The 72089-nt window shown below is 44.0% G+C and overlaps 1 protein-coding gene across 1 annotated transcript; it reads left to right on the top strand.

Annotated features, from left to right (window-relative positions):
* The first annotated feature begins 19142 nt into the window (after window positions 1-19142).
* DIPK2B (divergent protein kinase domain 2B) lies at window positions 19143-64029 on the top strand. The gene is made up of 5 exons (XM_001490751.7): window positions 19143-19769; window positions 27209-27473; window positions 56643-56816; window positions 59204-59492; window positions 60920-64029. The coding sequence occupies exons 1-5, from the start codon at window positions 19537-19539 to the stop codon at window positions 61258-61260; spliced, it is 1302 nt and encodes a 433-aa protein (XP_001490801.3). The 5' UTR covers window positions 19143-19536; the 3' UTR covers window positions 61261-64029.
* Window positions 64030-72089: the final 8060 nt, after the last annotated feature.

The raw sequence follows: 72089 nt of genomic DNA, 5'->3' as shown, positions 1-72089 counted from the left end.
AGTGTGTGTGTGTGTATCTACAGGTCTGCCTCCACCCAAGGTGTCTCTCAAACCCTCTAAGCTCAAAGGTTGTCCTTTAACCTAGTAGCCAAATGGCACACTTGAGATCCCATCTCATGCACCTCAGACTGAAGGTCTCCCAGTGCTCAACTGTTTGAGTTTTCCCAAGATTAAGGGGTTGCCTGGGATACCAGGGCTAAAATGAGGACAGTCCTGGGCAAACTGGGACAGTTGGTAACCCTAATCAGTGCTCTTCCCAACGTCACAAGAGCTGAGTCAAGTCCTCATTGCAGCAACCCACTGCCGTACTGACCATGAGCAACTTCCCTGGGTTCTTGGCTCCCTTGCTGCTAAGCCCACTTGCAGGACCTAAAATAAGGCCTTAAAGTAATAGTAAGTACAACAAATATTTTGTTAAATCACATCTAACCTGGAACACCATTTCCAGCACTTTTCCCAGGGCTCTGTACTTGGGCCTGTACCTTTTTCAGTATTTCTGTACGTTTTATCAATGCACTGGAGAAAGACATGTTTGCAAAAGTTGCAGGTGACAGAAATCGAAATTAACAAACTCTCAAGTCCAAAACATCTCCAAGGCTTAAACTAAAGCCAAACTCAAGATGCAGTGAATGACATCAGCATCGTGGCTGAATAAGAAGTCCTTTGTTCATGTGCCTCTCCTAAACAATAACAATTTGGCACCCACTCACAGACAAAAGTGTCTTTGTAGGAGCTGTGGATTCCAGCACCATACACCAACAGACTCAGGAGTCTCACTCACCCGTGCATGGGGCAATAGGAGTACAGACCTCAGTCCTAGCTATGGACCCTGCAGTGGCCCATGGACCAGCTCCAGCTCCTCTCAATCACGTTTCAGGAGCCCCCAGAAAACACTGTCTTAGACAATCACCTATGGATAGCAGAGCTTCTGTGGAAGTCAAAGTTTCCAGCAGAGAAGTTCCAGCACACCGTTGGAGCAAAAAAATACAAGTTTGGTTGCACTAGAGACAGTAAGAAGAACAGTTTGACTTTACCCACATCACCCCTCTCCCAAGGTGGCACAGCTTAGGACCAAGAAAGATCTCAACCCATGATTTCTCCCACAGAGGAAAGTAAGAGCACGTGAGTGAGCATGCAGATTCCGCAGCTGTGTGAGATGCCACCAAAGAGGCTCTTTTCACTCTTGCTGCATCCAGAGTACTGAATCATGAGCTGCATGACTAGAGTGTGGGAAGAGGCTGGAAGAGCAACAGATGGGACTCTTGGAGAGCATTAAGGGGACACAGATTCTACTAAATGTGTCATGGATTCCATCAAGAAGCCACCCATAAGCCACTAGGGATGCTTCACCCTCAAATCTCCCCAGCTGGCCCATGGGCAGCACCAGCACTCCTTACACCTCACCCACACACACCTCCACCCTGTGACTGGCTGCCCGTGCATGCTTTCAATGGTGGAAGCAAAAGCAAGCTTTGGGAGGTGACTAGTGATCATGTGCAGAAAGCTGGCCCAAATCTGTATGCCAGGGAAAGACCACAAACTTGAGCTTTAGTGCCACCTTTGGAAAAAGAAAAGCGAAGCTGTCAGCACTCGGCTTGGCACACTGCAAGATGGAGAGAAGACATACAAGCTTAAGAATTCTGCCACAAGAAGGGGCAAGGAACATGAAGAAGGTGTAACCATACTTGCCTCAGAAATTCCTAGCAGGGCTGACAGAAGGTATTTCTCCCCTAAAGGCAGATACTAGAGGAGGTGACCGCTACTTCAAAATAATAATAGTATGGAAGTTCCTCCAAAAATTAAAAATAGAACTGCCATAGGATCCAGATATTCCACTTATGAGTATTTATCTAAAGAAAACAAAAACACTGGCTAGAAAAGATGTATGCACCTCCATGTTCATTGCAGCATTATTTACAACAGACCAGACATGGAAGTAACCTAAGTGTCCATTGAAGAAAGAAATACAGCCATTTGTGACAACATGGATGGACCTTGAGGGCATTATGCCAAGTGAAATAAGTCAGACAAATACTGTATTATCTCACTTATATGTAGAATCTAAAAAGCAAAACAAAACAAAAACCAAAATTATAGATGCAGAGAACAGATTGGTAGTTGCCAGAGGTGGGGGTGGGAAGTGGGCAAAATGGGTGAAGCTGGTCAAAAGGTACAAACTTCCAGTTGTAAAATAAATAAGTCATGAGGATCTATTGTACAGCATGGTGATTACAGTTAATAATACTGTATCATATATTTGAAAGCTATTAAGAGAGTGTATCTTAAAAGTTCTCATCACAAGAAAAAAATTGTAACTATATGTGTGATGGATGTTAACTAGACTTATTGCAGTCATCGTTTCACAATATGTACAAATATCAAATCACTATATTGTACACCTGAAACTAATATATGTCAATTATGTCTCAATAAAAAAATTTACCATTTAAAGATGCTCAACATGGCTAATCATCAGGGAAATGCAAATCAAAACTACACTTAGATATCACTTTATGCCCATTAGAATGGCAATAATCACCAAGACTAATGTTGGAGAGGATGTGGAGAAAAGGGGGCCCTCATACACTGCTGGTGGGAATGCAAACTTGTGCAGCCACTATGGAAAACAGTATGGAGATTTCTCAAAAAATTAAAAATAGAAATACCAGATGACCCAGCCATCCCACTACTGGGTATTTATCCAAAGGACTTGGAATGAACAATAGAAAGAGACTTATGAACCCTATGTTCATTGCAACATTATTTGCAATAGCCAAGATGTGGAAGCAACCCGAGTGCCCATCGACTGTTGATTGGATAAAGTAGATGTGGTATATATATACAATGGAATACTACTCAGCCATAAAAAAAAATCGTCCCATTCACAACAACATGGATGGACCTTGAGGGTATTATGTTAAGTGAAATAAGTCAGACAGAGAAAGACAAACACTGTATGATTTCATTCATTTGTGGAAGATAAACTTACGGACAAAGAGAACAGTTTAGTGGTTACCAGGGGGAAGGGGAGTCGGGGGTGGGCACAAGGGGTGAAGGGGCACATTTATATGGTGTCTGAAAAATAATAATGTACAACTGAAATTTCATAATGTTATAAACTATTATGACCACAATAAAAAAAGAGTTAAAAAATTACCATTTAAAATAAATAAAAATAAATAGTGTTGGGAAAACATGCAGAAGAATGAAATTGGACCCCTATCTTACACCACTCAGAAACTAACTCAAAATGGATTAAAGATTTAAACATAAGACCTGAAACAGTAAAAATCCTGGAAGAAAGCATAGGAAAAACCTTCCTTGACATTGGTATTGGCAATGATTTTTTGGCCATGATACCAAAAGCACAAGTGACAAAAACAAAAATTAACTACTGGAACTACATCAAACCGAAAAACTCCTGCCCAGCAAACGAAAAAATCAAACAAATGAAAAGGCAACCTACAAAGTAGGAGAAAATATTTGCAAATCATATCTGATACAGCACTCATATAACTCAATAACAAAAAAACCAAGCAATCCATTTTAAAAATCAGCAAATGAATTGAATAGACATTTTTTCCAAAGAAAACATACAAATGGCCAACGGTTACATGAAAAGATGCCCAAGATCACTAATCATCATGGAAATGCAAATCAAAACCACAGTGAAATATCACCTCACACCTATTAGAATGGCTATCATCAAAAAGATGAGACAATAAGTATTGGTAAATATGTGGAAAAAAGAAAATCCTTGTTGGTAGGAATGTAAATTGGTGGAGCCACTATGGAAAACTGTGGAGGTTCCTCAAAAAATTAAAAATAGAACTACCATATAATCCAGAAATTCCACTTCTGGGTATATATCCAAAGGAAATGAAATCAGGATCTTGAAGAGAGAACTACACTCCCATTGTTATGGCAGCATTATTCACAATAGCCAAGATATGGAAACAACCTAAAGTGTCTACCAAGGGATGAATGGATAAAGAATATGTGGTATATATATATATATATATATATATATATATATATATATGTATATATGTGTATATATATATACACATATATACATACATATTCAACCACAAGGAAGAAGGAAATCCTGCAATTTGAGACAACATCAATGGACCTTGAGGGTATTATGCTAAGTGAAATTAGTCAGAAAGATAAGTACAAATACTGTATGATACCATTTACACGTGGAATCTAAAAAAGCCAAACTCATGGAAACAGAGAGTAGAATAATGGTTACCAGGGGCTGAGAAGTGAGGTGAATGGAGACATGTTGGAGAAAAAGTACAAACTTCCAGTTATAAGATGAATAAATTCTTGGGATTTAATATACGGTATGGTGATTATAGTTAACAATATTGTATCAAATCAATGTGCTGTACCCCTTAAACTTACACAATGTTGTATATCGATTATATCTCTCAATAAAGCAGGAAAAAAAGCCTAAGATGCAATCAAACAGGGAAAGATATCAAGATCCCAAGTTAAAGCTTTTTTTTAAATTAATATAATAGTATAAGCTAAGGGCACCTGATAAAGCAGTTCTTATGAAAAATAAGTGAGTATTTTAGTTAGCTGAAAGTTTGTATGAGACGAGAGGATTACATGTAGCTGCCAAAAAAAGGCAATATAATCTTTGATATATCAATAGATTTATAATGCCCAGAATAAGGAGTGTAACCCAGACCACATCTACCCCTTAAGATGGGGGTCAATTAATTATATCATTGGTTCTCAGCATGCATCAGAATCACCCAGAAGACTTGTTAAAGCCCAGATTTCAGGGCCCCACCACAGTTTCTGATCAGGTCTTGGTGAGGCCTGAGACTCTGCATTTCTAACAAGTTCTCATGTGAAGGTTGTCCTAGGGTCACACCTTGAGAATCACTAAGAACATTGTCAGACAGTACACCACAAAATGGCAAATCTTCTAGAAGCATTATGATATGAGCAAATGTTGAAAGAACTGGATATATTTAGCCTGATAAGAGTCACATGGTAACTTGCTACCCATATTTGAAGGTTTATATGGCAGAACAAATGGGCTTGTCAGTTGTAGTTCTAGAGGCAAAAAAGCAAACCCTAATTGGAAATTACAGAGGCAAATTTTAGCTCAACATAAGGACACACTTTCTGTTAGAATCATTTAAAAATAGAATAGGTTAAGTTTAAAAAATCAGGTTGTAGACTTACATGTATAGATATATGTATTTTTATGAATACGTGTATCCTTTTTTAAACCTGGAATAATAATATGTATCAAAAGTTTAGCCGTGGTTGTCTTTCAGTGGGGTCAAGACAGATTATTTTTCTTTTGGTTATTTGTATTATCTAATTTTACCATAATTATATGAATTATTTATGTAATAAAATGCTGAGAGCTAAAAAATGAAATGGGTTGCTTTATAGGATAGGTGTGTCATTTCTTGTTACCTGAAGTGATCAAGCAGAAGCTAATGAAAAATCTTAGTAAATTACTTAGAGAAATGGCTCTCAACTTTAGCATGCTTAGAATTCCCTGGAGAATTCCCTTGTTAAAATACAAAGTTGTCGGGACAGGCCCGGTGGCGCAGTGGTTAAGTTCGCACGTTCTGCTTCGGCGGCACGGAGTTCACCGGTTCGGATCTCAGGTGTGGACATGGCACTGCTTGGCAAGCCATGCTGTGGTAGGCATCCCAGATATAAAGTAGAGGAAGATGGGCATGGATGTTAGCTCAAGGTCAGCCTTCCTCAGCAAAAAGAGGAGGATTGGCAGCAGTTAGCTCATGGCTAATCTTCCTAAAAAAAAAAAAATACAAAGTGTAGGCTCCACTCTCAGTTTCTGATTCAGTGAGTCTGGGTTTTGGCCCAAGAATTTGCATTGATAACAAGTTTTTGGTGATGATGATGATGCTGGTCTAGAGGCCACCATTTGAGTAGTTCTGGTGTGGTAGGCATCCTTCAAAAATGTCTCCCAATGATTCCTGTCTCCTCGTATTCATGACCTTATATAATCCTCCCTTCTTATGTGTGGGTTGGACCTAATGACTTACTTCTAACAAATAAAATGCAACAAAAGTGATGGAATGTCACTACTCATATTAGGCTATAAAAGACTGAGATCAGGCTATAAAAGACTTCTGCTTCCAGAAAGATGGAGTAGAAGTACTTTTCCCTGTTCCTTCTGCTAAGTACAACTAAAAACTGTCAACATTGTATGTAAACAAAACATAGGAAGACACTGAAAAGACAAAAGAAGAAAACAGGTTAGGGGGTTTGAGACCCAAGAAATGACCTGGTTGTGAGTTCTCTGAGTTTTCTTATTGCCTCATATATTCAAGACTTGGTGCTAGAGAAGCCAGAAACCTGCAAAGGCCAATGGACAGAAATTTTTTTAAGGCTCCAACAAAAACCATATCTTTCTAGCCAAAGGACTAGGAAAGGGCAGCCTAGATTGACAGAAAAAACTGTGGCTTTGGGGCCGGCTCCATGGCCGAGTGGTTAAGTTCGCGCACTCTGCTGCGGCGGCCCAGGGTTCGGATCCTGGGCACAGACATGGCACCGCTCGTCAGGCCACGTTGAGGCGGCGTCCCACATCCCACAACTAGAAGGACCTGCAACTAAGGTATACAACTATGTACTGGGGGGGGGGGCAATAAAGCAGGAAAATAAAAGGAAGATTGGCAACAGTTGTTAGCCCAGGTGTCAATCTTTAAAAAAAAAAAAAACTGTGGCTTTACCCTCACCAGTAAGGCTAAGAGGAGAGGCTAGATTTCCACCTTTACCAGTCTATAACAAGGCATCCAACTCCCCTCCTCCACTGGGGTGGTGTCAGAGAAGGCCAAGTGGGAGCCAAAACTTGCATGCTCACCAGGCAATAATGAGGCATACCCATCCTCCCCCTACTAGCAATGGATACCATGTAGGGAACCTAGACTTCAATCTCCACTCAGTGGTAATGAAGAGCCCACTTTGTCTCCCTGCTAGGGCGGTATCAGAGGAGGACTATGGAGAGTCAGGATTTTTACCACTGCCCAGTGGTAACAAGGCAACCATCCTCCTGCAGTATCAGTAGAGACCACAAAAGGGATCAGTAGCAGGGCGCTCTTGACCTCCCAGCCAGGGTGAAATCAGTAGAGCCCTAGTGGGGAGCAAGAGCTCCCATAGCTCCTCAGAAGTAAAAAGGAGACCCTTTTGGGGGTCTGAGTGGGAGCCTGAACTTTCACCCTGCTCCAGAAGTAATGAGGTGGCTCTCTCCCCCAATCCCTTGCCAGAGCTGTTTGAGAAAGTCAGCTAAAACATAGGATTTAAAAAAGATCTTGACTCTTATAACATAATACCAAAAATGTCCAGATTTCAATTGAGAATCACTGGTCATACCAAAATCTAGGAAAATCTCAACTTCAGAGAAAAAAGACAATCAATCAACAGATGTCAACACCAATATGACAAAGATGTTGAAATTATTGACAAAGATTTTAAAGTAGCCATCATAAAAATATATCAATGAGGAATTACTAAAACACTTGACACAAATTTAAAAAATAGAGAGACGGAGCAAAGAAATAGAAAGTCCCAGAAAAGAAATGACATACAAAGAACAAAATGGAAATTTTAGAACTAAAAAAATATGCTAACTGAAATTAAGACTCAATGGAAAGGATCAACAGCAGAATGGAGAGAACAAAGGAAATAATTTTAAAGATACATCAATAGAAATTACCCACTCACAATTACCAACTCACAATAGAGAAAATACACTGAAAAAAATGGACATGGCCTCAGTGACCTATGGAACTACAACAAAAGATCTAACATACATATCATTAGAGTCCTGGAAGGAGAAGAGAAAGAGGGAGCTGTTGAAAAAGTATTTGAAGAAATAATGGCTTAAAAGTTTCCATATTTGGCAAAAGACATAAACCTACAGATTCAAGAAGTTGAGTGAACCCCAAACAGAATAAATGCAAAGAAATCCACACCAGTACACATCATAGTCAAAGTTCTGAAAACTAAAGACAAAGAAAAAATATTGAAAGCAGCCAAAGACAAACCTACAGGCAAAGAACAATTTGAACTAAAGTGGATTTATCAATAGAAACAGTATGAGCCAAAAGGAAATGGAACATTTTTTAAGTGCTAAAAGAAAAGAATTGTCAGCCCAGAATTCTATATCCACAGAAAATAACCTTCAAGAATGAAGGGGAGGGGCCGAACCAGTGGTGCAGTGGTTAAATTCACATGCTCCTCTTCAGCAGCACAGAGTTCACCAGTTCAGATCCTGGGTGTGGACATGGAACCACTTGGCAAGGCATGCTGTGGTAAGTGTCCCACATATAAAGTAGAGGAAGATGGGAACAGATGTTAGATCAGGGCCAGTCTTCTTCAGCAAAAAGAGGAGGATTGGTGGAAGATGTTAGCTCAGGGCTAATCTTCCTCAAAAAAAGAAAAAAGAATGAAGGGTAAATAAAGCATTTTCAGATGAGGGAAAACTAAGAGAATTTGTTACCAGCAGACTTACCCTAAAAGAATGACTGAAGGAAATTCTCTAGGCAGAAAGGAAATGGTAAAAGAAGAAATCTTGTATCATCAAGAAGGAGGAAAGATCAACAAAATGAGTGAATATAGTAGACTTTCCTTCTCCTCTTGAGTGGTCTAATATGCTTGATTTTTTAAACAAAAATTACCATACCATCTAGTGTGGACCTAAATGTATATAGAGGAAATATTTAAGACATTTATAAATGGGGAAGAGAAAGGGAGGTAAGATTTCTACACTTCACTCAAACTGGTAAGTTATTGACACCAGCAGACTGGGATAAGTTGTGTATATATTACGTAACACCCAGAACAACCACTAATAAAGCTACACAAAGAGATACACTTAAAAACACTATAGATAAATCAAAATGGAATTCTAAAAATGTTCAAGCAGCTCACAAGAAAGCTGGACAAAGAAAACAGAGAACAAACAGAAAAAATAAAACTAGGTGACGTCATCAACATAGTGGTGTGAGAGGATCTCTTTGTCTCTCCCCTTCAATCTACGATGAGTAAACCATCTATAACCCAACAAAGGCTTCATTCACCAACACATCAGGATGCTGGAGAGATCCACAAATTGCTACATACAAAGGTGGGTGAATTGGAGCACACAGAAGAGGCAAAATGAGTGAACAGTAGAGGCAGTGCCCAGGACCCTGGACCCCCAGCCATGGAAGCTGAGCCAACTGTCTTCAGTCCCAGAGAACCTGGTAGGCAGCAGCAGAGGTGTGTCTGCAACTCTGGCCAGCCAACTACAGCAGCACATGTGGCCAGGGGGAACAGAGCAGCAGCAGAGGTTGTGCCCCGTGATCCTAGGCCCCCAGCCACAGCTCAGAGCCAGGTAGCAGCAGCAAAGGTGCACACACAACACTGACATTCCAACCTCAGAAGCACCTACAACCACAAGGCAACAAGCAATAGCAGAGGCAGGTGCCCCATATACCAGGCTTCCTCCCCATCCTCTTCCCCCAACCATAGTAGCAGAGCTTTCAACCTAGGTGATCCCAGACTCTGCAGAGGCATCAATCATCCCTGTACACTGAGTGGTGAAGCCAGTGACCACAGTAACATTGGCAACAGCAAGGCATCAATGAGCCCCAGAGGCACAGGCGGTGATGACAACAGTACCAGCAACACCTTGAGTAGAGGTCATGGAGGATGGAATGTGTCAATCCTCAAATGCAGCCAGAGGCAGCTCAGGTAAGAGAAACCAAAAATAGTGTTATAGCACCACCTACTGAAAAACAAAAGAAAGGCCTCTAATCTCCAATTGGTTGAAAAGTTTAAATCGAAACAAAGCTATACCTAAATAAGAAAAGTGTTCACTGTGACAAATGCACCAGCAAAGGAATAACTCAACAAGTAACACAAAAATCCATGATAATGCAGCATCACAAAAAGAAAATAACAATTCCCCCAAAACCAAACATAAAGTCATGGAAAATTGTGATCCAGCTGATAAGGAATTCAAAATAGCTGCCATGAAGAAACTCACTGAGCTACAAGAAAACTCAGAAAGGCAGTTAAATGAGCTCAGGGGGAAAAAAATCAATGAACAGAAGAAATACTTTACCAAAGAGATTGAAACTCTAAAAAAAGAACCAAACAGAAATTCTGGAGCTGAAGAACTCAATAAATGAGATGAAGGAAGCATCGGAAAGCATTGGAAATAGAGTAGATCATATGGAAGAGAGAATTAGCAAGCTCAAAGATGGAAATCTAGAAATGATGCAGGTAGAACAGGAAAGAGAATAAAGATCTTTTTTAATGTAGAAATTTTACAGGCATTATCCTACTCCATTAGAAAGGGTAACATAAGGATAATGGGAATCCCAGAAGGAGATAAGAGAAAGGGAGCAGAGAGCTTATTTAAAGAAATAATAGCTGAGAACTTCCCAAACCTGGGAAAGAAACTGAATATACAAATCCACAAAGCTAATGGAACATTCAATTATCTCAATGCAAAACGGCTTTCTTCAAGACACATGAAAATAAAACTGTCAAAAGTCAATGACAAAAAAAGAATATTAAATGCAGCCAAGGGGAAAAAAAAACATAACCTACAAGGGAACCCCGAATAGGCTACCAATAGATTTCTCAGCAGAAACTCTACAAGTCAGGAGAGAGTGGAATGATATATTCAAAATATTGAAAGATAAAAACTGTAAGTCAAGAATACTCTATCCAGCAAAGTTATCGCTCAGATATGAAGGAGAAATAAAAGCTACCCCAAACAAACAAAAGCTGAGGCAGTTCTTCGTCACTAGACCTGCCTTACAAGAAACGTTGAAAGGAGCTCTCCTACCTGAAATTAAAAGCAAAGGTATACAAAGTTTTGATCAAGATGATATATAGAGAGACAGAATCAGAAAATTGCAAATCTATATCAGAATAGATTAGTAAACACTTAATTATAGCATAAAGGTTAAGGGAAAGGAAGCATTAAAAATAACTATAACTGCTTCAACTTGGTAACAAACTCACAACACAAGAAAGGATACTTTGTGGTGACAAAAACATATAAGGGGAAGAGAAAAAGGGCAGAACCCATACAGGCAAATGAAGACAAGATGCTATCAGCAGAAAAAGGACTATCTTATCTATGAGACCTTTTATACAAACTTCATGATAACCACAAAAACAAAAATTTAGAGCAGAGACTTGAAATATAAGAAAAAGAGGAAACTGAGAAACACATCACAGAAAACCACCAACGGAAATGGCAGACAGAAATACAAGGAAAAAGAAACAGTGGAAATATAGAGCAACCAGAAAACAAAAAGTAAAATGGTAGTATTAAGTCCTCATATATCAATAATCACCTTAAATGTAAATGGATTGAATTCACCAATCGAAAGACACAAAGTGGCTGGGTGGATTAAAAAACAAAACATAAATTATGCTGCTCCCGGGAAACTCATCTCAGCTCTAAAGATAAACATAGGCTCAAAGTGAAGGGATGGAATATGATACTCAAAACAAATGGCAATGAAAAGAAAGTGGGTGTAGCCATACTTAGGTCAGACAAAATAGACTCTGAGCCAAAAATGATAACAAAAGATATAGATGGACATTATATAATGATCAGGGGGACAATCCATCAGGAAAACATAACATTTATTAATGTATATATACCTAACATAAGAGCACCAAAGTATATACAGCAATTATTAAGAGACCTAAAGAGAGAAATTGACAGCAATACAATAACAGTAGGGGACTTTAATACCCCACTTACATCAATGGATAGATCATCCAGACAGAAAGTCAACAAGGAAAATCAGCCTTAAATAAAACATTAGACCAGATGGACTTAAAAAATATATATAGAACATTCCATCCAAAAGGAGCAGAGTACACATTCTTCTCAAGCGCACATGGAGCATTCTCAAAGATACACCATATGTTGGAAAACAAAACAAGTCTCAATAAATTTAAGAAGACTGAAATCATATCAAGCATCTTTTCTGACCAAAATGCTATGAAACTGGAAATCAACTATAAGAAAAAAGTTGTAAAACTCACAAATATGTGGAGACTAACCAACATGCTACTGAACAACTAATGGATCAACAAAGAAGTCAAAGGAGAATCGAAAAATATCTGGAGATATGGACAGTTAATCTTTGACAAAGGAGCTAAGAGCACACAATGGAGAAAAGAAAGTCTCTTCAACAAACGGTGCCGGGAAAACTGGACAGCCACATGTAAAAGAATGAAAATTGACCATTCTTTTTCACCATTCATAAAAATAAACTCAAAATGGATCAAAGACCTAAAGGTAAGACCTGAAACCATAAGGCTTCTATAAGAAAATATAGGCAGTACACTGTTTGACATCAGTGACAAAAGGATCTTTTCGGACACCATGTCTTCTCAGACAAGGGAAACAATAGAAAGAATAAACAAATGGGACTTCATCAGACTAAAGAGCTTCTTCAAGGCAAGGGAAAACAGGATTGACAAAGAAAACAACCCACCAATTGGGAAAAAATATTTGCAAGTCGTATATCCGACAAAGGGTTAATCTCTATACTATATAAAGAACTCACACATCTCAACAACAAAAAAAATCAAACAACCCAATCAAAAAATGGGCATGGGACATGAACAGACATTTCTCCAAAGAAGATATGCAGATGGCCAATAGACACATGAAAAGATGCTCATCATCACTAATCATTAGGGAAATGCAAATCAAAACTACACTAAGATATCACCTTATACCCATTAGAGTGGCAAAAATAACCAAAACAAAAAGTGACAAATGTTGCAGAGGTTGTGAAGAAAAAGGAACCCTCATACACTGCTGGTGGGAATGCAAACTGGTGCAGCCACTATGGAAAAGAGTATGGAGAGTTCTCAAAAAATTAAAAATAGAAATACCATATGTCCCAGCCATCCCACTACTGGGTATCTATCCAAAGAACTTGAAATCAGCAATTCCAAAAGTCCCAGGCACCCATGTGTTCATTGCAGCATTATTTGCAATAACCAAGACGTGGAAGCAACCTACGTACCCATCAACTGATGATTGGATCAAGAAGACATGGTGTATATATATACAATGGAATACTACTCAGCCATAAAAAAAAAACAAATCATTCCATTCACAACAACATGGATGGGCCTTAAGGGTATTATGTTAAATGAAATAAGCCAGATAGAGAAAGACAATCTCTGTATGACTCCACTCATATGTGGAAGTTAAACATGTAGACAAAGAGAACAGACTAGTGGTTACCAGGGGAAAGAGGGGGTGGGGGTGGGCACAAAGGGTGAAGGGGTACACCTACAACATGACTGACAAACATTTATAATGTACAACTGAAATTTCACAAGGTTGTAAACTATCATAATCTTAATACAAAGTAAAAAAAAAAATCTGTTAAAGTGTAAAATAAAATATATATATATATCTGGAGACAAATGAAAATGAAAACAACATGCAAAAATCTATGGGATGCAGCAAAAGCAGTACTAAGAGGAAAGTTTATAATAATGCAGGCCTACCTCAAGAAACAAGAAAAAAATCTCAAATAAAAAATTTAACATCACACCTAAAGGAACTAGAAAGAGAAGAACACATGAACTCAAAGTCAATAGAAGGAAGGAAATAATAAAAATCAGAGTGGAAATAAATGAAATAGAGACTAAAAAGACAATAGAAAAGATCACCGAAATTATGAGCTGGTTCTTTGAAAAGATAAGCAAAATTGACAAATCTTTAGCTAGACTCACTAAGAAAAAAAGAGAGATGGCTCAAATAAACAAAATCAGAAACAAAAGAGGAGAAATTAACATGGATACCATAGAAATATGAAGGATTATAAGAGAATACTATGAAAAGCTATGCATCAACAAATTGGATAACCTAGAAGAAATGGATAAATTCTTAGAATCATACAATTTCCCAAAACTGAAGCAAGAAATAGAGAATTTGGGGACTGGCCCAGTGGCACAGCGTTAAGTTCACATGTTCCACTTCAGCAGCCCAGGGTTTGCCAGTTCGGATCCTGAGTGCAGATCTATGCACTGCTTGTCAAGCCATGCTGTGGCAGGCATCCCACATATAAAGTAGAGGAAGATGGGCATGGACATTAGCTCAAGGCCAGTCTTCCTCAGCAAAAAGAGGGGGATTGGTGGCAGATGTTAGCTCAGGGCTAATCTTCCTCAAAAAAAAACAGAAAGAAAGAAATAGAGAATCTGAATAGACTGATCACTAGTAAGGAGACTGAAATCGTAATCAAAAACCTCCCCAAAATCAAAAGTCTAGGACCAGATGGCTTCTCTGTTGAATTCTACCAAACACTCAAAGAAGACTTAATACCTATTCTTCTCACTCTTCCAAAAAATTGAAGAGGGGATGATTCCTAATTGATTTTACATGGCTAACACTATGCTGATACCAAAACCAGACATGAACAACACACAAAAAAAGAAAATTACTGGCCAGTATCACTGAAGAACATAAATATGAAAATTCTCAACAAAATATTAGCAAATTGAATACAATACATTAAAAGTATCATACACCATGAGTAAGTGGGATTTATTTCAGGGATGCAAGGATGGTTCAACATCTGCAAATCAATCGACATAATATATCACATTAACAAAATGAAGAATAAAAATCACATGATCATCTCAATAGATACAGAGAAAGCATTTGACAAGATTCAGCACCCATTTATGATAAAAACTCTAAATAAAATGGGTATAGAAGGAAAGTACCTCAACATAATAAGGGCCATATATGACAAACCAAACCCACAGCCAACACCGTACTCAATGGTGAAAAACTGAAAGCTATTCCTCTAAGAACAGGAAGAAAACAAGGATGCTCACTCTTGCCACTCTTATTCAACACAGTATTCGAAGTTCTAGCCAGAACAATTAGGCAAGTAAAAGAAATAAAAGGGTTTCCAAATTGGGAAGGAAGAAGTAAAGCCGTCACTATTTGCAGATGACATGATTTTATATAGAGAAAACCCTAAGGAACCCACCAACAAACTATTAGAAATAATAAACAAATACAGTAAAGTTGCAGGGTATAAAATCGATGTACAAAAATCAGTCACGTTTCTATACACTAGCAATGAACTAATAGAAAGAGAAATCAAGAATACAATCCCATTTACAATCTCAATGGAAAGAATGAAATACCTAGGAATAACTTTAGCCAAGGAGGTGAAAGACCTGTACACGGAGAACTATAAGACATTGTTGAAAGAAATTGAAGAGGATACAAACACATCTATGGACAGCTAATTTTCAACAAGGGAGCCAAGAACATACAATGGAGAAAGGAGAGTCTCTTCAATAAATGGTGTTGGGAAAACTGGACAGCCATGTGCAAATGAATGAAAGTAGACCATTATCTTACACAATACACAAAAATTAACTCAAAATTGATTAAACACTTGACTGTAATACTTGAAACCATAAAATTTCCACAATAAAACATAGGCATTGGTCTCAGCAGCATATGTTCAAGTACCATGTCTGACTAGGCAAGGGAAACAATAGAAAAATTAAACTAATGGGACTACATCAAACTAAAAAGCTTTTGTACAGCAGAGGAAACCATCAACAAAACAATAAGACAGTCTAACAATTTGGAAAAGTTATTTGCAAACAATATATCTGATAAGGGATTAATATCCAAAATATGTAAAGAATTCACACATCTCAACAACAAAAAAACTAACAACCCAATTAAGAAATGGAAAAAAGATCTGAATAGGCATTTTTTCCAAAGAAGATATACAGATCTAGCCAACAGGCACATGAAAAATTGCTCAACATCACTAGTTATTAGGGAAATGCGAATCAAAACCACAATGAGATATCACCTCACACCTGTCAGAATGGCTATAATTACCAAGACAAGAAATAACAAGTGTTGGAGAGGATGTGGAGAAAAAGGAACTCTCATACATTGCTGGTAGGACTGCAAACTGGTGCAGCCACTATGGAAAACAGTATGGAGATTCCTCAAAAAATTAAGAATAGAACTACTATACGATCCGGCTATTCCACTGCTGGGTATTTGTCCAAAGACCGTGAAAACACAAATGCATAAAGACATATGCACCCCCTATGTTCATTGCAGTATTATTCACAATAGCCAAGACTTAGAAGCAACCTAGATGCCCATCAAGAGACTAATGGATAAAGAAGATGTGGCATATATACACAAGGGAATACTACTCAGACATAAAAAAGATGAAATCTCCCCTTTTGCGGCAACATGGATGGACCTTGAGGGTATTATGCTAAGTGAAATAAGTCAGAGGTTGAAAGTCAAACACCATATGACTTCACTCATAGATAGAAGATAAAAACAACAACAAACAAACACATAGAGACAGAGATTGGATTGGTGGTTACTAGAGGGGAAAGGGGCAGCAAGGAGAGTGAAAGCGGTGATTACACACATGTGTATGGTGATGGGTGGTAATTAGTCTTTAGGTGGTCAACATGATGTAATCTACACAAAAATTGAAATACAATGATATATACTTGAAATTTATATAAGATTATAAACCAATGTTACCTCAATAAAAATAAATAAGTATATAAAAGAAAGAAATTGAAGAGCACACAAAGAAATAGAAGATACTCCATGCTCATGGATTGGAAGAATTAACATAGTTAAAATGCCCATATTACCTAGAGCAATCTACAGATTCTATGCAATCCCTATCAAAATCCCAAAGACATTTTTCATGGAAACAGAACAAAAAATTGTAAAATTTACGTGGAACAACGAAAGACCCCAAATAGCCACAGCAATCCTGAGAAAAAAGGACAAAGCTGGAGGTATCATTCACACTCCCTGATTTCAAAATATATGACAAAGCTATAGTAAACAAAACAGCATGGTACTGGCACCAAAACAGACACAGAGACCAGTGAATCAGAATTGAGAGCCCAGAAATAAACCCACACATCTATGGACAGCTAACTTTTGACAAAAAGTTAACAACATACAATGGAGCAAGGAAAGTCTCTTCAATAAATGGTGTTGGGAAAACTGGATAGCCACATGCAAAAGAATGAAAGTAGACCACTACCTTATACCATACACAAAAATTAACTGAAAATGGATTAAAGACTTGAATGTAAGACCTGAAACCATAAAACTCCTAGAAGAAAATATAGGCAGTATGCTCTTTGACATTGGTCTTAACAGCATCTTTTCGAAGAAATAAAACTGCCTATTTGCAGATGACATGATAATCTACATAGAAAATATCAAGGAATCTACAAAAAATCTCTTCGAACTAATAAGTCAGTTCAACAAAGCCACAGGATACAAGATCAACATACAAAAGTCAATTGTATTTGTATATAATAGCAATGAACACATAGACACCAAAATTAAAAACACAACACCATTTATAATCCCTCAAAAAAAGTGAAATACTTAGACATAAATTTCAAAAAAAACATGTACAGACCTTGAATGCAGAAAACTACAAAATGCTGATGGAAGAAATCAAAGATCCAAATAAATGGAGAGATGTATTGTATTCATGTATTTGAAGACTCAACATGATAAAGCAGTCAATTCTCTCCAAATTGATATACGTATTTAACTCATTTCCAGTAAGATTTTGTGTAGATATAGAACAGATTATTTTAAAATTTATACAGAAAGACAAATGAACTAGAATAACTAAAATAATTTTGAAAAAGAAGAAAGCGGAAGGAAACAGTCTACCTAATTTCAAGACTTATTCTATAGCTACAATAAAGACTGTGTGGTATTGACAGAGGAACAGACACATAGGTCAGTGAAACAGAACAGAGAACCCAGACATAGTCACGTACAAGTATAGACAACTGATTTTTTACAAAAGTGCAAAAGCAGTTCAATGGAAAAATGATAGTCTTTTTAACAAATGGTGCTGGAACAATTGGACATCCATCAGCAGAAATAAGAACTTTGATCCAACCACATCTTACACGCAAATTGACTCAAAACAGATCATAGATTTAAATATAAAATGTAAAACTATAAAACTTGTAAGAAACCGTAGGAGAAAACCTTTGGGACCTAGGGCTAGGTAAAGAGTTTTTATACTGGACACTAAAAGCACGATACATAAAAGGAAAACTTGACAAATTGGATGCCATCAAAATTAAAAACTTTTATTCTGTGAAAGATCCTGTTAAGAAGATGAAAGACAAATTATCATCTGGGAGAAAATATAAATTTTGCAAGCCACATAACCAACAAAGGACTACTACCTAGAATATGTATATATATATGTGTCTATGTATATATATATATATATATATATAAAGAATTCTCACAACTGAACAATAAAAACCAAACACGCCCAGACGTTTCACTGAGGAGGATATACGCTTAGCTAATAAGCACATGCTCAAGCATCAGAAACCTGCCATTACCCTGTTCTTCCCACCAATCTCTAGCAAAATTCCCCAATTCTCCTGAGGCCATCCCCAGGCCCCTCTTACCTCCCTTTTTCCTTCTCCCAGCCCAAGCCTGCCTTCCCTGATTTGATCCTCATAGGCTCTCTCTATTCCTAAATTAGGACTCCTGTCTACTCCATGCTGTGGATCTTATCTTGGTGTCAGGAGCAGGGCAATCCTGGGGCAGTTAAATCCCACCAAGTCAGGCCGGCCACTGAGAAACGAGGCAGGGTGGTAAAGGGAAGATGGATTTTCAGGCATGGGGTAGAGGGATGGACACAGCTGAGTGCAGTCAGCGGGCTCTTTCTGGTGCTCCCCTCAGCACATCAGAGGCCACTGGGCTCTCTCTCCTCTCTTCTCAGATCAGCAAGAGGAGCTGAAGCACGGACTAGCTTAAGTTTTTCTACTTCCTAGGCAGCAAAAAGGCTTTGCCTTTCAAATCAGTGTGAAACGTGCCACTTAATGGCCAGCAAACCGACCTCTACTTATTTCACAGCCAAATATGGTCAAAGCGAGGGAGGTACGGCTGGCTAAGGGGCAGGCCAAAATATCCACTGCAGAGGGGAGAAAAATTGGTGTGTGTGTGTGTGATCCATAGGGACAGATACACCCAGAATTAAAACAGTGGAGGGTGGAGGTCTGCAGGATCCTTTGAAACTCCCAGGTGGAACCCAGGTCGGACATACATCCTGCAGGGACCTTTCCTGTCCAACCAGGATATCCTGTGTTTGTCGAAAGGACTGCACAGAGAAGCCCTGACCATTGTCCTTCCCGAAATCTGCCAGTCAGCCCCTCCCCAGCCTGTGGCAGCCGCCCCAGGGAAAGGAAGAGTAACTCTGGAAACCGTGTTATCAGCATCCTCCATGGACTTCCTCACCTCTTCTCCAGCCTCGTTAGCCCCAAGCTCCTTAGCATCCTCAAACAGAAACCTCGAAGGCTGGGATGGGGTCAGCGCCCTGAAGCCAGCCCCCTCTCTTTTGCCAAGATCTGCCTCTGTGCAGCCCTGAGAGGGCAGCCAAAGGCTGCAGCTGGAGTCCTGAGCCCGAGATGGAGCCCTGGCTGGGACCTGAGGCTGCCGCCCTCCGCCCAGGCTGGCCTGCCCTGTTGCTGTGGGTCTCAGCCCTGCGCTGTTCTGTCTCCTCGCCGGCTTCTCCTTCTCCTTCTCTGGTGCCCCGAGTCAGAACCAGCTACAATTTTGGAAGGACTTTCCTCGGTCTTGATAAATGCAATGCCTGCATCGGAACATCTATTTGCAAGAAGTTCTTTAAAGAAGAAATAAGGTCAGAATCTCAATCAGATAACTCGGAGGGGCAAAATTCTGTTCCCTTCATGTGAAGATGTCCAGGCGTTTGTTGAAAATGAGTCAGGATATAATTTATGGGTGGGAGCTGAAGCAAAGTCATTTAACCATATGGTAATGGGTTGAAGTTGAGGTGGGGAGGAGGGTAAAATGTGAAGCCAAATTCCAGCCCTAAATGCTAAATCCAGTTTCCTTTTGAAGTGGGGGCTTAAAGTTTTCTTTTCCATGAGTAGAGTAGCCTGCGATTATTGAGTTTACCAAATTCATTTCTCAGAGGAGGAGGGAAATAAAATTTATAGAAAGTCTACTTTGTGACAGACATTTTAAAAGCTAGTTTTATTTACTCCTCACAACCATCTTGGGAGTTAGTGTTTTGCACCCATTCTTGAGATGGTGAACTGAGACGCAGCAAGATTAAGTGACTTGCCCAAGGTCATTACCTAGTAAGTGGTAGATCTGGGATTCAAACCAGGGCAGTTTGCTTCAAAGTTTCTGAACCAGTTTTCTGTTGTGAGATGTTGCCTTGATCAGAGGAAAACCCAAGTTAATAAATTATGATGTGATGCATGTGGCTGTCACTAAAGAATGGTATCACACACAGTCAATGAGCGTTTACCACAGCCAAGACTCAGCAGGTACTGTAGTGACATCGCTATAACTCTGGTCATTACCCTCCAGGGGTTCAGGAGGAGAGAGCCACGTTACAAACAACAATAACAATAATAAGGCCTGGTCTGATGCAGGCCAGAAGTGAAGTGTAAAGAACCTCCGGGAGCCTCAGGGAGAGGACATTAATTCCAAATGGGGACTAGAGAAGGGCTTCTCCAGGGGAAGACATTCTGAGCAAGGCCTTAAATGATAAACTGAAATTTAGTGGGAGGGGAAGGGCTTAAGGTGGAAGGATGAGCTTAAGGAAAGGCCCAGAAGTGTGGGAAGAGGTGAGAAGCACTTAGTGGTTGGAGCATGGGGCATATGTGGAGGTGTGGCAGAAGGAGGAGATTGGAAGGGTCAGATGGGGGATGAGGGGAAGGTGGCCCTGGATGCCATGCCAAGGAATTGGAACCTTAACCTCTGGGCCAGTGGTTCCCAGTCTTTTCAACACCAAAGACCCTGTGTAATAGGCCTCTTCTCCTCTGCCCTCCCCCAAGGACCTACCTCAGGCTTGTAAGATTTAGTGACCAAACAAAACGCATTAATTTACGATAATTTTATTTTTAATCTGTATTAACCAAAGACGTATTGGATTATGCAACTAAGTTACTAAACAGAAGTAACAAATAGAAAGTATCAATCAAAAATGTTGAACTTCTTTTGAGCATGGTAGATATTGTATGAAGTTGATGTGAACTTTCTCTATTAGGCCTATTTTTAAGGCATTTTGAATGTTGAAAAGTTGAAAGGCTCCCAACTGGGGAAGCTCTATTGCAGGGTGAGGGTGTTAAGGGACAAGATAAGGCCTGTGCTTTGACAAGATCTTATGGAAACCAGTATGCAGGATGGACTGGTGACACTGGCAGGGGCTACCAGACCAGTTCTCCTAGTCCAGGAGAAATGTCATCAGGAAAAAAGCAGGACAGGATGGATGCAAGCTGGTTCAGCTAGAGAGTCGTTTTGTTGACCAACTTGATGTGAGAGGAAGTAAAGATGGAGGTGTTGAAAGTGAACTCAAGATTCCCCACCTAAGAAATAGGGTGGAGAGGACCAAAAACACAGGTGAAGTGGGGCTGATGCCTTGGAGAAATGAGGCAGTGAGAATATGGACATAAGATAGGAGGGAGGGAAATTCAGGGATTCAACTGAAGAAGAGCTCCAGCTTCACATCCTTCTCCAGATAAGTGAACAAGGGTTTATGAATCTCACAGCTGACTCTTCACCAAGGGGCAATAGACGAAGTTTTTCTCACCAGGCAGGCATTGGCTGAAGTCAGGAAGCATTTCCCCAAATAGGTTTGTGTTCCAGTAGAGTTCAGGATATTACTTCACCCTCAGAATTCATTTTCCATGTGTGCCTGAAAGGGAAGTGTGCAATCGCAAGCAGGAAAGCACCAGGCGGGGCAGGTTGAGGTTTAGAGTTCTTCGTGTTGGAATGCACATTCCTCAACGCAAAGAAGCCGAGAGAGGCAGTGAGTGGTCTGGGGACATGGACTTGCTTATAGTTCTTTTCTCTATGTTGTAAATAACTTGTTCCTTTTGTGTGTGTGTGTGAGGAAAATTCGCCCTAACATCCATTGCCAACCCTCCTCTTTTTTTTTTCCTTGAGGAAGACTAGCCCCGAGCTAACATCTGTGCCAATCTTCCCCTACTTTGCTTCCACAGCACGGCTGGTGAGTGGAGTAGGTCCACACCTGGGATCTGAACCCATGAACCTCAGGCCGCCAAAGTGAAGCACGCAGAACTTTAACCACTCGGCCACGGGGCCTGCCCTGCTTTTTCCTTATTTTAAAAGTAATATCTGTTTATTTTAGAATTTTCAGGAAATATTGATTAAAAAAAGCACAAAATAAAAATCATGTATAATTCTTCCACCAAGAGATCACCCCTTAGTTAACATTTTGGTGTATATCCTTGACACCTTTTTTCTAAGTATGGATTAAAAGTTTTTCCAACAAAAATGTGATCATATTACGTATACTCTTTTGTAAACTTTTATTTAACAATATATTCAGGAACACCTTTCCACATTATTAACCATTCTTCACAATTTGATTTTTAATGGCTTCATGGTATTCAATTGCATCAATCAACCATAATTTATTAAAGGAATCATCTATGTTGAGACAACTAGGGTTTTTTTTTTCACTTTTGAGTATTATAAACAGTGCTATGTTGAACATCCCTGTGGCTAGAGTTTTGTGCACAACAGGGATTAATTCTTATGACAAACTCCTAAAAGCGGAATTTCTGGGTCAAAAAACATAGCAAATTTTTAGGATCTTGAGACATATATCCAAATGGAAACTTCTACCTATAGAGCTCGCTTCTTGCATACGCACAAATATTTAAGATTACTACCATTTTTACTTTGTATTTTTTCTGAGTTGAGCCCTTTTTTCAGACTTATTGGCCATTTTTATTTCTTCTTTGTTAAATTGTCTATAAGTTCACATCCTTTCCCTCTCCTTTCAATGGTGTGTTTGTTCATCTTGTCCTTGTTCGTCTCTAGACACTTCTCTACTTTTAAAAATGATGATGATGATACCTTAAGAGAAAGCCCATCCAAAACTCTCAGACATTTGGCTGAAATGCTATAGCCAGGCAAGTGTTAGCGCTCCAGGCCTGGTCTTCACTAAGGACTGGACAATGCTTGTTGCTCAGCAGCAAATGAAAGGTGAGCTTCCCAGGCTGGCTGGGTAGGCTGAAGACACGTGATTGGTAGATGGAAGTCACCTTTCCTTCATTTCCTTATCTTTTCTTTGGTGATAATGCTAATGATGAATCTGATGCTTCCCATACTCAACCATTGACCTTTGAATGTTTTCAGTACCAATTTTCCCATGCTTTCCATGTTGACTTTCAAATTCTGAACAAAAAAGTCAAAGGAAGCTAGAAAAATGAGTAAATCTGGTTGACATATTCTTCCTACTGAAAATATACCTATATGTGAAATCCTAAATGATCATACCAACTGGTATGGTCTCCCAGGATCTGATTGATCAGTATTTGTGTATGTGCAGATAACTGGTTGGGGTGGAGGGTCGGGGAGGGGTACTTAGTTGCAGTATTTCTGATCAGAATTGCTCCTAGAGATTCCCAGGCTCTTACTAGGATGGATACTTTACCTCACCTTCCTTACTGTACCCACATGGCCTCAAATCCCACCCCCCCACTCCAAAAGTCTTAAAGAATGCTTAAATACTTCTAAGTGAGGGATAGAGGGCTCATAGTAAAATAATTAAGTCATTAGGCTTCCTCTCGCCTTCCCTTCTCCCTTGCCCTTGTCTACCTCCTTCCCCTCAAAAGGTGATAGTAATTATTGCTCTAACTCATTTCCTCATATCAACTCAGAGGTCTTGGGAGCTGCAGGGCCCCAGAGCTTATGGCAAAAGCATCCATCTACACATTCAATCATCCGTACATGCACCCACCTATCCACCTACCCATTCATCCAGGCATCCCTCCACGCATTCTTCCACCCAACTATCACTCTGGGAATCCCATCTACCTAGCCCTCCATGTATCCCTCTACTCACTTATCCATCTATACATCCAAGCACCCATGCATCCATCCATCCAACTAAAATGTATTGGGCACTAACCTAGTCCCAAGGACTCTACTAGGCACTGAGTTATAAAGTTGAGGGGAGCCCAATTCTGGCCCTGCAAGAGTTTACTTTCTATGGGGGAGACAGAGACATAAACTAATGATTAAAGCAGAGTATGAGGACCATCAAAATGTCCTACACAGGGTGTCATGGGAGCATCTGAGAAGGAACCTATCTTAACTTGCAGATAAGGAAGTGAGGATAAGGTACCAGAAGAGATGGCACCTATCTGGATTTTAAAGAGTTGGGTAGGGATTATCCAGGCAGAAAAGAGGAAGAAAGCGTCTCAAAGAGATTAGCACATTACAAGGTGAGTGGAGGCCCAAGGCCCAAAACCACGTGGCTTATCCAAAGCTGGTCAGTGGTTTGGCGAGATCAAAGCAAGCTTGTAAGGGGAGCAGCAGGAGATAGGCCTAGAAAGAGCATTGTGAACTGCTCTAAGGAGTATGAACTGTGTCCTGAGAGCTTTAGGAAGACACTAGATGTTTTCAGAGTTCTGTGCAGAGCTGAGGGGTGAAGATGGAAGAGAGGCTAGAAATATTTAGGAAGGCATGTGTGCAGACTGAGTGATTGGAGGCAAGCATGAGAAGTTTACAGGAGAAGAGGGCATTTGATTCTCATTCCAATGCTGTCGCTCTCCCCCACACCTCCACCCTGCTCTCCATGTTGAGGGGCTGGGGGGGCTTGGACCGCACAACCTTTATGCTTCCTTCCAACTCTGGGAAACTATGATCCTGCTCGTCCATCTTTTGGCCCAGTGAGGAACTAAGCCAGTCTCACTTCAAACACGCCCATGATCTCAGTTCAGAAGGAGGGTTAGAACGCTGCCTCTGTTTTGTGGTTTTCCAAATTCCAGGATATCAACATTTTAGTGAATAAAAAGCAGGGCCCATTTTCTCACTAATTCTTCTAGTCAAAAAGTAGGTAATCAAAGCTGTAAGAATATACATTTTTCCCATTCAATGCCATAAATTGATTACCATTTTTAATAGGGGGACAGAGTGGCCTGTAAACCTGTTTATTTGTCCTCAGTTGGTCCTTATGGGATGCCTTGAGCCACTGCTGAACATGTACCAGGCATTCATTACAGGTCACCTACCAAGTCAGTGCTGTCCTCCCAGTAGTGCCTCCTCAGGAGGTGGAGACAGACAAAAAGGACAATGAGCTTGTCCTACAGGACAGGAAGCCCCTCCCCATGCCACTCCCACCAACTGGGAGACAAGGACGCCTGAGATCTGTGCCCCTCTGCCACTAATTGTTTGTGATTCTTTAGACAAGTCACCTTCAATTTTCTATCCTCAAAATATGATGGGGAAGGAGGCAGGGACAAAATAATCTTTAAGGACTCTGCTAGCTAAAACCCCTAATAATGTCACCAATCTGTTTCCAAGAGCTAATTCGTAAAATGAATGATAGAGGACTAAGCAAAATGCCACTTCCCCAATTCCTGGCTGTGTGACTTTGGGAAAATTTCTTAACTTCTCTGTGTCTCAGTCTTCTCGTCTGTATGGTAATAATAGCACTGACCACATAGGTTTGTTGAAAGATTTAACTGAATTAATACACGTAAAGTGTTTAGCAAAGTCATTCACATGCTTAAGTGTTTCACAAATGTGTGTTGCTGTTATTGTGATCTAAGAGAGCCACCTAGTTGTAAATCCTTAGTCACATGCCCCTGGTTGGGGGGAGGGTGGTTGAGCCCCATGAGCAAGAACAGCTACAGGAAATAGACAGACAGGCCTGCCTCAGGGTGCTGGCCCTTCCTTATCCTACCAGAAGGGAGGGCCATTTCCCATGGTTGTCCTGAAAATTCCAGTAAAATTGACCCTTTGCAAGTTTACAGTGTGTTGTCTTTTTAAATAGATGTGGGGCAATGTTCTTGAACAGAATTCTTTGTGCCTACTGCCATTGCGTTTGAACGGTCCTCCGTTGCAAAAGGGGCTTATTGACAGTTTCCGCTAGAGCACCTTTTTTTAAAAGCTTGCAGTCTCTTAGGGTAAAGGTGTTTCTTCTAAGTGAGAAGGCAAAACAGTCTAGGTTTTGGGGCTAATCAAAATGCTAATTCTTCCAAAACTCATTATCATGAGGTTGCCCAATAAAGGCCAATAATAAGAATCTAAAGATCCTTATTTAAATTAGATATATATGGTATGCTATAGGCCTAATTTTCATTTGCGGTATGACCCTCAACTATTAATAATAGTGAAGGTAAATGTTACCTTAGTGATTTTTCATATATAAATCAGAAGAAGATTTAACATTCTTCCCTAATGGAAATGTCCGCACACAGCTGAAGGAATGACTGGAGAAAAGGGTCAAGGGTGGGGCCCGGGAAATCGGCAGATGGTAACAGGCCAAAGCCTCTCCCCTGGACCGAGCAGGCCATTGTGTGGGATTACACACCTCCCAGATCCCAGGCAGCTTTGAGTTTGGTGACCATTTAGCAGCCACTGTTCCCTGAGACTTGGTTAGTACTGATAACTTAAATCTTTGGACTGAAAGCAAAATTGATGGGGCTGCTTGGGGCTGGATATGGAGAGGCAGTGGTCTCCCCAGTGCAGGCTCAGTAGCCTCTTCATGAACTGTGATTCCAAGACCCAGCTGATGGTCAGAGGGTGAGCAGTTTCTGGAACCAGTGTAGTTGGAAGGGGAAAGATCATGAGTTTTGCTGACAGACAGCCCTGGGTTTGCACTCCTGCTTGGCAACGTATTGTCTGACCTTGGGCAAAGTACTTAAGCTCTTTAAGCCTCAGTTTCTACATCTGTAAAGCGGGGGTGGGGTTTTAGGAGAACCAAAGGTCCCAGCATGTGTAAAGCTGCTGTCTTTACATGGAGTAGAAGTGCAGAAAGCCATGGCTAGTCCTTCTGTGCCAGTTGGGTAAAGAGGATAAAGTTTGTATCTGGCATGCACTTCCCTCATCTTTCCTGACAACACATATACACTTCCCTAAGTCTGAGAAAACGAAAACAGTCATTTCACAAAAATGTGTTTGGAGTGCCCCAGTCTAAGGAGGAGATAGATCAGACCAGGTGTTGCCCCCTGTCTCCCTGTTCCCGGGCTCTACTGGCTCTGGCTCTGGCAGTGCGGCTAGTCCCTGCTTAGGCCCTACTCCATCTCTCCAGCTCCCAGGCCGACCCTAAAAGGGCTATTCTTCCAGGTTTGACAACCGGCTGGCCTCCCACCTCGGACTGCCTTCCGGCTACTTGCCTTCTTACTCTGCAAATTACTCCGATGATTCCAAAACCTGGCGCCCTGTGGAGGTCTCAAGGCTGGTCAGCAAACAGCAAAACGAAATTTCGGACAGGAGAATCTGTGCCTTTGCAGCAGCCCCAAAGACCTGCAGCATTGAGCGCGTCCTGCGGAAAACGAGGAGATTTCAGAAATGGCTGCAGGCCAAGCGCCTCACCCCAGACCTGGTGCGGGTGAGTGTGCTAGCCATGGGGGGGGGGCGGGGGGGGGGCGCGGTGGAAGGGGAGGGTAATCCATTTCCATCTCACATCTCAGTCTGGGGAAAAGGAGTTGTGGTCTGTCTAATGTGAGACAAAACAATGTCATGAAACAGAGTGGCTTGTGACAAGACAGGAACTAAACAAGGTTTAGTTATAGGGACCCATCCCATTGTCATCCTCCATTCTCTCCCATGTGACCCTCAGTGACTATTCGGGAAACAGTTCCTAGCTGCCACTTCTGGTCTGAAGATCTGACAGGATGACCCTCACCAGCCCTCCCTCCTGACAGGGATTAGCTCACCTACAACCTTCTCAGGGGGCCTTTGCCAACCCCCAGACTGCACCCTCTCTTGGAAGCTCCCCTATTCATCCTGTTTCACGATCCAAAGAGCCCACTTTGAAAATCGGCTTCCTCGTCGATCCCCCACCGTAAAGAAGAGCCAAACCTCAGTCATTAGAGAAGCAATCTCTGAGAATACAGCTCTTCCTCCCCATCTGAGAGCTCGCCCCACTCCCACGAATGGGCTGCCCTTGGAACTACAGCGTATTGCCGGCGCCGGGGCTGCATTGGTCCCCTCCTTCACCATCGTCTCCGGTATCATCGTTCTTCATCCAAACCAGCACAGCCACGTACCCCCGCACACATCCCACTGCGCCCCTTGGGGCAGAAGATGCCATCTCAGAGGACTGAGGAGCTACTCACCTTCAGAAAAGATGGGAAAGAAGGGGCTCACTCCAACCTCCCGGCCATGATGAGTCTGGAGGACTTGAATTGGCCCCTCAGGGGGATGCCAAGGCTGCTTCTCATGCTCCCTGGGCCACTAGCCCCTTCACATGGGCACCTAAGTCTGCCTGGGTCACTTCTGAGTACCTCCCTCAGCCTCTTCGAGATGAGAGGCACAGAGCAAAGAAGAACCACTGGTCCCTGGATATCTCATCCATGTGACAAGACCATCTGACTTTCCTCTTAGGTTGTATGGACACTGCTTTGAAATCAGGAGGAGTAGAGTTGCTGGTAACATGGCCATCATCTGACACTGAGCTTTCCAGTGTGATCCTTTTGCACTCTGCACTCTATAAATCTCACTGGCGTGGAGTGGAGAGAGGAAGGCAAGCTGTTCCCAAGCCAGTGAGGTAGTGGCAGGACCCAACATAAGGATCTTGGAGTTTGTGCCAGAAGTAGAGGTTCAGGTGGGAAGAGCCACATGGGGGCTGCTCAACACTGGGCAGAACCAGAAGACAGATACCAAAGCCCACACCATGGTCCACACCCCAGGTGTAATCCCTCTGCACCTCTCTTTCTGTGTCTGCAGAAAGACCCTCCATACACTGGCCTGGGTCCCTGCCATCTGCCATTCATAGGCTGGCCACATCTAGTACTGAGGCATGGGAAGGAATAATATGAGACCTTTTTTGCTTTGCCTCAAATATGTGCTCAGGAACAAATAGAAATCCTTAGGAAGAACAAAACAAGATACACAAGGAATTGCTTCAGAACCCCTTGAACATCCCATCGCCTCTGCCTGCCCCCATCATCGTCAGCTCCACACTGAAGGGCACAGTTCCCCCAAGGCACTGGCTCAAGACTACCTCCGCCTGGGACCTGGACAACATACCAAAGGACAGAACTTCCTGGTGCACAGGATACATTGAGATGCCACAGAAAGTGGCTAGATTGGCCTTAGGCTTTGAACTAAAGAAAACTTCCTCTTTCCTTCATCTTCTAGACACGTCCATAATAACCACACAGTGGAGATTATCTCAGGGGTCCTAGCAAGTCCAAAGCAACCTGCCAGGTGAACTACCTTGTCACCTACCTTGATGAGTATAGACATTGCGATATAGGCAAAAGATCCCTGGGGCCTGGAAACTGTGGTTGAGTCCTGGCTCTGCCACCAAAAGCTGTGGCAGAACGAGAAGGAGCAGAGCTCCAGGAAGAGCAGAGAGCTTACAGTTCCTCTGTATCCATTCAACAAGTTTCAACGCTGTGCTACATCCTGGGGACACACAAATGAATCAAACACAAGCTCCACCCCCAGGAGCATGTGGCCCAGTGGTGAGGACAGACAAGAACACAAAGCAATGCAGTGGATGTTATGAAGACACTCTGTACAAGGACAGACTATTGACTTGGGTCCTTCACTCGCCAACCGGTTGACCTTGCATTTAAGCCCAGGACTTCCCCACTCTGCTCCGACGTTCCTCCTCCAAAAATGGGTTGGGGGGAGGGCTTCTGGATGATCTCAAAGACCCTCCCAGCTCTGACGTTCTTTGACTTGATATGACTCTGCTTCACTTATTTAACAAATCCTGATTGAGCGCCTACTATCACCAGGCCCTGTGCTGGGTGCCTTGATTTCCTGTTTCTCAAAAGGCAGCAAATGGCGCCTGCTCTACCTGATTCACTCATCCTAATGAGCTTATAGATATGAAGACTCTTTCAAAAAAGCCCATTGTCATAGAAATGCCTGGCAGCATTATTGTAATACGAGGGTCTCTTTCTTCAGTTTGTTGTGCTAAAACTTTCTCCACCGGCCTTGTCATCTTGCATTAACACACAGATAAACAAGCTTTCTTTCTGCCAAAAATGCCTCCATTAACAACATCCAGTTAAGACACAGCCAAAGCCATCACCATTTTCACTTTCCCTTGACCCTCTCCCAGCCCATCTTTTTATCCTCACCAGAGATTTTTCCTTTCCTTATAAAAAACAGAAAGCCATCAGCAGCCATTTTATAAATTCTGGACAAACCCATTCTTCTTCCGTCCACCAAGCTCAAGGTCATTGCCATCCCATTTTGGCACCATCTCCTCCCTCTCCTGTTCTCCTTTCCAGAGACCCTTCGCCCTTAGGATTCACCAGCATGCCCAAGATGCTCTGTACCCTTTCCCTTCCATGCCCCAGCCAGGCAGCACTCAAACTCCTGCTCTTTTCTTCTTAGCAAAACTCACCTATCAGACAGTTTCAAATAGATTCATCATCACCAAAGTGGGGGGAGGGGGACACCTATCTACCTAAGAGAGTTGAAAACAGGTGTTTAAACACAAACTTGTATGTGAATGTTCATCGTAGCACTATTCATAATAGCCAAAAGGTGAAAACAACCCAAATGTTCATCAACTGATGAATGGATAAACAAAATATGTTACATCCATACAATGGAATACTATCCAGCCCTAAAAAGAAATGAAATACCAATACATGCTACAACATGAATGAACCTTGAAAACATGAAGTGAAAGAAACTAGACACAAAAGGATGTATATTGTATGACTCTTTATAGGAAACAGCCAGAATAGGCAAATCCCTAGGAGCAAAAATCAGATCAGTGGTTGCCAGGGGCTGAAGGGAAGGAAGAATTAGGAGTGACTGCTTAATGGATACAGAGTTTCTTTTTGGGGTGATGAAAAAATTCTGGAATTAGATAGTGGTGATGATTGCACAACCTTGTGAAAGAACTAAAAGCCACTGAATTGTACAACTTAAAATGGTTAAAATGATGAATTATACGTTATGTGAATTTTATCTCAATTATATAAAAAGAAGAAGAAGCCATAAAAAACTTCCCCAATCTTGTGACTCCATCCCCTTAGAGCCCTGAGAGTTGATGGGCAGCAAATCTAATAATTTAATTCACTAATTCACACAACAATGTTAACAGCTAAGAGCATTTCACTGTTAGGCCTCCCAGAAACCATTTGCTTGTAAGGCCAATATTGTAATGCTTCCACTACCCCATCCCATGACTACCTGAGACCTTCCAGATAGACCCCTGCATTCCTCACCCCACTAAACCCAGATGTGGCCCCAGAATCCTTCTCAACAGTGTTCCAAGCAAGCAGCCTCTGCCATGATCTCAGCTGGAACACGAGGTAGAATCTATTTCTGAGTGACCGTTTGTCCCAGATTTCCCCAAACAGCTCTGCCCTATTTTCCTGATAACCTGTCAGATATGAGTCCTAATTTCTAGTTTGAAAATAATGATATTTCTCAATTTGTATGGGACTTTCAGAAGCCAACTGGAGAGAGGTTATAGGATGGATGGTACAGAGACACCACATCCTTCAACTCATACCAAATGGCCCAGTGCCAACTCAGCCAATCATTTGGGCCACATGACACAATGGGTTTTCTCTGATTTTCTCAAGAGCCACTTCCTAACAGGGATCTAAGCCAGGGCCCTCAAGTGTGTGTATTTGTATCTGTGTGCGCTGGTGTGTGTTTGGAGGAGGCAAAAGGGGCCACAAGGAACTCACAGGTTTGCTCAGAGAACTGGCAAGGCAGAGGAGAGAGGAGAAACAATCAAAGAAAATTGAAGGCAAGAGGGATCTGACTGGTGTAGGGACCTTAGAACCTTGGCTGTTAGTCCTGCTTATGGATAAATACAGTCTTCTTGGATGAAAATCCCCAGTAATCACCATCAGAGGCTGAGCCGGGAAGTCCGTGGCTCGCCCCCTGCAGAGCCGAGTGCAGCTTTGTATTAAGGATACTCCCTTGAGCCTCAGGCAATACACTCAGGCAAGGGGCTGCAGAGGAGGCGGGACAGGACCAGGAATCAGCAAGAGGGTGAAACAATGCTGTGTGCACATCTATGTGTCTGTGGCTCTGTGTGTGCGTGTGTGTGTAGCACTTACGCTAATAAAACCGTGACTTTTCTCCTCTAAAAGTTGCATTGTTCTGATGGGAATATCCCATAGCCTAAATTACTAGCTCACAAATAGAACCACAGCCAAGAACACCACCCAGAGTTTATCACGATGTATTTGTTCGCAAAACCACAAAGAGGGCTTCCTCTGCTATTATGCCAAGCACAAAAAGGCAACTGCCCTCAGCAGCACGTGGCTAATCAGAGGAAAACACATATCCTCCATTGTGCCCCTCTCCCAGCCTCTCAACTACCAGCCACTTCTGACATTGTTCTAAACACAGACCCTGTCTCTTCCTCATGTGAGAATGGGCTCCATGACCGTGGTGCTTTTTCTCCCACTAGATGGCAGTATAGAGTGCTCAGGGAGCTTTGTTTAAACAAGGATGGCTGGCAACTTTACTTTCTCCGTCTGAATTATTTTTTTAAATTGATGGAATAAGGAAAATAAGCAAATTAACCAAAATGTAAGTTAGCTATTTAACCAGAATATGGATTTAGAGGTAACTACCAAACAAAGTTTACTTTTGCTTAAATTTAATTCAAAAATATTTAAGGGGTATTTACAGGACATATGCTCCGCCCTAGAAGGATATATGAGTGTCAAGACAAGGTCCTTGCACTCTGGGAGATGACACCCCACTGGGGGAAACAAGCCATATTCGATTCATTCTGCTACAAGAAAGGTTATGATAAAGTGTTTGAATGAAGATGGAAATTTTATATTGGAGTCACAGCTAGTTTTCAGACTGTAAATATTTTAATCTCTCACAGGCTACCAGGTCAAGGACCTTTCCAAAAAGTTGCATTCATTTTTTTAAAAAAAATAACACGGCTATACTGATGCTGAAAAAGAAAAACAGCTGATTGCTGGCTGTACCATTTTCACACTCATCGAACATCGGAGTTAAAGATGAAATGACTATTAGTGGAAAAGTAAATTTAAGCAACTAAAAGTGTCTCACCAGTCCCACAGAGGACAGTATTCCCAAGACACCAGCACACACCCTCTGGCTGAGTGGTCTTTGGAAAGCACAGCCCCTTCAGAGGTCCCTGGTGACCATGAGCTCATGAGACCTTGCGCCTCGTAACCCTTGAGAAGGAGTCATGGTGCTTCGTTTGTTGCCCATGGGAGTTTCAGGAGCCAAGTGGAAAGAGATTATGGCATGGATGCAAGCTCCGCATAGCCCACTTTCTCCTTCCAATCATGGAATTGATGAGAGTTGAAATAACTAAGACTTTGAATCATGGGATTTGTTTAGGGTTAAAACCACTGAGACTTTGTCACCTCAGCATTTGTGGCAAAGGGATTATGTGGAATGGGACAGAGACCAACCTATTAATTTCCAGGCCTCCATTGTATCACAGGCTAATAGAAAAGGGACTAATAGATCACCCAGCCTAAAATGGCTCCTAAATTATTCTCTACGGATCTCATGAGTAAAAAGGAAACATCGAAATTTTCCCCTGCCTTGACACAGACCAGTTGGGAAAGAAAAAGGAGGCAAGAGAAAACTTGGAGAAGGTAGACAAGATGAGTCACTGGTGGTTCCTTGCCAATGAGTCTCAAATGCAGAATAGAGGTAGTCCCCAGCCAAAGCATCACTGAAGCCTGGATAGCATCAAGGCAGACCATCCAAAGCACCCCTCACCTTTATGGGGCTCTCAGCTTTCCCTGAACTTAGATGTTAGCCAACCAAGCTCTCTCTTAAAGAAATCAAGACATACTTTGTTCTCGCTACTATTTCTTCCTTTGCTATCTCACTGTCCCTATTCTGATGTATTCGGGAACAAATGCTTTTACTGTAGTGTGACTTGACTCAGAGGCCTGGGGATTGGCTGTGCCTCTACATATGTCCACATAATATGAAGTAAGCAGAGGTTAAACTATGTAGTATATAATATGTATCTATAAAGATACTCATTTGAAAAAATCAGTGATAGAACTAATTGATATATTGGTTAATTCTAAAAACTGTTTAATAAGGCCATAAAAGCTCTCAATAAACTTTAAAAAGTAGAAATACCAAAGACTATTTTCTCTGATTAAAAAGCAGTAACATCAGACATTAACAAGAATAGAAAGGAGAAAACAAAAACGAAAACCTACCAAACCTGGAATTTAAAGACATTATCTTTTGAAACACAGAGCAAATAACTGAAATTGTAATCATATCAAGAAAATAACAATGATGAAAACTCTACATATCCCCAATCTATGATTTAACCTTTGCCAAATCACAGCTCAGAGGAAAATTGGAAATCAAGCCAGTGTTGTGTTAGGCAGCTGTCAATACAAGTTTGGTCATTAATGTGGAGGAATAATACAAAAAGACATAAAAATGGAGAATTACATGTCGATTTGGTCCTAACATTAAAAAGCAGACCACAGGGCAATATATCAATTTGTTAAAGATCAAAATAGATTTCTACCCACTGAACCATACATATGTCATAAATTCTTGGGGCTGAAAGAAGCTTGAAAGCTCACCAATTCAAACTCTCAAGATGTTTGCATCCTTTGTCCTACCATGCAGTGACAGGAAACTCACTACCTTCAGAAATAGCCTATGTATTCCTTCTTTGAACCAAACAGATCATTAGAAAATTCATCTCAAGTCTGTCTTCTTGTAGCCTTCACTCATTTAAATTATTAAATTATTTCTACTTCTTGGAGTTACATATGACATTTCCCCCTCCCATACATTCACCTCCTAAACCTTGACTTCTCAATCTAAACATCCCCAATTCTCTTTCCCATCTTGGTCATCCCCCTCATATTAATACATACTAAAAGTTGTGTCAACTAAAACCCCTTCTGCAGCTAGATTTTAGTTTTCAAGAACAGGACCTTTTATTTATCCTGTTAAATATGATCGTCTTAGATTAAATCCATTACGCTAGCCTGTCAACTTGATTCTGTGACTTATCATGGTTACTATCACCCCAACTACATATCATCTTCAATTTTGATAGATGCAACTTTTTGTCTAGGTCCTAGTCATTAATAAAAATGTTAAACAGAACAGGGCCAAAGAGAAAGGCTTCTTACTCTATGGGGATTAATCCATCAATTGTTAGATAAACTCAGTTAACCAATTACTAATTATCTTAATTTTCTATTCAGCCAAAATCTTACTTCACCATCTCCTTTATAGAGTTATCATGAGAGTTACTGTTGAATGCCTCACTGCAGTCTGTATATGCTAGGTCTATTGCATTTCTCTGATTAAAAATCAAATAATCAGGTCATAGAAAAAAAGTTGTTAGTCTAGAACGATTTGATTAAATGAATCCTCAGTAACACTTAGGATGATCACTTCCTCTTCTAGAGGTGCACAAATCATCCTACTAATAATCTGTTTTAGAATATTTCCTGTGATCCAGGATTAGTCCGCTAATCACTAGTTCGTGAAATCTACCCTCTTCCTCCTTTGAAGATCAGAAATGGATGTTCACGCCTTGTCTGGTCTCTACTTTCACTGCCCATGGTTCAGCAATGTTGTTTATAAGGTCTCTGTGAATCTTCCAGGTGGAAAACTCATTCAGAACAGTGAAGGATTCCTTTACACATTCTGGCTTCCCATTCCTGTTCACCACTTTTTGCTCCACCCTTTTCAGACCAAAGGCCCAACACCTAGCAAGAAAGACAAGCAAACATCAAGAATAAATATTGGGCCTTCATTTTATTATCCACCAAATTATCCCCGTGGCCCTACTCAAAAAGTCTTTAGTTTCTTTTTACTCTAAACTTTGTAAAATACAGATATTTTTAAAGTTTCTAAGTCAAAGTATAAATTACATACTTAAGTGCACAAATCTTAAGTACATCGCTAGATAAATTTTTACACATGTGCTCATTCATGAAACCACCATCCACGTCAAGATACTGAATGTTTCTGGCCTCTCAGAAGTCTCTTTCATGTCCCTTCCCTAAAAAGATCCCCTCCAGGGGATTAGCTTGAGACTATCCTGGTTTTAACACTGAAAGTCTCACATCCCGGGAAACCTCTCAGTCCCAGGCAAACTGGAACAGTTGATCACCCAACACCCTCCCAATGGTAACCACTATTCCGACCCAGGTCACCATGAATTCGTTTTGCCTGGTTTTGAACTTTATTTAAATGTCATCACACAGTCTGTACTCAACATGTTGTCATGCTATTTATCCAGGTTGTTACATGAATCAGTAGTTTGTCTTTTCATTGCAGTATAATATTCCACTGTATGATGATGTCACAATTTATTCATTCTACTGTTGATGAATGTTTGGTTTGTATTTAGTGTGGGCTATTGTGAATTAAAGCTGCTGCAAGCATTCTTCCATATGTCAGTTGTTGGACACAAGCGTACAGAAGCAAAGCTCCGGGGTCATAGTATGTAGCTAGGGGTGGATTTAGTAGACACTGCCAAACAGTTTTCCAAAGTGGTTGTACTGATTTCCTCCTATAAGCAATGGAAGAGAGAGTTCCACTGTTCCACATCTTCATCAACACTTGATATTGTTAGTTTTTTGTTTTAGTCATCTTAGTAGGTGTATAGCAGAATCTCACTGTGTGGTTTGAATTTGTATTTTTCTCATAATAATAATATAGAGACCCTTTTCATGTATTTATTGGCTGCTTTGATTTCATCTTTTGTAAAGTGCTAGCTTAAGTTCTTTGTCCATTTTTTATTGGGTCATCTGTCTTTCTTATTGATTTGTAGAATTTATATTCTGAATAAGAGTTTCTTCTTTTTTTTGGTGAAGAAGATTGGCCCTAAGCTAACATTTGTTGCCAATCTTCCTCTTTTTGCTTGAGGAAGATTGTCCCTGAGCTAAAATCTATGCCAATCTGCCTCTATTTTGTATGTGGGATGCCACCACAGCATGGCTTGATGAGTGGTGTATAGGTCCAAGCCCAGGACACAAACCTGCAAACCCCGGGCTGCTGAAGCAGAGTGCATGAACTTAACTGCTATGCCACTGGGCCAGGTTCCAGATATAAATTCCTTATTGGATATGCATATTACAAATATCTTCTCCCAGTCCATGGCTTGCCTTTTCACTCTCTTAATGGTATCTTTTGATGGACTGAAATTCTTAATTTCAATGAAGTCCAATTTATTGATTGTCTTATTTTAAGGTTGATATTTTTCACATCCTGATTATCCTGTGGTCATAAAGGTATTCCTCAGTTTACTTCTAGAAGCTTTCCTGTATTATCTCTCATATACAACTCATTAATCTTAGGTTCTGCTTTGCCCAGTTTAGTATTAAATCCAGTCAATAAGTTCTTAATTTCAGATACTGAATTTTGTATTTCTAAATGTCCATTTGATTTTTTTATAGATTTTTTATAGATCCTCTCTGTTGAAATTCTCTCCTTTTCATTAATTTTGTCTGTCTTTTCCTCTGTTTTCTTAAAATCTTAATCATGTTACTTTGAATTCCCTATTTGCTAACTCTAATATCTGGATTATCTGTGATTCTACTTCTGTTTCTGTTGGTTGTTTTCTTTTTTCATGATTATTAATTAGTTTTTCTTCCTTCTTCACATTTTTTATTGTACACTGGATTTTAAGGATAATACACTGTAGAGGTTCTGAATTATGTTATCTTTCTCTAAAGATTGTTGAGTTTTCTTCCAGCACCCAGTTAAACTGATCACAGATCACCTAAATCTAGGCTTTCTCAATCTGAGAGCTGACATTTTAGGCTGGATCATTGTTTGTTGGGGGATGGAGTGGAGTCCGTCCTGTGCACTGTAAGATGTTTAGCAGCATCGCTGGCCCCTACCCACTAGATGCCAGGAGCACCACAACTCCTAGTCATGTCAACCGAAACTGCTTCCAGATGTTGGCAAACGTCGCCCTGGGCAGAAAAATGGCCCCAGCTGAGAATCTCGGCCTTCATTCTGTTGAGGCTGGTTTTAGACTTGTGGGTGCAGGTCTCTTTCAGTTTTGCCTTTACTCCTAGGACATGGTCCTTCTGGTAGGACACGATGATAGATCCTTGCGGTGGAACTTGACACTTACTACTGGAATGTGGACTTCCTGAGGTCCACCTGAAAGTCCAGGGTGCTCACTAAGATGTCTACCCCAAACTCCAACTTCCGTCTTGCCGGCACTATGTGGCCTCTGAAATCTCTGCTCAGCGATACAGCCTTCTAATGTGGTTTTCTGCGAAGCCTCTGGAGTCCCAGTCTGCTCCTCTGCAGCTTAGGAGTTGGCCAAAGACCTGAGGGGAATTTTTACACGTATTCTGGGGGCTCTTTCTCTGTGGCCCCCCAGATGCAAGCTACTCTGGCAGCCTCAAACCCTGATCGCTGTTTCCTCTACCTAGCAAGACCCTGCACTGCAGTTGGAAAATGCCCTCAGGGAAAAAGATAGTGTGAATATGGGGCTCAGCTCACGTGCATCCTTTCTCTCAAGGATCATTGCTCTGTGTTGGTCATGGTCTAATGCCCAAGAACAGTTGTTTTATATATTTTGTGCAGGTTTTAGAGCTATTTACAGCAGAAGGGTAAGTCTGATCCCAGTTATTCTGTCAGGACCAGAACTAGAAACCTCAGAATGATCTACTCTCCAGGAGAGAAAAAACTGGTGCTATTGCATTCAAATATCCAAATCCTAAATATAACTATTAAAGCCATCTTTCTTGCTTTTGAAAATCTCACCTTATCCTAAAAAGCTTTGGCATTTTGGTTACTATTTCAAGGCTGAGGAAAGTGTGGGGAGTACCCATGGCTTTCAGCCCAGCACACATGAAAGGATCCAAGCCTGGCATGGCAGCCAGGGGAGAATCTGACTTAATAACATAGAGCAGACCAGAAAAACACTTTCTATAGAGCACGTGACATTGATTTTCTTTCTTTCTTTCTGTTTTTGCCTCTCTGACCAGACAGCGAGCTGCTTGAGGGCAGGGACTGAACCTTATTCATCAATGTCTTCCCTCACACATGTCTGATGTGGAGTAGACACCTTGTAAATGTTTGGGAAATGAAAAAGTGATAGAATCAGTGAATGGATAGGACATCATTCACCACTCACTATTCACGGCTTCAGGGTGACTCTTGATCCATACCGGTGCCAACTCTCAGGTCAGCTCTAAAGGCCATTGGATTTCAGTCTGTGAAAGTCCTATCTTTCCCCAAGAGAGTGTCTTTACTGGCCCGACTCAGGAGTTAACAAACCTGAAAGTCCCATGGTTTCTACTCCTTGGAACATGATTCTTGATACTAGTGATGTTCACCTGATTTGAGTGAGGAGGGATGGTGACAGTTATCCACTGACATTCTCCAGGGCTTGATCTCTCCATAGCTATCTTGGAAAAGAGACAACTGAAGCATTTTGACCCAGCGCAGGGGAGGAAGAAGTAGATGGGGAGCCTCTTCCTCAGGAGGACAAGGGATGGTTCCTCCAGGGGTTGCCTGGTAAGCTGGCCCAAGCACTTCTGAGCACTGTGCTTCAAAGGGAATGTGAGACACCAGAAGGAAAGGTGAGGGGCAAAGGCCAACTGCCTTTCCATCACTATTTCTCCTAGGGTCAGCACTGCCTCCCTACCAAGAGGCTTCTGGGAAGGTCAGTGGTCCAGAGTGATGCTGTGTCTAAGGCCCCCAAAATGGCACTGGCTGCAGTGGAGACTTTCTGCACACGATCATTTATTCAGATTCAGCAGTACCTGTGGCACTTTCCAATTCTGAGGACAAGACAGTGGACAGTATGTATGTCTTTAGGGGCGAGGGGTCTCTAGAATATAAACAACTTTTTTATTAACCAGCAAATATAACTACCTCCTAGCATCTTGAGATTGGCACTTTCTTTCCATCCTAAAACTATAGTCCTTTCCTCAGGGTTCCGGGTCTAAGGAACTCTAGATGGGAGGCTACTGATTTTTATATGGCCAGATGGCTGCAGTAATGTGTGAAAAGTCATGGGGCTCATCTCATTCGTAACAGTCATTGTTCTTGGGTCCATCTGATCTCTCTGTCTCCCCTGAAGTCCTGCCCTGGCCCAGTGATGAATAATCCATGGCCTCCCCTTTCAGTTGTCTGTTTCACCTTAATACCTCAAGCCCTCGCAGCTCAGAAGGCCATCTGATTGCCTGAGCGTGTTTTCCTGCAAGTGGTCCCCGTGACAGACATCCTTCCCTCTGCGTAGTCCTCCTGGCTATGCACAGTGAACTTTTCTAACCAAGTCCTTCTTCTACACGACACCCCCAGCACCTCCGCATCCATTGTGACATGGAAAGGCACCACTTCTGGCCTGCTTCAGAGAGACTTGGGGCCTGTCTCCTTGCCTCTCACTTTTCCTTTCTCAGACACATCCTCAGCCTAGCCACCTGCTACCTTCCCAAAAAAACAAAGCTTTCCTTTCCTATTCAGTTTTTAAATTGTATTTTTAATCATCAAAATAACATATACCCACTATAAACATTTATAAAGTATATATTTTTTAAAACCCACAAGAAAGTAGGGGAAAAGATCACATGACCCACCACCCAGAGGCATTTTTCCTTCTAGTCTTTTTTCTCGTCATGTTTAAAAATAAGTTGAATAATTATAAGTTGAATTAGTTGAAAAATTATAAGAATAGTTTTTAAATATATTAAAAATTAAATATACTTAATGTTGCATATTTCTCTATGACTTAATATTATATCACATACTATCCCCTATATCATTAATGAAGAGAAAAGTCACTGTGAGAGTGGCAAAGAAAGCCAAAGGTGATGTGGTGGCTTTGTAATGTGTCAACTTGGCCAGGCTGAACTATGTTTTCCAGAATGCCCTCCCCTGTATGTTTCTGGTCAGAGTGGGACACAGAGAGATTCTCTCAGGAGTTTGGGAGGGCAGAAGGGAAACAGTGGCCATTTCAGTAGCTCACACACAGTGTCACCTAGCTTCTGGCTCCCTTTGCTGGGGTGAGGCAGTGGCCAGGCCTGCAGCTGCTCTGCCTTCCCCTGGCTCCTCCTTCAGCTTCTGAGTCCCAGGCTAGGTTTAGCTGCATACCGAAGGGCCTCAGCTTCTACAGGTCACCACACCATCAAGCTCAAGGGCAATAAAAACGGACATAGGTTTCAGTCCATCTTCGTGAGTTCCAGTTTGTGTTTGTAGGTTCAATCTTGTCCTTGACCTTCCCTCACTTCGCATCTGTCTTCCCTTCCCAACTGCCTGCCTGTGGACTTCAAGCTCTAGCATCAGATGAGAGGACAGCAGCCTTACAGAGACTGCCTAACCTGCTCCTACAATTGTGCAAGGTCAAATCCCTGTAAAAATAAAAACTAAAAAATCTAGTGATTCTGCCTCTTGGATTGAACCCTGACTGATACAGATGGTACAACTTCAACAGAGTGGCTGGGGAGAAGAAGCCTGACAGTCCCTCCCACCAGGCAAGTGTGGAGCTGGTCGGAAGGTTTTCTTTACAATCAGAATTCTGTCTGAGCTTCCTGGACCACAGCACCTTTGCACAGCAAAAGCCGCTGAGCTCCTATGGAAGTTTCTGCAAGCTTGCATGCACAAACGAGTTGTCAGAAGCACTTGGTTTCTTATCTTTTGGTTTTAAAAGGAAGAAAGGAAAAAAACAGCCTATAAAATGAAATGGCCTAGTGGAGAATGTGACCAGCCTTGGCATACCTGAATCAAAATGACAGACCGTGAAATAATGTGTTTTCCTCGGCATCAGCTGCCCCGCCTGTCCAACTATCAGCTGAATTGCCTGCCACAATGATTATTTCATCTGCCACAGTGAAAACCTTTGAGCAGCCCACAAATGTTGTAGTGGCAAAGCCTCAAGAGCCCTGGAATGGAGGAAGATGGAGGATGAGGTGGGAAGAAAGAAAGATTCCAAGAGAAGGGGAAAGCCGGTCACAACCACTTCCACCAGCAGGGCCATCTAAAAGGTCGGCTACCCCATGGAAGAGGGGGCAGTGATTTACACCAAGTGAGCCTCTAGCTGCTGATGGTTGGATAGCAAGGGACACAGGTAGGCAAGGGGAAGTAGCCTTGGCCGGGGCTTCTCCTGCATAGATAGCATGAGGACACTGGGGGGAATTCAGCTGAGATGGTCACCTATGTAACCACAATGATGCATGTCTCCAAAAGGCAACAATTGCTTGTATCTTTTTTTTTTTTTTCTAAAGATTGACACCTGGGCTAACAACTGTTGCCAATCTTTTTTTTTTTTTTTCTGCTTTATTGCCCAAACCCGCCCCCCGCCCCAGGACGGTTGTATATCTTAGTTGCAGGTCCTTCCAGTTATGGGATGTGGGACGCCCCCTCAATGTGGCCTGACGAGCAGTGCCATGTCCACGCCCAGGACCCGAACCCTGGGCCGCCGCAGCAGAGCGCATGAACTTAACCACTCGACCACGGAGCTGGCCCCCTGCTTGTATCTTAATCAGGGATCAGTAGTTTCGAGGATCAGAAACCTCCTCAGGCCAATTAAAGTAGAAAAGGGGTTTACTGTGCTGGAAGTACATGCATCCAGGCCTCATGGAACCTAGGAAGTTGTGAGGAACCTATTCAGCCCATCTCTGCCTCCGGACGCTCCTCATCTCTGCTCCTCTTTGGATGTCTGCTCCTTTACCTTCTGGGCAGACTGGATCTCTCTGTGTGGTCATGCTCCCTGCTCCTTCCCAACATCACATGACATTACAATTCCTGGACCAACCGCCAGCCACCCGACTCAGCCTCTCAGGAATTGTGGGTGGGGGCAGACACCCCAAGTATGTGAGCAGTGGCACATCAATCAGTCTGCGACCAAGTATTTGCTTGTCAAGAACCTCCTAGGCACCCACCCCCATCTGGGAGCTGAGGAGGTTACAAAAGTGTTATTATGCCATGTGCCTGTCCACAAGGCACTGAGCAGCTAGGGGGAATTCTGACTCACAGCGCGAGGCCCGTGTAACACAGACTCCAGGAGAGGGAAGAAAATGAGGGCTTAGAAAGGTCAAGAAAGCTGCTTGGAGGAGATGCAACCTGAACTGGGAGAGGAAGGAGGGGCTAGGGAAAACGTCACTAGAGGATCTTCCAGAGAATAAAAGAAAAGAAGGCCGGACAAAGATGTAGAAGTGAGAATAAGGCGCGACTGTGGGAAGTAGCAAGTGTCATGACCCATGGTGACAGTATGTGTCCAGAGCAGTGGGTAAATGTTGCGATGGCAGGACGGGGGAGGGAAGAGGGTGAGTTTCATTCTATAGGGCAGTGGTTCGCAAACATGAGCGGGCATCAGAATCCCCTGGAGAGCTTGTTAACACGCGCGTCGCTGGGCCCCAGACTCAGTGGTTCTGATTCAGCAGGTCTGGGGCTGGGGCTGAGAATTTGCATTTCTAAAGAAAAGTGACTTGAGGGCAGTGGATATTTCCACAAATGGGACTAAAAGTGGTAGACAAGTTAGATGGGAAGGGAGTGGGATCAGAGAGGCTATGTGGCAAAAGAAGGACAGGGCCACACACACAGAGCAGCTGGTGAAGAAACTAGGCAAGGGAGGGCACATCCAAGAGCTGTAGCGTCTGCCATGAGTCAGACCATGCCCAGGGTTCCTGGAGAAATGAGGACACCTGGGATCCAGGTCCTGCGCTTGAGGCCCGAACTACCTGGCAATACCAGAGAAAGCAAGCTAACGAGGAAGCTGCAAGTTCAAGTCCGGGCTCCACCACGAAGTAGGAAACGCTGAGCATGTTCCCAGACTTCCTGCACACAGAATCCTCATTGCAGGCTGTCACAGTGCCTACCCCCACGGAAGTGTGAGGATGAACCGAAGCGACACATGCAAGGCACAGGGCACCGTGCCGGAACCAAAGCGAGCACTTGATAATGTCAGCTATGGTTTTTATTATCAGTGCCAAGGGTCATAATACACAGCAGTGCACAGTATGCCACCAGAAAGGACACTCTTTCTGCTGGTTCCCAAAGGGCCTCACAGACTGGCATTTGCCCTGGTAAATTCACCACAGTCCAGAGGGGCCTTCAATAATTCCTCCACTGATTTGTTTAATAAGTATGTATTGAGTATGAACTTTCTACCCAGTAGTAGGGACACATGGTGAACAAGATAAAGTCCCCACTCTCTTGGAGCTGCCATTTGGTGGCCTTGGAGCATACCCACAGAAGGGCCAACTCATCCTGGCTATGTAAGTCACAGAGCCAGCAAATGAAATGGCTACTAATAGAGTATTACAGTCACCCAGAGTGGAAATCACCTCTCTCTGAATGAAGACGAACACAGTGAAAGAAGCGAAGGGGAAGACAATTCGTAGTCAGAAGGCTGGTGGGTAGGCGCTGATCCGGGAGGTGTTTAGGCCATGTGATCGTCAGTGGCCCGGCCACCGGCTCACAGGCTTCAGTGCTGGAGGTCGTGGGCTGGACACCCACTTCCCCAGACCCCAAGGCCAACTTCTGACCCTCAAGTTTTCCTTTCTAAGTGCCCAATCTTACCACTCTCTTATGTCCACTTGGCCCCTCCATATGGCGGACAAGATGATAACGCTCGCTCCCCAACCCTTCTCCCTGAAATTACTTCCAGAGCTCCCTGACTAGGGTTTCCTGGGGTTCCCAAGTGTTTTTCCCACATTTAAACTCAGCCCTGGGTCAATCATAGTCACAGTGTGGAGGTCATTTTTGACCCTCCAAGGGCAACTCTGTTTTCTACTCAGAGGTCCAATTTATTGTGAAATTTGGGAAGGGGGAATATTACATTTACCCAATGACCCCTCGAACTGACAATAGTACCTTGTGATTACAAAGTGCTCCACAGCCTGTAAAGCACAGTGACATGTTTATCATGCATTCGAGAAGCCGTATCAGGTGTTGATGATGTCCAGAGACTCAGCTGGAGCTGACCAATGGGGTGATGTCCTTGGTATAAGCTGAGAATCTACCATCATCCCCATGTGAGACATGAGGAAACAGGCTCAGAAAGGGAAAGGGACCTGCCTAGAGGTGCACTCCTGGGCCGGCTAAACCCAGAAGGAGCACAAGCTGGGGGAGAGGTCATGAAGGTCACAAGTAGACACAATAAAATGCATGTTATATGTCACAATGATGACAGCACAAATTGATATGGGGAGTCAAAGACAGGAGGGATGAGCCGTTAAGTTCAGGAAGTCAGAAATAGCTCCAGATAGTCTAACCTGGAAGACTGGGAGAGTGGTCAGATCCCTGACAGAAATGGAAAAGTTGGGAAAGCACCGTCTTTGGGGAAAATAACAGCCAATACTTATAGAGCCCTTCCCATGTGCCAGACAGTTTTCCCACAGACGTGACCCTCTCAACATCCTGATGAGGATTCCATAATCATTAGGCTGATCACACATTCATGTTTGTCTGAGACAGTCCCAGTGTATGCCTGTTGTCCTGATTTAATTACTAATATCATCCCTTTCACTCTCAAAAATATCTAGTTTTAGAAGACAAATCATATAGTCCTTTAATTATTGTCCTTCAGTTATACATGAGGAAACTGAGGCACAGATCAATTAAAGAGCTTGCTCCAGGTCATGCAGCTGTGACGTGACAGACCTGGGATTTGAACCCAGGCAGCTTACTTGTAACTACTTCGCCATCCTAACTCCTGAAAGTGGTGTTAAATCCAGTTTTTCACCTTTGCAGTTTGAGGTGAAGGCTGTCCACCCATCCAGGCCGAGGCCCCCTTCCCCAGGCCGGTGGAATCCAAGCGAGAATGGAGGGAAGCAGGCAGTGGCCTGGAGAGGTTGGATGCAGAGAAGATCCACCGGGAGACACTGGTAGAGGCAGGAGAATGGATGAAGCCATGTAACTCCACACACTCAGGGTAGCTCTTCATTACTCCTCTCCAGGGAACCCTCCCCATCAATTTAAACAGAACTTCTCGAACATTCCATCAGGGTTCAACCCAGAAACGCTGCGGAGTACCAAGCATCTAAGCAACAGAAACCCTGCCCAAGGAAAGGATGTCACCCAGAGTTAGAGGCCCTGTTTTACGTGGAAACGGGAGCTCTGCAAGCAGCTGGCCTTCCAGTACAAAGGAGACGTTTTATATCTCTCGTCCCGCCCCACTAAGTCTGTTTAGTTTTTAATTTTATGTTGTTTTAGCATCTATTCAACCCTCCTGGGTATGTTATCCACTCTGAGATGATCCAAGGCAAGCTCCAAATTCTGGACCCACTCCTGGCTTACTTCCTGTCTCTGCCTCTCCCCTTTGAGCCTGACTTTCCATCAGTGACTGAGTTGCAGGGACCCTGAGCTGATCGGCCTGGGCAAACGGCAGCAGAGAGAAACCTCTTAATGGGAGAAGGGGCCTATCATTAATCTACCATATCTTGTGGACTTCAAAGCAACATTGAAATGATTTGAGGACCATCTACTATACTGAAATCCCCCCTTCCTCTAGTCTCAGTACCGGCGGCTGAGAGGATGAACTGTGTCATAAAGTAACATGACTGAGAGTTAGGAGGACATTTTTGGATGCCTAAACCTTTAAAATCATCCAAATGCTTTCACAAAAATAATCACTGTGTTGGCAGGCACTTGTAGAATGAAAAGTTAACAAACCAAGAAGCCTCGCGTTGCATCTGAGTTTCAGAGAAAAAATCAATCAGAAAGAACTTTAATAAAAGGGAAGAAAAATCCATGTACCGGAACAGGAAAAGAACTATGAGATGTTTCTCTTAATAACATAAACCAAATGGGGGTTTTCATGGTTTTGAATACAATTCAGCTTGAAGAAATGTTCAGTACCTTTTGGCTTAATTATCCACAACAATTAATACAGTTATTGAATCATTATTGTTTTAATTATAACACATTGATTAATTATGATACATAAGCTAACCCCCATTTCACAAGCATATTTAACAACTAAATCATGTAAAAGGTGTTCAGATATATAACCAGAAAGTCAACTCACAGGTTAACACTAGAACTTTCTCTTCTTCTCCCTAGATGCTAGGAGAGCTTGAGAACAGTAAATTCACCCAGAGTAAAAACTCTAGCTGGCCAGGGCAAGCTTTTTGCTGGGAAAGCTGACTTCTGATCATAAAGGAAAAGCCACACTTCTGGTCTTAGATTTTCTTTTTAAGAGCACACATTTATATCCAGCGGAGCAGGTGTTCAAATCTGTTCAGTGGCGGTAAATCTTTGTCTTTTGAGTAGTATTTGCTTTTGGGAAACAGCCAAGAGTCATTCAGAACCAAAAGGGGTGATTAATATGGGAAATAAGCTTGAGGATAACATGGCTATCCAGGGGCCCAGGACGTCGAGTACTGTAAAGATACTCGCACACATTATCTTCCTGAGTCCCTCTGCCATTCCATCATCCCCTCTCACAGACGTGGAAGCTAAGTCCCAGCCAGGCCAAGATTCAATCCGAGGCCCTGCCCTGCCCTCGGGCCCTAGTGAAGCCACGTTTCTCTGGGTTAACGGGTGCTTGGCTCTCCCAGGGGTGAGGAGCAAAGGCTCAGCGAACTCACTCTCTGGAAAACGAGTTTGTAATAAGGCCACCCCTGGCCCAGAACTGGGCCTGGAAGCTTCTGGGGCCTGAGGCAGCTCTGGCACCCAGTAACCATGCATCTAGTGCTTCAGCCTGTCTCTCATGGGCCCCCAATGACCCTGCCTCATGGCATCTCTGCTTCTTTCCGTAGCTCTGCCCCTGCTCCTCTTTCTCAGATGGACTCTAACTCCCAAAAGAGAGTCAGAATAATCGGCTTAACTCTATCAACACCACATTAGGCAGAGCCTCTCACACCAGGCACCCCCATTCCGTCAAAGACGGCCTTGTTCGGCTTGCCTGAGCAGGCCAGCCATGGGGAGACGGAGCTTCAGCTAGAAGGGGACGTAGGGCACAGAGAGCAGCATGGCTGGTCAGAAGGTGCGTCTATAACGTGGCAGTGATGATGCTGATGCTGATGCAGATGACTATGATGGTGACAAAATGTGTACCATTTACTGAGTGCAAAACACGTGCCTCTCGCCATGCCACACATGTTCTGTGAGACTTGTAAACTGGCTTTGTGCTCAAGTCCCAAGGAGGCAGAAGGACAGACAGTAGTACAGAAGGTGAACAAGTTCTCCAGTCCTTCCACCACGTGAAAATGAACTACTCAGCAGCGTGACTTCTGGCACCTTTTCCTGGCCAAAATGACCAAAGGTACAATCCTAATATCTTCACCATCCTGACCCCACATAGGAAGTATAAAAATGGAGGCACCTAGGAGTCCAGCTCTCCTTTTGGTCTTGTCACCCTGAGTGGCAACATAGGGCTAACGGCCAGTTTGAGTCAGCATGTGGCCCTTGGACAGTGGATGCCTTTCCAGCTACGGCTTGGCACTCCTGATGCCTCTCCTCCTCCTCCAGCTCGAGCTCTCCCGGCTCTCTAGCAGAGAGGTTCAAACCTTCTGAGAAGGCAGAGCGGGCTCTGTGATGGGATTAACGGGGTCAGCAACCATCTCTCCTCCAAGCATTTGATTCCTTCCTAAGAGATTCACTTGGTTGGGTGTTGAAGGTTGTCTGGGCTTCCAGGGCACCCTTAGTACAGTGCGCATAGCCCCTTTTAAAGGGTAATGTTTTGAGTTTTTATCAACCAAGACCTTCTGGGGAAAGGTACTGGCTGTCTGAGGAGTGACGGGGAAGTGCTTCTCCACCAGACGTCCACACTCTGCCATCAAGAATGCACAATCAGGGGCCGGCCCCGTGGCCGAGTGGTTAAGTTCGTGCACTCTGCTTCGACAGCCCAGGGTTCCACGGGTTTCGATCCTGAGCACAGACCTAGCACCGCTCATCAAGCCACGCTGAGACGGCATCCCACATGCCACAACTAGAAGGACCTACAACTAGAATATACAACCATGTACTGGAGGGCTTTGGGGAGAAGAAGAAAAAAAAAAGAAGAAGATTGACAACAGATGTTAGCTCAGATGCCAATTTTTAACAACAAAAAAAAGAATGCACAATCAATCATTTGTATTTGCGCCCAAAAGAAAGGAAGACGTCTGCTGGGGGACTTCACTCAAGCCTCCTAAGACGGGAAAGCTGAATCACATCTCCTCCTCCCACCTGTTTCCCAGACTTGCCTGATAACAAGAATGACCTAGGACACCTGTCAAAAATGCAGAGTCTCAGGCCCTCACTGGACCTACCTTTTCAGGATTTCTAAGGATTTACATTGTTAATAGCACTCTGAAGCCTTCGATTGTCAGTCAACTTTGGGGCACACTACCCTATTCTGAAATCACCAGTTTCTCCTTTTTTTTTCCCCTCTCTGCCCATTAAATCATTTTTAATGTCTTACTGAGATTTGGGTATGAAACCAAGCTTGGGCACCAAGAAGTAGCATGACCTTTAACAAGCCGCTTTCCCTTCCTGGTCCTTACCTCAGTATTCTCATCTGGAAAATGTGAGCATTTTACTAGCTCACAATAATGCAGTGTACTGTTTGCATTTGCCAGCATGGGCTGTGGCAATTAGTGTCACTGCATTTCCTGCAAATTTTTAACCCTTTTTTTAATCAATGACTTTACATTTCCAGGAGAGTCACTAGGACAAGACAGAACTAAAGGCTCAAAGTCCCCGTGTGTGCTGAGATAATATCTGTGGAAAGGCTTGCCATAGAGCCTGACGCTTAGAGCTTCCAGAAAGTGTGAGCCTCCTCGGCCCGACTGTGCTGTGCCAAGCATGTTTTCAAATAACTAACACTACAGAGGCTTCCACACCAGCCCTCCACGCGCAGCCCCCATGCCACCCTCCGGAACTCACCGACACACAGGACCACCGGGAATGGGCTACACGTGCGCAGTATACTCTGATGCCAGGCAGGCAGCTCCAAAGCCCGGCCTCCTTCCACCACCCTGCATGGCTCCCTAGATGGGGCCTTCACGCAGCCCACCCCAACTGAGATGTGGTCCCCCTGCTGCGGTCTTCCACTTTGGATGGGCCCCTCAAGCTGGGCAGAGCTCACCCAGGGGATGGAACTTGAGATGGAACTAGGGCGATTCTGGCAAAATTACTGAAAATCCACACAATTGTTAAGCTGTGGTCTGCTCTGAAGGAAACTCCCTTCTTGCTCTACCAGTGGACGAGCTCGCTTCTCTCTGGCTTCTAGAGAGGAACAACAAGCGTAGCTCTTTTACTTCTGAAGGACCTCCATCAGAGTCATGAAGTCATTTGTCTAGACAATTTAACTTTCATGCTTCCGTTCTGCTAAGACTCCTTTAAATAAGGACACTACTGATGGCTGGTGACATGTTTTGAGCACATTCGAGAAAGTGAAAGGCGACTGAATGTCAAACAACTCACGGAGGAAGTTACATCTTGTGCACTCAGATTTCACAAGAAGCTTCAAAAGCGAAAGCAAATCTAGATTCCAGTCTGGGTGGCTGTCATTTCCACGAGGAACAAGTGCTTTTTCCCTGAGCGCCAGTGTGTAATCTGTGTGTGCACCTACGTGTATGTGTATAATATTATATGTATATAATATATGTGATATTATATAAAATATACAGTATCAGTAATTTATTAATTCATATAATGTTACAATCTAAATTATTAACTATATAAAATATTTCATATAAAAATAATTATATATAATATGTAATTATATATAACATATACTATAATATTACATATATATATATATATATATATATAAACAGATTTGTTTCAAGGAATTGGCTTATGTGACTGTGGGGGCTGGTAAGTCCAAAAGCCATAGGGCAGGCCAGCAGGCTGGAGACCCTTGGGGAGGAGCTGAAACTACAGTCCACAGGTGGAATTTCGTCCTCCTCAGGGAAACCTTAGTTTTGTTCTTAAGACCTTTCAACTGATTGGATGAGGCCCACCCAGATTATCAAAGATAATCTCGTTTACTTAAAGTCGACTGGCTGTAGAAGTTAACCACATCTACAAACTATCTTCACAGCAGCACCTAGATTAGTGTTTGCTTGAATAACAGCACCATAGCCAAACCAAGTTAACGCATACAACTGACCATCAAGTGACACACCTACTAAATTTTATTGACTGTTTTACAGACTGTTAGGGATTGTGGTCAATCGCTCTCGGTACCATGCTGCGCAGAAGGCCCCTGTGAAGTGACAATGCAGTACAGCAAACGCCCAGTCACTAGCACCACACCATGAAGACCTTGATGGGCTGGCTGGTTCCCTAAGGGACCGCGTCAGGCAGGAAACTCGAGGATGAGGAAACCAGACACGGGAGCGGGAGGAGCAACAGAGGGCCTGGGTTTCGTTTTCCTTCTGCCTTTCATTGGAAGGCGGCAAGTTAGCCCTGTTGCCCACGTGTGCGGAAGGAAGTGGTGATTTAGAAACTCCCAAAGAGGATGCATTTGGTTTTGAAATGAATCATTATTTTATTGGAAATGTTCGTTTTCCCAGTTCTGTTCGCCATTGGCCAATACAATTGTGGGCTTGCCCTGGGCCAGCACACACCAAACAGAAATAGATGGAGCCCTACTCTGCGAGTAGAACCTTGCAAAGGAGCTGCCTTCACCATAAAGGGAAGTTGGGGTACAAGATGGTCTTTAAAGTCTTTTCTGCCTATCGTTCTAGAGGCGGCTCAGCAAATTCAGCAGCTATTTATTGATGTAACAAACCACTTCAAAAGGTAGTGGCTTAAAACAACAACGATCATTGATTTTGCTCCTGCAGTCTGGGCAGGGCTTGGTGGGGAAGGCTCACCAAGCTCCATGCGGCATCAGCTGGGATGGTTCTGTCCGGCACTGGAGAAGCCATTTCCGAGATGGCTCAGTCACGTGGCTGGCAAGTTGGGGCTGGCTGTCAGCTAGGCACTCAGCTGGGTGAAAGCAGGGGATCTTGCTTTCTCTCCATGTGGCCTGGACTTCCTTGCAGCATGGTGGTTGGGTACAAGAGAGCCAGGTAGAAGCTGTATCACCTTTTATGGCCGGGGCTCAGAAGTCAAGCAGCATCACTCCTGTAAGCATTCCAGTCACTAGAAGCAAGTCACCAAAGCCAGTGTGTATTCCAAGGCAGGGGAATTAGACTCCATCCCTGGATGGGAGGGGTGTCAAAGAGTTTGTGAACAGGTTTTAAAAGCAGCTCAGCAAATGATACCTCTGGCGTCCACCCTCATGTGGGGTACTATCGCTGACTCCTCCTTTTTCCTTGCCCCCTCCCCCATTCAGCCAATCACCAAGACTTCTAGATTCTACTATGAACAATTATCTTCAAATTTTTTCATTCTCTCATTTCATACTTGGACCATTACATCGTCCTGACTGACCTTCCTGCCTCCACTTTCTTCTCCTGTGACACTGAGGACTAGGTTCAGTTGCACGTGACAAAAAATCCAAATAACAGTGGCTTGAACAAGATAGAAATATATTTCTCTTTTACTTAAAAGAAACCGATACATAGCTGTCCAGGGCTGATATAGTGGCTCCGTGATTCTCAGGTACCCAGCCAAATTTCGTTTTGCTGCTCCACAGCCCTTAGCGTGCGCTGGCCCAAAATGGCTGCCCAAGCACCAGCCATTGCTTCCATATTGCAGCCAGGAAGAAAAAAAGAGTGAAGAAGGATACACCCTCTCTCTTTAGAGATCCTTCTCAGAAATATCTCCTTATATCTCATTGACCAGTACCTAGTCACATTGCCACACTTGGCTGCAAAGGAAGCTGAGAATGGAAAATTTATTCCGGCAGCCAAATGCCTCACTAAAAATCCAAGGGTCAGTAACAAGCAGTCTTAGCCACACTCCTCTGAATCTCTCCTCCACAGGGCACCTAGAATCATTTCCCTAAAATGTATATCTGAGCATATCACTTCCTTGCTTAAAGCCTTCAGTGGTTCCCCATCCCTTCCGGATAAAATCAACATTCCTTAAAATGACTCTGGGCTTCTTCTTATCAGGGCTTTTTCTCTGCCCACACTCACTAGTGATACTCGAGCTCCAAGGAGTACTAACCTACTCCTAGTTTCCAGCACACTCTCTCTCATCTCCAGGTTTTTGCATGTACTGTTCCCTCTGCATAAAGTCCCCTGCCACCCTCTTTGCAGGTTCACTCTACCCGTGCTTCAGGCCTCACCTTAGATTTCACTGTCTTCCAAGTAGCCTTTGAGGGGCCCATGAAAATGTTTCCATTTCTTTTAAAATCAGAAGAGGGGCCGGCCCAGTGGCACAGTGGTTAAGTTCACAGGCTCTGCCTGTGTGGCCCAGGGTTCACAGGTTTGGATCCTGGGCGTGGACCTAGCACTGCCTGTCAAGCCATGCTGTGGCGGCATCCCACATAAAATAGAGGAAGACTGCCACAGATGTTAGCTCAGCGACAATCTTCCTCCCCCCCAAAAAAATAAATATGTATATTTTATATACATATATAAAATCAAAAGAAAAAATGAACTTTTAGGTCCAAAAAAGTTTGAATATATAATATGAATAATATATTTGTCTTTATACCAATGCAGTTGCAAAATATAATTTTTAATATTTTTATGGAGGAAGAAGCCCATGAAGACAAAACTCCAGAGGCCTACAAAAGTTCCAGCGTGCCCTGCTAGCTCCCTGACCTTGCTGCAGTTGGAGCTCTCCCCGCACCACATTGTAGCTGCTGGGCACTGGATGGCCTCGCCCGCCCAACAGGCCCAGGGAGGGCAGGGCCTGTTGTGTTCCCCTTCATAGCTACAATTCCTCAAATGCAGTCTGGTCCTGGGAGATTCTCTGCAAACATTGGTGGGTGAAGGAATGAATGAGCACCCTGATCTCAGTTAACTGCAGGGTTGTATCCCAGTAAAGACAAGGCTGCAGGCCCTGCCTGGCTCCACCTACCTCTCACCTGGTATCTAGTCTTGGTACAAATACCAGGGATGTGTGGCCTGAGGCAACTCACTTAATCTCTCTAAATCTCAGTATTGCCATCTGTAAAATGGGAATAATAGTAGTCTCTAACCTCATTAGGTTTCTATGAGGAGTAAATGAAAGAACACACTAGCTGTGAGGGGCTTAGAAGGGCTCCTGTTGTATAATAAGCACTCAATCATTATTACCTATTATCGTTGTCATTGTTATGGCCAATTAGTGTCCTACCTCTCCCAGAGGTATTTAAGAGGAGGCTCTTGGAGAAGTGAAGAAGAAATTAGTTACCTCTTCCGACCACCAATGATTATTTCTAATGGTGGAATTTCAGGCTGTGTAGGAAAGACTGTCAAAAGCAAAGAGATCTTCTCATAGCTTCAAATCGTCTTCTTTGATCCCCACCCCAGTAGCTTATGGGGCTGGGGGCAGGGCAGGACCTATTACAGGGGAAAAGGCATGGATATTAGAGTCTAACGAATTGGGTTCCTCTCAGACTGCTATAACAGCATACCACAACTGAGTGGCTTAGACAACAGACGTTTATTTCTCACAGATCTGGAGGATGGGAAGTCCAAGATCAAGGTGACGGCAGATTCGGTTCCTGGTGAGGGCTCTCTTCCTGGTGTGCAGGCAGCCGTCTTCTTGCTGTATCCTCACATGGCGGAGAGCAGAGACAGAAAGCCAGCTCGCTACTCTCTCTTCTCATAAGGGCACTAGTTCCATGATGAGGGCTCCACTCTCATGACCTAGTTATCTCCCAAAGGACCCATCTCCAAATACCATCACACTGGGGTTTAGGGTTTCAACATGTGAATTTTTGGGGGACACAAACATTCAGTCCATAACATGTTCAAATCCCAAATCCAACCCTTACTACACTCTGCAAACTTGCAATTCCTCAGTTGCAAAATGAGGCTCATAATAGCACCTACCTCGTGGGGTGCCTGGGAGGATTAAATGAGCTGCTGCACGTGAAATACCCAGCCCACCGCCTGGCACTTGGTGGGTTAGTCCCCTCTCCTCCCATCTGTAAACATTCCCGAAGGATGGATGGAGCACACATGAGTTGGACACTCACAGACTCAGAGGCACAAAAATGAAATGTTCCTTACTTTTCTCTCCCTGAGCTGAACTCTGGTGCTCCCACTCCTCTGAGGGGTGGAAAGTGTCATCTAAACACTGTCAGGCAACCTCAGTCATATCCCATCATGTCCGGTCACTTCAGAATCCCAACCTGCACCCTCCCTCCTTGAGGAGTCCAGGGGCTCACCTGGTGCCCAGGCTGCATGCCTGGGCTGTGACAGTTCCACAAGCAGCCACACTGGCCTCTGCCAGTCTGTTCTGGTCCTCATCTGGGGGCAGGAGCATACTCTGCCCATGGCCATGGTCCAGCTGTGGCCCTGTGGTAGTGTGACCAACCATCTCAGTTTCCCAGTGTCAGCAGGAAACCCTCAGTCCCAAGCAAACCAGAATGGTTGGGCAGCCTACCCTGTTGGCCTGTCCATAGCCTCACCAACCTCCAAGCCCTAACCTCAAGGCCCCCAGGGATCCTTCCACCCTCCTGGGTTCCCAGTGGGGAGACAGAGAGGTCTAGGCTGTTGTCCTCGCCCCACGCTGCGGTGCCCAGGTCTCTGGAGACTGCCCTTCGGCGCCTACTCCAGCAGATCACTCAGCCAGAGCCTCTGCCAGGCTGGCAGCCTGTAAACGTGGTCTACAGACACTCCATGACACACTTTCTGCCCTGGGTCTTTCAGGCTTTGGTTTGTGATCTTCAAAGCCAGCCTCTTGGAACTTGAAAATCCTGTTCTCTCCGACAAAGCCTGACTCAGGCTATCGTTACCATCAGGGGCTATCGCCGCTCTTCTCTGTGCTGGGAATTTGAACTTTTTTAATTTGGTAAGAGCAGTTAGCATTTATGGAGTGCTCACTGCTCAGCAGACAGTGTTCTAGTATTTTACATCTATTAACTTATTTGAGCCTCATGACCTCCTAGGGTGCTATTACTGGCACCTTCACTTTAGGTTGGACCCTGAGGTCCAGAGAGACTAAGCAACTTGTCCAAGTTCACACAGCTGGCTGGTAAATGTGGAGCCAGAGTTGAATTCTGGCAGACTGAGCCCCGGGGCCCTGTTCTTAACTATGTTTCTTTTCTTTTTTCAGTTGGTTCATTGTCTTTGTTCAGTGTGAAGAGAAAGGTGTCGGGGAGGGCTAGAAGGTCATGGAAAATAAACCTGGGTCCGTATTTCCCAATTTTATCGAGAATACAAAGCAGCACACATAAAGATGCTCATGCATAGCATCATAGTTGTGTTGACATCGTAGTGAAATGGTGGAAGGAATCGAAAGGGCCGATCACAGAGGGCCAATCTGATTAATTCCCTCTGGAATCAGCTCTGTGTGGAAGGGCAGAGCGGAGGTGCGGCGGTGGCTGGAGACGCAGGCGCTCCAAGGCTCCACGGCCTGCTGGGGCCTACCGCTGCCCAGTGCCCAGCTACCCTGCCCCGGGGACTGCTCAGACACTTCTCCTCGGCTCCCGGGGCCTCCTACCCCGCCTCACTCCCGTTCCCCAGGTAGCCTGCTCAGCCCCCTCCCGCCACGCCCCCTAGGGGTGCTCTGCCCCCCAGGCCCACGGGTCTCCCCAGTCAGCAGGACCTGTCCGTTCTTGGTCCTGCCGGCCCCCCACGAGTGCTCAACATCCCTCCCCCTCTCGCAGGGCCTGCCCAGTCCCCTCCTGCGCTGTCCGTCGCAGCGACTCCTGGACCGTGTGGTCCGGCGCTACGCTGAGGTGCCCGATGCTGGCAGCATCTTCATGGACCACTTCACCGACCGCGACAAGCTGCGTCTACTCTACACGCTGGCTGTCAACGCGCATCCCATTCTCCTACAGGTACGCAGCGACCCCCGGAAAGCCCCTCCAGGAATGGGGCTCAAGTCGAATTCCGAAGGGGCCAGCCCTGGGTTAAGCTCTCTCCCCCTTTACTGCACGCCTTGGGGCCATCAGCCCATGTTAGTACTCCTGTGGCATTCACTAAATATTCATTGGCTTCTACAGTGGGAAAGCGCTGTGGTTGCTGTAGAGGGAAGAGGTGTGAGAACTCAAGGCTGGGGTGGGGGGGTGCGCGACAAGAGTCAATGGTCACCTTCTCTGCCTGAGGCAGCCCTGAAGGGCTTTGTAAAGGAGGGCAACTTTGACCTGTACCTCAAAGATCATTAAGATTTGAGCAAGCGCAAGAGATGGGGAAATAGCCAAAGAATGACCTACCTGGAGATGTGCCCTGCAGCCATGCTTGGAAAGCAGAAAAAAATGGAAGTAACCTAAATGCCCATCAATAGGAGAATGGTCAAATAAATGAGGGTGCACTAGAACCTGGGGATACACTGGCCGACAAGACAGGCTTAGTGGCCACTGCCTTCATGCAGCTTCCACTCCAGTGGTAGACACAGCAGCTGAACAAGTCAACAAGCACCCATGGAACACGTGGAGCCCAGTTGCACCCATTTGCCTCAAATCCCGAGTCAGGACACTGACATAGTGGGCATAGAGAAAACTAGGATGTGGGAGGAGGGAGCAGAAAAAGGAGGGGTAGAGAGAGGAGGAGGGAGGAAGAGGAGGAAGGGGAGAGGAAGGGAGAAGAAGAAGAGGAAGAAGAAGAGAGGGAGGAGGAGAGGGAGGAGGCAAGAAGCTACAATGAAGACCATTAATATTTATTTTAATTAATTATGTAATGTAATTATATGTAATTATATAATATATAACTATAATTCTATTACAATATAATATATAATAATGTTATATATAGGTTATATTTTAATTACATGTTATTAAATATATATTATATATAATTATTTTTATTGGCCAAAGAGATGACAGCTAAATACATACTAACAGCTCGCATTTATTGAGCACCTGTTGTGTGCCAGGCATTGTGTTGGATGTTTGACATTATTATCTCATTTAATGCTCAGGACAACTCGACAACCCCACAGGAATATTATTATTGTCCCCTTTCCCAGATGGGTCTCAGAGATGTGAAGTGACTTCACCACAGTCACTTAGCCAGTGTCAGCAAGGGAGCCCATTGTCCTAGCCTTGGCAGCGGCAGACCCTGGCTACTCCCAGCCCTGGCTCCTGAGAGGCCTAGGCTGGGACCCTCCATCCACCCTGGGCTCTGCCCGGGAAGGGCATGGCATTGATCTGCCACCAACCGAGGAGGACTCAGCAGCTGGACATTTAGACATTGCCAGTAGGCCTGGGCCCTCCCTCCACGGCACAGAGAGGTCCCCGATAGGCCCAGGAAACAAGAAAGGATTCATCACAATGTGGCAAGAGGGTAAAAATGGACAGAAGGCCACGGAAAATCACCAGAGACAGGGATGGCTCCAATTTTTAAGAAGGAAACAAGAAAAAAAGTGCTAAGTATTTATAGTTTCTGTCATTTCCCCCATAGTTTAAAGAAATACCATTCTAAATATAGCTGCTTCAATAAATAGTCAAGAAAAGATCAGCCAGGATTCCCTCCTCTCTTTTTCTCCTCACACATCCACAAGTTTGGAGCTCTTACAAGGAGAGAGAGGAGACCGGCCAGGGCTGTGTGCTTCCCTAGACCAGTGTTAGGCTGTTGGAAGGTTCCAGTCAGTTTGGGGAGCATCTGTGAGTATGTACTTATCCCGGCCAGGCACATTTGCCCAGGGCCCAGATGAAGGACACTTTGGACCAGTGCAGTGGCTCCTCACACTTGAGTTACCAGGGGCCATCTCCATGGTTTCTGCCCTATCCCAGAACCGGGAGCCTGCACCGTTATTTTTAAAAATATTTTCCTTTAAATTGTCCTTATGTTGACCCTCTTTTTTTTTTCCCATGGCCTCTTCCTAAACTGTGATATCTGTGAAATCTCAAATCCTAGTCTCATTTTTTCAACTCTCCAACTCTTAAAATAAACGTACTCCCCTGAATCCTGAGTACCGTCTAAAGTCGCAGCAAGTGCAGCAGCATCCTCATACCTCCCGGTAAACTCCGTTGAAATGCAATCCACAGCATGGAAAGAAGAGCTTCCTTTTCTGAATCTCTCCACTAAAAAAAAGCAAGGGGGGTGCATTGCCATGTTCCAAGAGGTATAAAAAAGGCCGAGGGACACTTCGCCGACATGTTTCGAGAAGGAGGATGCTTGTATAAGGCTGATCTTTCTGTGCGCTCTTGGTGAGACGCAGAGAACGAGCTGTCTCTGGGAGTTTTTTCTCTCTAATCTTCCAATGCCTCTTCCTTCCGGCTGGCAGATCTTCCCTGGCGCAGAGGGATGGCCGCTGCCCAGGTACCTGGGCTCCTGTGGCAGATTCCTCATCAGCACCAGCACCAGCCCACTGCAGGAATTCTACAGTGCACCCCCAGACCAGGCAGCCGACCTGGCCTATCAGCTCCTTGGTGTCTTGGAGTCTCTGAGGAGCAACGATTTGAACTACTTCTTCTACTTCACCCACGTTGATGCGGGCATGTTTGGCATCTTTAACAACGGGCATCTGTTCATCCGGGATGCCAGCACACTGGGCGTCATCGACAGGCAAGAAGGTACCCAGCATGAGCCTGGCTGAGCAGCTGTCAGAGGGGAAGTCAGAGTGACAAGAGCTAGGGAGAGGTGACTGGGGGTCACATGATTGGGCCTTTCCAGTGTGTGTGTCATAGCGAGAGCAGCCCAAGTTTAGGGGATGTTAGCTGTCGTAAAATGCGCCTCTGTCCCTTTAGAGTCTCTGCTCCGACTCCATCTCCAAAGGGGAGCTGGACTTGACTTTGTCTGTGGGGGGCATTTTGCATGGTGGCCTGATCTGACTGTACCCTCTGAGGAGCCCATCCTGCCCTCCTCACACACGCAACCCCCAGATGCATCCGCCCTCAGGGCCTTTCTCATCAGATGCTTATAGCCTTTATCTGAAACTGAAATATCTGGCTCATTCACTGGTACACTTCACAATCCATTTGGGGAGCTTTGCTTTTTATAAAGTTTTCAAACTGAAAAGCATGGCATCCAATGAGGTGTAGGAGTGAATCATGCTTCTCACTATGTACGAAGGCTTGTCCAGGGTTCTAGAACCCTTTGAACATCCCAATCTCCAGCAGTGACCAAATTTTCTGAGCTGAATAATAAGACGGAGGATTTTCTTTTCTGACTTCTGATTTTGTTTATGTGAGAAGGCCTACAAAAATAGACCAATTAAGCCACACTTATTCATTTCCTGATTTGCCTTTATTAAGAAGAATCAGGGGGCTGGCCCGGTGGTGTAGTGGTTAAGTTTGTGCACTCCACTTCAGTGGCCCAGGGTTCGCTGGTTCAGATCCTGGGCATGGACCTACACACCGCTCAAGCCATGCTGTGGCAGCATCCCACATAGAAGAACTAGGACTTACAACTAGGATATACAACTATGTGCTAGGGCTTTGGGGAGAAACAAAAAGAGGAAGATTGGCAACAGATGTTAGCTCAGAACCAATCTTCTTCACCAAAAAAAAAGCATACCTTTAAAAAAAAGAAGAAGAATTAAATTAGAAGAAATGAGGCTAATTCCAGAATGTTCGGGATATGTAAACCACTGAATGTCAGTCCCTCTACAACTCATTGAATGCATAAGAATAGGATTACCTCTTCTTTCTCCTGACTTTGTATTTAAAAAGAACAAATGAAACTGGTTCTAGTAACTTCCTGAGTTTCCTAATTCAGTGATAATAATGGGAGAATCACATCATGGAGGTGACCTTACAATTAGAAGCCCAGCTTCTGGTGGGGATGAGTGGGTTTCCATGCCCAGGCCTCATCCTATCGTAGAAGAGAGAGTGCCTCCCATGTTGTTCTCAGCGGGGGCCATTGTGTCCCCAAGCTCTAATCTCCTGGTGACAGGAGAGGCTAGGAGACTAACCCACTTCACCCAGCAATTCCAATCAGTGGTGCGTCCCCCAAGGAGAACAGGTTGTAGGATATGTAACATCTCCCGTTTCTCTTCTAGGCAGCCAAGCAGCCGCCAGGGCAGGAGAGAATAAAGACATCTTTAGCTGCCTGCTTTCTGACTGCCAGGCCGAGCTGCCCTCCTGTGACACCGTCCCTGAGAAGCAGAGCCTGGTGCTGGTGTGTCGGCAGGTGCTGCCTCGACTTCTCCAGGGGAAGTTCCCCTCCCCAGTGCAGGAGGAGATAGACGCCACCCTCACTTGGTGTGGGGAGGATACCCGCCCAGATGCCGAAGTCCTTGGGGCCGCCAGCCGGCTGAAGGACATTTTGAGACCCCTGAGAACCTGTGACCCCAGATTTGCCTACCGCTACCCAGACTGCAAGTATAATGATAAGTTCTGAGGGGCTGCAGCCTCGCTGGCCTCCAGGGACAACATCCTTGGCCCTCTCTTCTCTGGTTGGGCTGCTGCAAGGTTGAAAGAAGCAGCTCCATTGTAGACATTAGGAGAACTGCACCTTCATTTCCCAGGGACTGAGGAATACTCCAGCGACCAGAGGGCAGTCATGTGATACCGCGTGAGTACCCCCGCTGGCCGGGGCGCCATGGAAGACCCAGGGGTGGGCATCAGAAGATCCTGGCATGGACACTCCACCTCTTTGAGCCTCAGTTTCCTCTGTTCTCCACCAGACTCTTGAGTGAGTGAAAGAAGACAAAGATAAGAAGGGCCAGGGACAAGACACATGCTCCCTCTCCCCAGCCCAGGTGGTTACAAAGAGTGTTCCAGAAGCATGCACAGGCAAGGCAAATGAGACAGAGCTGTGGAGGTGAGGACGCTGGCGTGGAGGGAAGGCGAGGCCTCTGGCCAGTAGCACGTTAGAGTTAGACAGGAGGAACCCCTTCCTGTTCCCTGTGCCCCTGCACTAGCCCTCCCGCCACACTCCCCACACTGCCACAAGGTGAGGAGAGTGCTGGCCAAGGGGACGTGTACACAGGACCATGCCCTGCGTGCCTGGGGCCCCACATGCGTGCATGTGAGGCGCTTCGTGGTGTGGGAAGGAGCCAGGAGTAAGGAAACGGGGGCGGGCTGGCGGCCAATGCATTCATGCAGGTCCTCTGAGAAGCAGGTGTCAAGACAGGATTAAATGACCAAGGATTGTATTAAGGAAGCTGCCTGTGTGGAAGGAAAGAAGGAGGGAGCTGGGAGAACCAGCAGGCCGTGCTGCAAGTCTGAGCCCCAGTGAGGCAGGGAAGCGCCTGTGGGAGCATCTTAGCCTGCCCTCTGGAAGGTTCGGCAAGGCTGTCAGGGTGTCCTTGAGGCAAAGCCAGTGGTCAGAGGAGCCCCGAGCCTCCCAAGAATGGACGGCCCTTATATCCCCGCTGCAGGGAATAGACTGTGGGAAGCGTGGCCTCAGCCAAACCGCAAAGACGGATTTCAAAGCTCAGCGCGGGGCACCTAGCCAGTTCTGCTCCCCGGAGTGGGAGGTCTGTGGGTAGAACATTGTCATTGTAGCCGCAGGCGGGAACCCAGGCCAGCTGTCTCCATGCCGCGGCCTCCAGCACAGGCCTCTAAGCAGTCCAAGAATTTTCATTCAAACTTGGCCTTACAGGTCACTAAAAAAATATTTGTTTCAAGGTCAGCCAACAGAACATATTTTATTCAACAATTTGTTAGTTTGCTTTAGACCTTTTAAATATTTAGCCATGGTATGTGGGCCTCCATGTTTATTCTTGCCCCGGGCCCTCAAGCATGAGTGGGGGGCTCTTTGGACTTTGCCCAGCCTCCCTGCCAGTCCTCTATCCCCAGGGACCTCTCAGTCGGCCTCCTCTGTTCTACCTCTGAATCACCACCTATAGGTCAGAATGCCCGGCTTAACAGGCTTCATGCTGCAGATGGGGAAACTGAGGCCCAGGGAAGAAGAATGACTTGCTGGGACAGTTCCAGAACTCCTGCTACCAGTCCATGCTCCTCTTGCCTTCCCCGTCTGTCTCTGACGTTTGCCCTGTCCTACCCAATTCTCGTCCCTTCATTCACATTTAAAGATAGGTCAAGAAAAGTCCTATTTTGTGGGGCAGTAGGTTGCCTTTGGGGGTTGCTTTTGGACTGCTCTAGGCACTACCCCTGGGGCAAACAGGACAGTGAAGATGACAGGCTAAGCTTCTGGAAGGGCAGCTTTGGGCTGCCTGAGAGTCTGTGAGACAGTTGCCTTCCTGGCCTGGCTGAGAGGGTGAGGATTGGTCACCCCCGCAACACCTTGCTTTCAGCCCAGTGAAACTGATCTTAGACTTCTGGCCTTCAAAACTGCAGAGGATAAATTTCCATTATTGTAAGCCACCCACTTCGGAGCAATTTGCTACAGCCGCCACAGGAAACTAACACACACCGGGAACTCCATCGTAATGTCTGCTTCCAGAGGACCAGACCTGCAGTACTCCCCAACTCCAGTCTACTGTGATGGATTCAGAAGCCAGCCCCAATGGAAGGGAGCGTGTTATGCCTCTGTACCCAGTGCTGAGGCTTAGATGGCTCTGTTCCTTCACTTCCTAAGTCCCAAGCATCATTTAAGACCCTGTCTGAGTCCTGCCTTGACCAGAAGCTTTTCCTGACAGCCCAGTCCCCGGCAAGCCCTTTCAGAATCCCATCTCTGTAATCCCAAGGGTATTCCAGAGACATCTGTGTCTTAGCTTCCCATCCAGCTGGGATCACCCTGAGGATGGCTGTGGCATGGGGCCCTTTGTGTTCCCCATAGCAACCAGTACAGGGCTGGGCACAAAGCAGCTGCTCAGAAAATGTTCTTGCTGAGGATAATGACTGTGTACTTTAGCCCTTTTTCCTTGGTGTTTTCCACACACAATGTGCCATAGACTGAATGTTTGTGTCCCCCCAAAATTCATATATTGAAATCCTAACCCTTAATGTGAAGGTATTAGGAAGCGGGGCCTTTGGGAGGTGCTTAGGTCGTGAGGGTGGAGCCCTCATGGATGGAATTAGTGCCCTCATAAAAAAGACTTCACAGAGCTCCCTGGCCCCTTCCACCATGTGAGGACACGGTGAGAAGGCATCGACTCTGAACCAGGAAGTGGGTCCTCACCAGACACCGAATCTGCTGGCGCCTTGATCTTGGATTTCCCAGCCTCCAGAACTGTGAGAAATAAATGTTTGTTGCTTAGAAGCCACTGAGTCTGTGGTATTTTGTTATAGCAGCTGGAACGGACTAAGATGCCGTGCTGACCATTTACAGGACACAGCCACTTCCTTGAAAACAGCTCTTTCCCCTCAACAGCCAGGCAACAGGTGAGTCAACACTCAAGAGACTTCAACCAGAACAAAGTCATTGAGGTACATTCTCAGTCCCCTGAAATCTGATTGGAGGCGTTAGAGTATTTTTCTGAGTTTTACCAGCCACTGTCTTTTTGCCTGGCTACATAATTTGTGGGGCCCAGGGCAAAATGAAAATGTGGGGCTTCCTGTTATTACGAATTGCAAGACAGAGACAACAGAGCATTAAACTAAGTGCAGGCCCCCTGCAACTGTGTGGGTTGCGTGCCCACACAGCCAGCCCTGGGTGCCTGAGAATACTAATTCTCCTTAACTTCAGCAGAGAGTGTTCTTGGGGTTTGCTGGGGTCTCACTTGACCTCCACAACCAAGTGGAGTAGGCATGGGACCAGAGGTGACATATAAAATATTTAACCACCACCATGGCATGGGGACTGACCTATGAGAAGAGACTCCATCGGCTGCACTTAGCAGGTGGGCATAACCACAGCCCTGTGGGCAAGTCCTACCTTGCAAATGAGGAAACCAGTTTAAATGATTTGCTCAAAGTAACAATTTTTAGGTCTCCTGCTTTCCCAGTCAGTCCTCCCCTGCAGCATCCGACTTCTGCTTATAAGTGATTCCAGGAGCCTGAACATTCCCTCTAGTGTTAGACACTTTCTTGGATTTGTGTTCTTTTTGGAAAGATCTAGAGCTCTGGATTCCGATCTGGTTGCAAATCATGACTCTTCTGGTTACTGTGTAACCTTGGTCAAGTTGCTTGACCTCTCTGAGCCTCACTTTTCTTATCCATAAAATGAGGAGGAACAGATTCACCCTCAAAAGGTTATTGTTCTGTTTGGATAAGACAATGTCACTCAAGAGCCTGGCACGTATGGACATTCTGTATTTGAAGGCAAATGGAGGGAAAGAGCAGAGGGTCTCCTGGCAGAAGGGCTCCTCACACGGCCAAGGTGAGGGCTGCAGCCTCCTGGGAGGGACCCTGATCCCTGCCCCAAGCCTCTACTCCAGCCCAGAGGAACCCCCAGGATGCTGAAGGCTGCTAGGCAGTCTGACTGGGGCCATTTTCCCTCTCGCTATCCAGACTCTGGGTTAATCATGAATGGCAGCTGGGCAGCCACTACACTCGCCTTCCCAGCCCAGCTCTCCTCCAGGCTCGGAAGGGAATCCTCCTCAAACAGGTAATTGAAGTCCGTCCACACTCAGTGTTGAAGAGAAGCGAGGAAGCTCTCTCGGCCTATTGAAAGCTCCAGACTCACTGCCTGTTGGTGGTGATGTGGCTTTTCTGCCCACTGCAGGACTGTTGCCCACGTATATTGGCACAGCTGAGCTCATGTGCGCATGAGCATACTCTGCTCTGTCCACAGCTCTCTATGGCACTGTTTAAGAATGGTTGTGGGCTGTGTGGGAGGGTCAACACTCAGGCAGGAGGCTCTGAATTTGCAGATATAATGACCCTCCAAAAAGGCAACTTAGAGGAATGGACCAGCAAAGGGGAGCTAGACAAGCTGTTCAAGTGGCCCACTCATTGGGGTTCTTTGTAGAAGCAGACAAGGAGAGGGAGCACCCTTGTCCTGCTAGGGTGACCAGGGCATGGTCTCAGGCCTGGGCTGTGACTGGAGAGGCAGTGTGGCTGTGCAGAGGGAGCAGTGGCTCTGGAAGCAGACACGTCTGCCTTCAGATCTGGCGCCAGCCCCTCTCACAAAAGTCAGTCACCAAAGTTATTTATTACAGCATTGTTTGTAACTGCAAATCCTGGAAATAACCTAAATGCCCACACATGGGAGAGTGGCTGAGTAAACTGCAGTCCATCCACATGATGGAGTGCTATGCAGCTCTGCAAATGAAGGAGGAAGAGCCCTAAGAACTGACACGGAGTGATTTGCAGGATATACTAAATGAGAAAAAAGAGCAAAGCACACAAGGGTATTTATACCAAGTTACCTTTCATGTATGAAAGAAGGGGATAAAAGAAAACATTCATGTATCTGCTCACGTGTGCTGCAAAAAATATATGTATCTTTACATAAATGGGGGATGGCAGTGGGGTTGCAGGGATAAGGAAGGAGGGAAACTTGCGTGAGTATGCCTTCTTGTGTAAATCTGACTCTCAGAACCATGGGAATGTCTCCCATAACCCGCAAATAAATAAATAAGATCCACCAGGATGTGGGTTGAACTAAGTGAAATGCAAACAATAGCAAATGGACCCAACTGCGTTACAAATGAATGAGTACACTGAAGAGCTAATGTAAGTGGCTTGGAAAGAGAGCATTTGACTACCCAGTATGAGGCTAAAGACAAAAAGAACTGCACACACACTTTAAAATGATTAAGTTATATTTTGTGAATTTCATCTCAACTCAAAAAGAGGGAGGAAAAAAGAACCATACACAATAATTGTGCTCTAGTTAGTAAATATTTTTCCCCTGGGGAACTGGGTTAGCAATCCCAAAACTACTTTAAGTGTTGAGCAAGTAAGTAAATATATTGTGGATAATGAGAGATGAGCTTCTCACTGTTGGAGAAAGGAGTTACAAGTAAGGAAAGATGGAAGGCAAAATTGAACCCTGTGATGTTAGACTGGAAGGTATCACTACAAACTCAGGATTTTTGACATATATACACAAACGAATAGGTATAGAAACAGATAAAGACGCGAGTGTAAAGAAATCTATTTCCTAGCTCTGTCTCTGAGAGGGCCTATAAGCAGTGACACCCCAGTACCTAGTGCTCAGGTCTTGGTTTCTCTAGTAAAGGAAACCAGAGCTCTTGGGAGAAATGGTTGATTCCAAGAGTAGAACAGGGAAAGTACAAGATGAGCCTGGAATAATCTTGTGTTGCCAGAAAGGAAGGAAGTGCTCAAAAAATTGGGGGCATGTCAAAAGGACATGGAAGCCAACTTGAAGTGGCTCCCAATAGCCAAATCTGGGACAATTTGATCTACAAAATAAGTAATGATGGTAATGGATCGTAACTCATAGAATAAAGGAAATTATCACAAGACCTTACTGATATAAATAAAGAACTGAATAAGTAAATAAATGGAGGAGGCAAGAGCTCCTCCTTACAGTACAATTCCAATTAGTAAATGTAGAAGGAATGAGGGGAGTGGGAAATCACCACCTGGCAAACAGCGCAGTAAATGATTGTTGCAGGCGAGAATCATCAGTGGGGGCTAGAACTAGTAGATGAAAGTGTCAGAAACAAGATGTTTGCATAGAGTCTCAAAGTTATCTCGCCACAACATACTCATTAACTTCAAAGGGAAAATAGTAACTTTATGGTGAAGAAATCTAGCAAACATAACCTTAACCATGTGATCAAAGTCACTGATGAGTGATAAATCACACAGACATCGTGTACCCCCTGATATGATGCACCAGGAAGGGCACAGCGTCACCTCTGTGGTATTCTTGCCCCAAATGCAAAACTTCAATCAAATCATGAAATAACATCAGGCAAATTGAGGGACATCCTACAACCGGCCATGAAAGACAAAGAAAGACTAAGGATTATCACAGATTGGTCGAGACTAAGGAGACATGAGAACTACATGCAATGTGGGATCCTCGCTTGGATCCTGGACCAAACAAAGGACATCAGTAGTGTCAATACCCACCAGCCCAAACTCACCAGAAACACATCTATAGCTGAACAAGTTGAGTTTATCGCTTATCGCAACAAGAGAGAAGGCACACCATGGAGCAACATGAGGTGTCTCAGTAAGAGGGAGTTAGAAATGACTTAGAGGATTGAGGCTCCTTAGGTAATTTGGGGGAGGGTTCAAAGAAGTGGGGCTTTGCTCTGGATTGGATGCTGTCAGGAAGTAGAGGTAAATCCATGACTGCACATCTCAGTAAATCTTATCTATAGGGCAGGAGGGGTGAAGCAGGCTAACGTGGTAGTTAGGAAAGCAGCAGTCACTTTAGTAGCCAGGATAGGGGCATATTCGGTCATTGTTGTTTAAACAATGTTTATCTTGGTGGTGGCATTCAGATATGTGTACAGAGTGGCTTTGTTTTGTCTTGATTCATCACAGTCACAGAGTGGCCTTGTTTGATGTTAGTGATCTGAGAAATTGTTTATGTTCAAGGAGAACACAAAGGCCCAGCTGTGAGGGCCAGGCCAGCTCTGAGCCACACCAAGGAGAAGGCCAACAACACCCGGCTGGTTCCCAGCGACCGTCGGCCACTTTGCCCTTTCTCAGTGGGACAAGTGGTGAAATTCCAATAAAATCTATTAGATTGGTACCTAGAATTTTATCAATGTTAATTTCTTAGTTTCAGTAATTGTACTACGGTCATATAAGATGTTAACATGAGGGGAAGTTGGATGCAGGAATTCTGTATAGTATTTTGGAAATTTTTGGTAAGTCTAAAATTATTCTAAAATAAAAAGTTAAAAAAGCAACTCTGTGCATGAAGTAGAAATTGGTTCGGCGCCAGAAGCTGGCTTGCATACTGGGGCTGTGCTATAGAAAACAAAAGATGTATCTCAAAACATGAAAGCATTAACTGTGTGACAAGACGGTCCCAATGACAAGAAACAGGTGGGAACTGAATTAGATTAGAAGACAGATTCAGGTCTCCCATTTGGGGCTTGCTCTAGGGTGATGCTCGTTGAGTAGAAGCACCACTACACCATTTTCGTTGTTACCGTTCTTCCTCTCCTTCTCTCTTATTCAATTTGCCCAAGTGAATGTGCCCGTGCTAGAACTAGGGATGCCCCCACCACCCTGGAAGGCAGTGGAGACCTGGGAGTTCACACGCTCACTTCTGATTCCTTCCCTTCTACTCACAGACCACGGTGCCTTGTGTAGAGAGGGCATCTAGCACGAGTTGAAATCCCCCTCCACAAGCCCCCAACCCCCACCATTTAGCTGAATCCATCTTTCTGCCTCATGTCCCTACCTGAAGCTTCTCTCTGAAGAATCATCCTTTAGGGGGAATTGTGCCAAAAGTGAGTTAATATTCCCCTTGTCAAAGTAACACGTTTTCATATTTTATTTCTTTAATGATTCCACCCAAGGCAGGCAAAAGTTCAGGAAAAGACGCAAGTCATGGAAACTTGGTGAGAATATAATCCTATTGAAAAGCAATTTGGCAAAGTTCATCAAGAGCCTCAAAAAGGATTGCACACTCTACCCAATAATTCCACTTCTGGGACGCTATCCAAAGGAAGTAATCAAGGATGCAGAGAGATTTATGCACAGACTGACTGTTAAAAATCACCGATTGAACACTTGTAACTCCTACTAAAATGAGAGTAAGTGGAATTTTTAATAGCTATAAACTACCCCACAGAAGGAAATGAGAGAGGAGAAAAACAGAAACAAAATTTTGAAAGCTGGAAAGCAAATAACTTAGCAAGACCAAAAGAACTGAATCCTAAGCTGGCAGCAAAGAATGCTGAGAACCATCCTAATTTACACCACAAAATCTCTCAAAAGGTTGAGGAATTGGTGGCACTAGATCCCTGAGGAAGTAGGGCAGGAGGCTGAAAGAAGGATGAGTCTTAAAAGGGCCTTTGAAGAAGCAATTGGATCGCAGATATGCCCTCCCCACTTCACTGCCAGGTAACGGCCCGGCTATAGCTCTCCAAGACCCAACAAAAGATGGGAGTTTCTTTCCCTGGAGAGAGTCAGTTCAAGGCTCTTCAGGGACAGCACAGAGATTAGGACAGCAGGTCACACTGAAAACTGGGCGATCAAGGGTGAAGGGGAGCAGAATATTCCATCCCAAAATGTGCCACTTTGGCATGTGGATTATTTTGAGTTGAAGGCAATCAAGATCCAGAAGACTCAGCAAAAACTTTTACCTCTCCTTTAACTACCTAAAAGAATTTAGATAGGAGGCCTGGCTCAGAGAGAGAGCTTTAGCAGAGGTAATTTTATCTGAATGACCTATCTGTACGGCAGGGCGAACATCTGATTACCCAACATCCGTCCTTCTTATCGTCCTGTGAATTACCCTCCTCCCCTTTGAAGGCCCAGGTCCCTATCCCATTCCTTAGCTCAGGATGGCATATAAGCCTCAATTGCCTGACTGCCTCTGGCTCTTATGTTTTTATGGGGCTCCTGTACACATGAAATTAAATTTATTTTTCTCCTGTTAATCTGTCTTACATCAATTTAATTATTAGACCAGCCAAAGAACCTGGAAGAGAAGAAGGGAAAATTTTTCTGCCCCTACAGGGGCATGTGTGCACAGTGACCGCCAGCTCTCTGTTCCCCCCATCCCCCCACCCCCACACTGGCAGCCTGGCCTTCCCCTCAAGGCAGCAGAACTGATGAATGAGCCTCCAGGGAAAAGACCAAAAGATCCCAACATCAGAAGCCCCTCAAGCACCCCACACAGCCAGGTCCCTACAGTGAAAGTTGCAGCTGACAAACCCCACTGGCTGTCCAGAGCACCCAGTCACTTTTTCGGTGTCCCACTCCTTTTCTTTTCTACTTTTTTTCCTAATGTTATTTTGGAATAATTTCAGACTTTCAGAAAAATTGAAAGGAAAGTACAAATAACTCCCATGTAACCTGTATCCATATTCCCAATTGTTTCCTTTTTCCTCATGTTTGCTCTATCATTATCTCTCTCTTCATCTCTCTCTCTCTCCCTCCCTCTCTCTTCTCCTCTGTCTCTTTCTCTTTCTCTAGCCACTTTCTTTCAGAGCCATTGTAAAGGAAGTCGCTTATGTGCCTCTACATACTTTAAAGTTTATATCCTAAAAATAAAATAAAGGCTTACATAACCACAGTACAATTCTCAAAATCAGGAGATTAACTCTGATACAACACTGTAATCTAACTACAGCTCTTGTTCAAATTTTGCCAATTTCTCCAATAACGTCCTTCAGAGAAATCTTTTTTTGGCCCAGGATCCAATGCAGGATCATATATTGCATTTAGTTGTCACGTCTCTCTAGTCTTCCTTTAACGTGGAACAGTTCCTCAGCTTCCGTGTGTGTGTGTGTGTGTTTCATCACTTTGACATCCTTGAAGAGGAGAGACTGGTTATTTTGTAGAATTTCCTTCAATTTGGGTTGGTCTGTTCCCTCATGATTCAATTTAGGTTTTTCATTTTTGGTAGGAATGCCTCAGAAGTGATAACTGTGCTCTCTTCATTGCATCCTATCAGAAGACACATGACGTCAGTTTGTCCCATTATTGGTGATGTTCGCTTGGTTAAGGTGAGGTCTGCCAGGTTTCTCCACTGTAAATTTAATATGTAATTGGAGAGAAAATACTTTGAGACCATGTAAGTATCCTCTTTTTGTCAAACTTCTACCTACTCATTTCAGCATCCATCGATAATTCTTGCCGGAATGAATTATTACTATGATAGTTGCCAAGTGGAAATTTTTTATTTCTATTATTTCTTTTACATATATTAGTTGGCGTTCTATTGTAAAAAAAAAAAAAAAAAAAAAAAAAAAAAAAAACCTTTTCTTCCCTTCTACTTACTTATTAATACATTTACATAAATACGGACTTGTGGATTCTTATTTCATTCAATGGGTTATAGTTTATTATTATCATTTATTTTGATGCTCCAAATTTTCCCAGGTTTGGCAAGTGGAAAAATTCCCAGGAAGTAGGGCAAAAACTCAGACTAAAAGTGAGAGAAAAAAAATTAATTACAGAATTACTCCAAAGGTCCAATATTCAATAATAGGAGTTCCCAAAAAAACACACAAACATAGACAGACACAGATGCATGCACCACAGACACCACACAGTGACATAGGCATACACACAAAGACACATATAGACATACAGACACACATACTCAAACACATACAGACATTGAGACACACACACAGAAACACACAGATACACAAACAGAAACACACACAGATATACAGACACATACACACAGAGGAAGAAATCATCAAGAAAACTAAATTTCCCAGAATAAAAGGCCATTAGTGTTTACATTGGAAGGACTTTTGGAAT

This window comes from Equus caballus, chromosome X, assembly GCF_041296265.1.
Source record: "Equus caballus isolate H_3958 breed thoroughbred chromosome X, TB-T2T, whole genome shotgun sequence".
NCBI lineage: Eukaryota > Metazoa > Chordata > Mammalia > Perissodactyla > Equidae > Equus > Equus caballus.
The sequence above is the reverse complement of the archived record's forward strand: the minus strand, read 5'-3'. Positions and strand labels throughout refer to the sequence as shown.

Coding starts and splice junctions, on each gene's coding strand:
- DIPK2B (XM_001490751.7), top strand. CDS start 19,537: ATGGAGCCCTGGCTGGGACCTGAGGCTGCCGCCCTCCGCCCAGGCTGG. Junction 19,770..27,208: donor TTCTTTAAAGAAGAAATAAG/GTCAGAATCTCA, acceptor CTATTCTTCCAG/GTTTGACAACCGGCTGGCCT. Junction 27,474..56,642: donor TCACCCCAGACCTGGTGCGG/GTGAGTGTGCTA, acceptor CCCCTCTCGCAG/GGCCTGCCCAGTCCCCTCCT.